The sequence below is a fragment of the Scatophagus argus genome, chromosome 13 (assembly GCF_020382885.2).
Source record: "Scatophagus argus isolate fScaArg1 chromosome 13, fScaArg1.pri, whole genome shotgun sequence".
NCBI lineage: Eukaryota > Metazoa > Chordata > Actinopteri > Scatophagidae > Scatophagus > Scatophagus argus.
The window spans coordinates 11,808,899-11,877,500 of NC_058505.1; the positions used below are offsets into that span (position 1 = coordinate 11,808,899).

General features: G+C 42.4%; 2 protein-coding genes across 2 annotated transcripts; both read left to right on the forward strand.

Moving 5' to 3' along the window:
- Window positions 1-356: 356 nt before the first annotated feature.
- On the forward strand, window positions 357-27,717 carry eif2b3 (eukaryotic translation initiation factor 2B, subunit 3 gamma). The gene is made up of 12 exons (XM_046408870.1): window positions 357-686; window positions 2,239-2,404; window positions 4,210-4,367; window positions 10,164-10,323; window positions 10,496-10,607; window positions 16,709-16,798; window positions 18,630-18,766; window positions 19,061-19,251; window positions 20,295-20,357; window positions 20,573-20,721; window positions 24,028-24,131; window positions 27,490-27,717. Exons 2-12 carry the CDS (start codon window positions 2,257-2,259, stop codon window positions 27,540-27,542), a joined length of 1,365 nt encoding a protein of 454 aa, XP_046264826.1. The 5' UTR covers window positions 357-686; window positions 2,239-2,256; the 3' UTR covers window positions 27,543-27,717.
- A 10,588-nt stretch (window positions 27,718-38,305) lies between these two features.
- Window positions 38,306-67,871, forward strand: ptch2 (patched 2). Its single transcript, XM_046408964.1, has 23 exons — window positions 38,306-38,975; window positions 40,585-40,777; window positions 49,774-49,963; window positions 50,061-50,130; window positions 50,228-50,319; window positions 52,632-52,740; window positions 52,869-52,955; window positions 53,067-53,188; window positions 54,212-54,359; window positions 55,331-55,462; window positions 55,557-55,712; window positions 55,816-55,908; window positions 55,991-56,116; window positions 56,949-57,336; window positions 57,438-57,962; window positions 58,499-58,641; window positions 58,774-58,954; window positions 59,038-59,318; window positions 60,782-60,919; window positions 61,455-61,597; window positions 64,701-65,106; window positions 65,216-65,789; window positions 65,990-67,871. The coding sequence occupies exons 1-23, from the start codon at window positions 38,829-38,831 to the stop codon at window positions 66,022-66,024; spliced, it is 4,479 nt and encodes a 1,492-aa protein (XP_046264920.1). The 5' UTR covers window positions 38,306-38,828; the 3' UTR covers window positions 66,025-67,871.
- The last annotated feature ends 731 nt before the right edge of the window (window positions 67,872-68,602 follow it).

The window sequence follows — 68,602 nt, forward strand, 5'->3', positions numbered from 1 at the left end:
CTCGCCCGTAGTCAGCTGGGATAGGCTCCAGCTCCCCCGTGACCCTGACGGATAAGCGGTATAGAAAATGGATGGATGGATGGATGTTTGACAAAGAAAACTCCAATACATTTGGAAATTTAATCACAAAAGTTGTTCATTCATTTTCATTCATTTGTGTGTGAATAAATCGATATTAGAGCATTCCATAACATACATATTAGCAACTTACAAGTGTTGTAAGTTGGGGGTGGTGGGGGTGGTGTGCCTCCCCACCTGTTTCTGTGTTCCCTGTGTGTTGCAGTCAAAGAAAAATCTTTAGTGTGGACAATAAAGTGTCAGCCTATCCTAAAAGGCTGTAGGAACCATTTTACACAGGAAGTAGTTTCCTACACGGACCTATTTCACTGAAGGCACACAGGTGTCATCATACGATGTTTGCTGTTAGCGTCATTTACGCAAACTCTAGTAAAGAACTGAACCAGTAATTTAACTTCTTCCACCGCCGCTTATCTGAGCGGCTGTTTGCTTTTCAAAGGATAAGTCCAGCTGCGTGTGAGCTGTCTCAAACGCCGCGCTATCGTTTGAAGCTCTGTGCTAATCGTTAGCTAAGTGCTAACAACAGTAACATTGACGGCAACCAACTTGCATGCGTCCACCGTTGCTGTCATTTCAAGAGGCAACGGATCAACCGAGATCACTGACAGGTACTTTTACACTATTGGTGGAGTCAGCATGACATTTTTTATCGTTTTGAGAACCCCATTTTGTGGATTGGAGGTGTTTTGCAGTGTGATTGGACCATATGTCAGTGCACCGCTAAGTATCAGATGAGTGTCAGCGCTGTATGGATCATCTGCGTATTTTAGCGTAATATAATTTTTTTTTGCGTAATCTGATGTGAGTCTACGCCGATCGTCTGTTCAGTGCTGTACAGACAGCACAGCAGACTGTTAAGTTACGCAAGTGTCACTTTGTCAGGAATGTTAAAGTATGTTATTGTGAACGCATGCTGTGTTTTTGTATGTTGTATTTGATATTTTTATATTTTTCTTAAGTGTGCAATTTTAATTTTCTGCTGCTATTTATAAGTGTGCTTTTAAGACGAAAATCTGAACAAAATGCTTCGTTATGCTTGCATAATGACAATAAAGACTCTTCTTAAAATTTGCCCACACACAAATAAATCATTCAATTATTTATAATACGGTCCGTTTTTGTTTTTTATTTTTTTCCTTTTTAACTTAGTAAAAATGAAGGGAGAACAGTCAAGATTGCGCATACCTTAATTAAAAGATTTTAGATAGCTAATATTTAATATTAAATGAGGAATTTGATAATATTAAATATATATAGATTTATATGTCAGTTATAAGTAATTATGTTAGTTTAAATTGCTGCCGCACCTATAGATGGATGCACATCATGACACAAAATTTTGTTAGCATATAGTAACTATGACATACATAGCAGCAAATTTTCTTTGCAGGTTTTGCAGAATATAATTTTCCCCAAATTTGAGGTTTCTCAACAATGTTTCTCCAAAAAATATTTGGAGTATACTTCTCCTTTCTTTTCAGATCCACAGTTTTTACTCCCTTGTTCAACATAATCTTCTTATTAAAGTGCACAGATATTTCAGTTTTGCCTTCTTCAGTGTGCACAAGTCCTTACCGTAAGGCCACTAAGAGCTTCAAGAGTCTCAACTAAACAAAAGATACACACATGGCTGAGGGATCGAATGATTTTGTTTTCCAGGGTCGATACCAACTACCGATAATTAGTAATCAAGGAGACTGACTAAACCGATATTTGGAACCAATATACATTTGCAGAAAAATGAAAATATGTCAAAACTGAGAATATCTAGCGAAGTAACAGAGTACAATTTACTCAAGTACTGTACTGTTGAGGGACATGAATTTCACTTGAGTATTTCAATTTTTTGCTACTTTATACTTCCAATCCACTATATTTTGGATGTACATACTCCACTTTGTACACCACTAAATTTATAAACAATACAAAAATGGATATTGAAAATTGGCAAAATGCTGAATATTGAACCGATAATCAGTCTATTCCTAACAAATTCACTATGCAGATTATACAGTCTTATGTCTCTATGTAACAGCTAGCCGCATGCAAGCTTCTGTAAGTATAGAATCTATTTGTAAAAACATATTAATCTGGGTTGCGGTAGGTTTTTAGCTTATGTGAATGTAACAGTGTTAATCGATCTGTTTGGCTCTCTCTTAGGCAATCCCAGCAGACATCATGGAGCTCCAGGCAGTGTTGATGGCGGCTGGTGGGGGTTCTCGTATGACTGATCTGACATACAACACCCCCAAAGCAATGCTGCCAGTCGGCAACAAGCCCCTTATGTGGTACCCGCTGAACTTGCTCGAGAGGGTGGGGTTTGAGGGTGAGAGCTCGATATTTTTTTATTTGAAGTACCTCTATCATTAGAACGACTTCTAACAACTTCATAATTGCAACAGTACAATGAAAACAAAAATAAAATACAATAAACATTATGCTGCCTAATTAGTACGCTTCTCAGGACTGTACAGACTGTGCTTGACTGACACACCCTGTTCATTGTCCTTTTAATTTTGTTCTGACTTTTTAGTACAGAGCATCATTCATCCCGCCCACCTTCTAAGGTCTAATCACTGAGAGGAAATGGAAATACTTTAAAAAAAATGAGGTCTTTCAATTTTAGTCTTACTGCTGGTCATTATCAGGAGACGTTCGAAGAATTTTGTGTTTAATCCTACTCATAATTAAAACAGATAAAAGTGACATGCAGATTAATTTGAGAATGCGGTGTTCTGTTAGCCTAGTCTGACACTGTAACATATTCCTTCACGTTACTTGGATGTGATGGCAGTGGCTGCATGTGAGCTGTTAGCCGTCCATACACACTGTGTGTCAGTGGCAGTGGTGGAAAGTGTTACAAGATTGCACTGGCATTCGTCGGTTTCCACATAAAATGTAAAGAAGTGAAAATTCATTCAGAAGAACTGTGGATTTTCACAGACGTTGACTATTTTGTGGTCATGGATAAATTGCTGAATTTAGTGTTGAAGGTAGCTCATTTCCTCAGCTGCCTGAGCAAGTTTGAAAGAGAAGCAATTGTTTGCCTGCTGCTGATATTATAGTGACAGAGGGTTGCATAAAAAATGTGGTCCACATTATTTCAAACTGTTACATTTTAATAACTAATAACCACGCTATATATTCAGCGTCAGTGGTAGTGATGCTGTTGATGCCTTTCGCTGCATAAAATGTATTGAGTTACACTGGGTTTTTTTTTTTTTTTTTTTTACTTTCACCAGCCTGTCATTACATCAGCAGCCGTGGTCAGGTGTGCATTTCCTGTCTAGGTTTACAGTCCTGCAACTTGCACTAAGTCCAGAAACTTTGAGCTCATAAAGGGATTTGTTGCACTATGCTGTTCTTGCTAGTAAACAGGGCTGTTTGTTATAAACGCCTGTAGGTCCTCACTAGCCTAAATAAAACTAGGTTTCTATACATAATCATCCTGTGTGGCCAGACGTTTACTGTGTGCAGCCAGCTAGCCAAAGCCCTGTAATTTGGTTTTACTAGGCTGACACAGCGAGAGTGAACAAATGCCCGGTAGATATCATAACAAGGCCTGGATGCAAACCGGCCCTGTAGTGTACAAGATTCATAAAGTGGTCTAGTGATGTTATGAGTTTGTAAAAAGCGGAGAAGTGGTCTTAGCCTGATTTATTGTAATCAAATGGACCTCTTTTGTTTTTGCTTGTCTTTGGTATTTTCTTGAAAATGTTATTAGATCTTTGCAAGCAAGAATAGATATTTAGTGTCACCTAATAGGTCCTGATCTCTAGTATCTCCTATTCATGAAAGGATCAGAGAAAGACGATCACTTTTGGAATTCTTGTATTCCGTGAAAATCAAGAATCTTTTTAAGAAGTGCCTTAACTGTCACAAAGATTTGATTTTGTATTAGGAACAAAATCTACTCTACACAAGGCTTTAGTGGCCAACATGATGTGCTTTATTGCTTTCTGAAAATTTTTCTGGATTTCAATCAGAAAACTTTAGTAGAAATGATATGTAGCTTTTGGCAAGGAAGGGATCATATCAAATAAATTGCAAAGAAAGCAAATCATGAATCACTGAGGCTATGAGTTTTTTTGCAGCTCTCTAATATTTGTTTTCTGTGAACTGGGTTGTCAGAAGTGATAGTGATCACCACCAAAGAGGTCCAGAAGATGATGAGCACAGATCCTAAAATGAAGTTGGACGTGAAGATGAAGCTGGATGTGGTTTGTATCCAGGAAGATGGAGACATGGGCACCGCCGATGCTCTCAGACACATCCAGGCAAAGATCAAGGTGTGTATTTTTGCGAGATTTTGTTCACTTTAACTATTAACTACTTTAATAAAATGAGCTAAGAAAGTGAGTAAACTTGGAGTGTAACCTTAAATATGTCATTGGGTGTTGAAGTTTTATATTTGAAGGCGAATGGAGAAATCGAGATTGATTTCCTATTTTCATGTGAGCAAGACAATGTAGTTGAGTCGTTTACAAGGCTGCAAAAATTGAATATTGCGTTATTATGTGGTGGAAGAGCAAAGTCCAACAACACACTTTCCGGTACCAGTGGCCAGGGTTTCGTAATGAGAAAGACTGTTTTCTTGTGTAACGTCAGCCTCTTAGAAAATATTGTTGCAGTTGGAGGTAGAGTAGAAAAATGACAGAGATTGAGGGGGAGATTTAGGTGGGCGGTGTGTGTATGTGTGTGTACTGCCAGGTGACCAGTGATCCGTGGCTTCCCCTCCCCCGAATGCTGAAGTGCTCAAGCGCCCCATTTCAGCTTTTGAGGAGACACACAAACATGCACAGGCGCACAAATTTACACACACTGACATGGCATCCGTGACCCCCAACCCCCATTTCCAGACCCCCTCTGTATCCTGCCTGCTGATCCCTCCATCCCTCCCTTCATCCGATTCTCTCTAAACAGATGAGGTCATGGTTAAGACTCAAACTCCCTGTGCTGCCAGTTTACCCAGTGCACCATTCATTCTCATCCTGGTAGTCATGCACATCTGTGTAACATTTGTGTTTGGGGTTGCTGGGGTATATGTTGTCCCTCTGTACATGCCATGGTTGTGACTGACCTCCTGTTACCACGATGTTTGAATGAAGGTTTGTGTAGTTTAGAACTGTTGATGTATTTCTAAAGCAATTGCTCTTGCTTGTTGTTTGACAGTCAATGATTGTATAGAGTTGGCTTAGAGAGATGTTGGGCCTCATTTATAAAACAGTCTTAACATTCATTTTGAAGGGGGGTTGATTTACTTAAGAATCACATCTTTTCTCTGGAGAATCATAGAGAAGGAAAACTGAATTCAACTTCTCCAGTGTTCAGTTAAGCCAAGCTTTTGGATTCTTTTTCTGTTCTATAATCTCCTAGGGAATGAACTTGACATGACTCATTCTGTGTGCAAGCTTTAAGGGGGTGTTTTCAGACTCTTACTGACGACTAAAGCAGTAAGGATTTACTATACTGCAGTATGAGACAATGTTTTTGTTTTTTTTTTTAATTTGAAAACAAAACTAACTTAGGCAGATGAGATATCTTTTATAATCAAGAGTCCATTTTTAAATTGTATTAAGATCCCAAATATAAAGAATAAATCACAAAATTTCTAAGGATTCGTGCTCCAGTTTTTGTAATATGCTTCCAGATACCTCCACTTTTTAGAGCGTACCACATCAAACAAACTTTCTGAAGAAATGTCCTGCCACTGGAGCTCATTACATTCTTCACATCAAAATCAGTCGGCTTTGCTTTTGAAAAAAAGATTTATCAGGGATTTAAGTTGCCGAATTTGTTATAACAAGTGAGTGTAATGTTTTTTCCTCTGGCATTTGAATGGGTCTTTACGGATTTCTTATTATTCTCTTTTAATAGATGCTTAGTGTTAGCACAGACACACACAGACACACACACTTAAACAGGACTAGCTCCAGCATGCTCCCATTGAGAATAGTAGAGTTCCTAATCCTTTGAGCAGCCAACTAGATTAGAGGCATTGAGTTACACACACTCACCCACTGGAGGGTGATGAGTGAAGAAATGTAACCATGGCCTGCCAAATCCCAGCACAGAAATCACTCAAACTGTCAAACCGATGCATGAGTACAGTATAGACACACACTCTCGCTCATCTCTTCACACAAACACCCTCCCATGAGGGGATTTGGTGTAACCTATCAAACAAAATGCTTACAGGAATCATTGTACACTCTGTGTGAGCAGAGCAGGTCATTCCTCTTGATTACTGAAAAGAGAGATTACAGGCAGCATATTTTATTTTGTTTGCTCTTCATTCAGTGAAGTCACACAAAAGTGATGGGATATGCCTGATTATTTCACGAGTCTTTCACAAGAAGCCAGACTAGTGAAAGGAGTACTTAACATGCACTTTTTGCTTTGTATGCTTAAGCCTTCTTTGACATTTTTTATTATCATTTGGGCTTAATCACCTGGCGGAATGAGCGTATACAAGCTGAAAAGAACCATATATACATTGGAGTTGCTGATTCAAAGGTTCGCCTTCATTCTGCATGTGTTAGTCAGCTTGTAAGACTCAAGACAAAAGGTGAAGAGAGAGTGAGGAGTCAGAGATGGAGCTGAGGCTTTTTATTTGACAGAAACACAGCAAACATACTTAGATTAGGCTTGTTTTTTTTCTTTCCACCTTTTAACCATCTTGTGCTCCACCTTTACCCCTGTTCACCTTTTTTCTCCTGCTTGTGGCACCCAGTACTTTAAGCTTCAATATATAGGCACAGTTCATTTTGAAAGTGGCCTTCATTACTTCTGGTTCAGTGTGACATGATTTTTTTTTTTTTTTTGCCTTGTGAACAAATTAGTCAAAGCTTCTGTATTCGTTAAACCTTTACATACTTGACTGTCCTTTCATACGTCCTGAACTTGGCTGGACAAAAGAAAGCTATTTGAAAACATCGCTTTGGGCTGTAGCAAAATGTGATGAGCGTTTTTCACACTTTTTTTGGCATTTATTTGCACTGTGTGGCATTTATTTACACTGTGTGGCAAATTAATCAGTAAAGAAAATAATCACCAGGTGCATCCCAATTTCTGAGTATTGTTAAAGTGGGACAAAATTGTGTAAGCAGTAGTTTCAGATTGGTGTCAGCCACCACAGAGACGTGTGTGTGTGTGTGTGTGTGTGTGTGTGTGTTAGCGCATCAGTGTGTGTGGTCCTGACCTGTCCAGAGATCCTGGCTGTTGAAAGGCCAAAGTGTCTGGGCCTCTCCAGCTGACTCCACTCTGCTATCGCCTGTGTGTGGCGTTTTTTTTTTTTTTTTTTCTTTCCTTCTATTTGTGTGCAAACGTATGAGTGCATACTTGTGTGCTCTGTTTCCAAGCATGTGCACGAACCTTCCTGTCTGTGATAGCTGGAGAAGAGAGTTGAAAGGTCTCTGAGTCTCAGTGTCAGCAGATCTCCTGCAGACACCTACACCTTTTCTGCGGCTGCTTCCTGTCGCCAGGTCCACACCAGGTTATGCTGAGAGTTACCTATAGGTCAATTACACGACCCTTGACCCCACTGATACCAGCCCTCTCTCCATACACACACACACACACACATGCTGATGCATTCACAGAACTCCACTCAACTCGTCAACATTTGACCACAGTGCTCATTACTTCAAAAATCAAGTCAATTCTTTAGTCTTTCCGAATTTTCATTTTCTCCAGTATTTTATTGATGACAGGCAGAAGTTGACTCTGGTAGTGCCTCCCCTCCCCTCCTTCCTCTTCTCATGCCGTCCTGCATCCTTCCATCCATCTTTGATTTTTTATACCTTCAATGTGTCTTTCTTTTTCTTTCTACCTTTATGACAGTGCTTGCCATTTTTCATTCATCAGTTTTTCTTTCCTTATTTAGTACACCCCCCCCCCCCTTCTTTACCCCACTCAGTCCGTTCTTCCCCTCCTCTGTCATGGACAGAGTAAAGATGTCTCCGTCTTTACGGCGGCTGGTGCTAATGGTGGGATTAGTTCTCATGCTGACAGCCTTCATCACTGGACAGACAGATGGATACCGCACACAGACACACAAATGTGGGCACACCCACATGTAAACACACATACACACATGCAGACATGTAGCATCAGTGGGGGCCAGTTAAAATGACTGATGTAGGGGCTGTGCTCTCTATTGTTGGCGGTGGAGTAAGCGATATGTCTGTGGAATTCACAAGCTGTGTATTGAGATACAGTTTTAAACATGTGCTGGTTTACATGTTACATAACTGAAAATAGTGTGAGTTTTAGTTTATGGTGGAAATAATCTCTTGAGAATGAAATCCCAAATCCTTTTTGAATAAATGATGGAGGGTTTCTGTTAAACAAGAGTGTAATTTGTCATTTCAGTTATGGAAATCAAGAATCAAAATCTTTGTTTTCTTTGAGTCATTGTGATGTTAGAGCCGTGCTGTTTTTGGATCAGTTCATAGGGAGGTGCTCAAAGTCAGCCAGCCTAGCATGTTGTTCAGGGTAAAAGAGGAAGGTAGGATGTTATTTATGTGACATCGTGTCGGTTTCTGCCAGATGAAATGAATTGAAATGAAAAATGAGCATGGCCTGGATACAAACATATTTGGATATTTGCAAGGTTGGAGGTGGCTTTGATTTACGTTACCCACTTATTTTTTCAGAGATATGATTGCTCACACAGGCTGAAAATATACAAACACAACAGATATGTCATCTGTCAAGCTCTTAATGGTCCTTGAAACAATGAATGGAAAATTAAAAAAACTAGTGCACAAGAGGTGAACAAGATTTCAGATACGCTTGGCAGACACAGGTTTGCTGTTTCCCCCTACGTGTTGTTGCAACAGAAACGTTTTGCATTTTTTGCCAGAACGTTTAAACAGCAATAGCTGATATTGTAAGACAGCACATCTGCACCAGTGTGGACATCGGGAAGTTAAACTGGTATAAAAGGCTCACTTGAGGAGCCATCATATGAATTTGTTGCACATTTTATTGAAATTGTAATGTAAAAACAACAATGTAATATAATGTTATCAAGCAATATTAATTAATGCACAAGTGCAAATAATTAGTTTTAGGTCTTACCCCCTCAGTTTTTCCACAAATGGAACTACTTTACTTTACACTATACTTTGACTGAACTACACTTTAATATACACACAGAAATTCCATTCCATTCCAAAGGCGATTGTACCTGTATTGTTTTACTTTGAACTGCTATCTTCTGACTAGCTGAATATGTAAGCCTTACAAGGCACTACAGACATAACAAACAAGAGCAATAATGTAATGACAGTGATGGAATGCATAGATGCATACATGTCTAACATATATAGATGTTAATGTAGCTAATGGGTGATAAGAAAACTCTTGTTTATAATTAAACAGTCTGTCTAACCACAGAGTTCAACCAGCTGAGGAGAAACGGGCACAAACAATGAAACAAAGCTGGATTTATTACTTACTGTCATCAGAGTTTAAGTCACTTCAACACAGACCCTACAAGTTTTTGTGTGGGTTTGGCTTATATACAAGCAATGCTAAACTTGGAAGAGCTCACTGTTGACCAAGTTATTCCTTCATTTTCTCTCTTTCTCTCTCTGCACCCCCACCGCCACCCCATGTGTGTGTCTAAACTGTATGTCTGTTTCAAAATCCTGCTTAGTGAGCCAGTTTCTGTTGTGAATACTGTAAATAGTGCAGTCCGAGCTCGCATGTCTTCAGGTGTTTATGTGGAGCATTGTCGCCACATTAATTTATGTATAGTCTACGTGCATGCCAAGATGACTGCCGTGAGTGAGCAAACCTCATTTTGTAAACTTGCCCTTCAAACTGTTTTTCATGCCTTATGTCTGTGTGTGTGTGTGTGTGTGCACATGTGTGGTGACATTGGAAATGTCTTCAGAATCACAGCAGGTGGGAAGATTTTGTTCCATAATAGAGAACAAGTCCGAAAACACTTTTTTTTGGAAGCCTGACATCTTTTTATTTGGTGAAGCAGTCATAGTCTGGCAGGGCAGATGCAGTAATTTGTGGTCATTTTGTCTCAATTTACTCTTCTTCTCTCTTTCCAAATTTGTTTTCAGACTGACATCCTGGTGGTGAGTTGTGACTTGATAACGGACGTGGCACTTCACGAGGTGGTTGATCTGTTCAGAGCCCACAATGCAACACTGGCCATGTTGATGAGCAAAGCCCATGAATTCACAGAGACAGTCCCAGGCCAGAAGGGCAAGAAAAAGACAGGTAACAGGAACAACTAATCACAGGAGACGTGACTGTACTCTTATGTGATTGGTCATAAGTTTTCTTACATTCATTTTTAATTAATTCATTTCAGCAGTGCTGCTTGTGCTTGTTACAGTGTTTGCAGTTGTCTGGTCCCCAAATATTAAAATCACCTTCCTTTTTTTGTCAGCTGAGCAGAGAGACTTTGTGGGAGTGGATCAGTCGGGGAAAAGGCTGCTGTTCATGGCCAATGAGGCCGATCTGGAGGACGGGCTATCAATTAGAAAGTCTATCCTGAGGAAGTAAGTAATTTCAAAAGGGTGAGTTCATCCAAATTAAAAAAAAAAAAAAACAGATTTTATTCCTTTACCTTTAGTGGTACCATTTAGATGGGGTTGGTTTAATTTGTCCAGGTTTTGCAGAATTCGTCTCTAAAATATCCAGCCACCCCACTTTTTGTTAGTGGTGCTCACAGCTTTTAAAAAATGAATTAAAAAAAAAACAAGCAAACAAACCTTGTCCTGAGGCCTTAGTTCTTTTTTGGTATATTCATGACCAACTATATTTATATTTTTGTAATTAGCAGAACTGGCCCTTTAACAATGAGTGCAACATGCAGACAAATTCTGCCGCAGTCTGGCTGATTTATAGACTCATTTTTTTGTACTGGTGGCTGCTGGCAGTTTTGCCAGAGCAAAGTACATCTGTGATGTTTAATTAACGTTAATTAGATAAGTTGCTAAACCTGTGCAGCATGTCGTCTGTAGAAGATGCTGATCTCAAGGCCAGTGGAGATCAGAGTTTGGGCTTTGAGTGATGATTAATGTGTTCTGCGCATGTGTAGCTTCTAGTTAGGAGATCGAATGTTTTGGTTAGTCTGTGTGCTTTAGGCTGAACGTTCTGTGGCGGGCGTCCTCTAGTCCTCCAGGTAGGTTTTTGTTTCTGAGTCCTAAAATGCATGTATGTGTGAGAGCGGGTGTTTTGGGAGCTCGTAAATACTTCATGGAGCCAAAGCCACTGTAAATTCTGGCCAATCGGTGGGGGGGGGGGGGGGGGGGGGGCAGCTGCTTGTATGCTTCCCTGCATGGGGAAATCACACACACACATTTACACAGTCTTTTTCACACAGACAGAAATTCTTATATGAACACACACAGAGACATGTAACACGACCTCGACCTGGACATTGATGGAGAGAAAACACTCACGCGTTGTTGCAGTGTTGTGGAAACATGAGCCCACAGCTAAGCCCTAATAGCTTACAGTGAAAGACTTCTAATGTTTAAACCGCCTCTGATTATTTATACACACACACACCACACGTCACACGACGGGCCAGTACAGATTGAAAAATTCTCTCCGCATACAGTATACGTTAGTGCCATCCTGTCAATAGTCACTACAAGTGTCTTCCTTTGTAATTTGTATGTCTGCCTCATGAAACATTTGAACTGAGCAGTTTGATCCAAACTTGGATGTTTGCACAGTCTCCGAAGATGTTTTTGCCTCAAGTTTGAAAGTACTTTTTCTTAACCTGTGTACTTTTTAAATTTTCTGCTGACACGCATTCACAGCATCTGATTGCCTGACTCTTTTATTTTGCTTCAGTTAAAACTTTTTCTCTTGTCTCTGGAGTTATTTTCCCCTCTTTACTTCAGTCTTTTAGCTATGTGTCCCTTATTCTGGACACCCCTTCAAACAATCATTTGCCCACTCTTTCATCTTTCCATCTGTCCACCCATGTACTTTTTTCCACTCCCTCTCTGCAGTTTTCACATGGCTGAGGTGTTAGCTCAAAATATTCTGCACACGTGAGATTGTTTGACCTGGAAATCGCTTAAACACTGTGAAAGGACTCCAGCAGAGCTTCCCCTCGTACATTACAGCTGCACCTGTCACATTCTCTTGGCCTGGAGGAGTGGTTGACTGAGCATTGATTAGGCTGAATCGGAATTGTTCAGATCATAAAATCAAAAACCATTAAAGCTCCTATTTTCTGGTAATGTCATTAAAACAGTATAAAATCATACATTTGCCTTTACAAACATGGTAATCATGTCTACTTTTGTTCAAATCTTTATAAAACTGGCCCGTCCTTTCGGCGAAGCATATTGTAACGACAGTAAACAGAGGTTTGTTTGCATCAGAGATAAATTGGTCATTATTATCTTTTATTAATATGCTTTATTTAATTTGCTCATATCCGTTCTTTTTTGTCTGCTTTTGTTTTAGCAAACTCTTTATGTTTTTTTTTTGGGTTTTTTTCTCTCTGAATGATTTGGTAGGCTGGAAAGATAAACTCAAAATGCTGGTATACATGTTAGTGTGATTTTCATATTCCATATTCTGCAGCCTGTCATATCTGCTGCTTCAAAACATAAACTGTAGGCCTGAAACGATAAGTCAATCAGTAGATTATTCAGTGGGACCTTGAGCTCTGGAGAACGTGGTGATATGGTTATACATATATATATATATATATATATATATATATATATATATATATATATATATATATATATATATATGTGTGTGTGTGTGTATATGCTGCATTTTCTTTGCTTTTTTTGACACAGTTTCCTCACATTTTATATATTAAACAGAAATATATGGTGTGTTGTATCTATGACAACAGATAAATGCACAAGTTCTGTCAGCTGTCTAAAAGTAGCCTTAGTACACCAGCAGAGTCGTGCATATTTTAGGCCTATGACACAGGTTCAAATATGTGTGTCAATTAAGAAATTGACAAAGCATCTATTACACTTGAAACACACATATTTTATTTTGGAGGCAATGGTTGGATGCCTTGAATAACTCGTAAGCCCTTCAGCCCCGTTGGCTCTGTAGTGGAAACCTGACTAATGAGGGTATTAACAGTCAATCTCCTGCGTCTGAGTCATCGTCCGCTGTGAGGTTTTAGTTGTAACTAAATAAGACATTATGCCGTGCGTGTTTGTGTGTGTTTGAGAGCGAGAGAGAGATGTGACTACTCTCTCCCACTGAGGACTTTAGTGGTACTTTAGTAGTCAGTCATTAATCCAAGGGTTGAGTCATCCTTGCCTGCAGAGGCACTAAATTCCTGCTCCCCCTGACACTGAACCCTACAGCACTCACAGCAACCAGAAATCACATGATGCTGCTGTCAGGAAAAAGCAAGAGGTTTACCCTTGTTTGGGAAATGCAAAATGTTTTTTGTAGCTGCAGTCTGTAAAAAGTGTAGAGTAATTACACTAAGTCGTATGTGGCCAGTAGTGTTTTCAATCATCATGACTAGTAATGTTCAAAAAATGAGAAAAAAAAAAAATGTTTTTGATTCAAAATAGGCCACCTCACTGCCTTCCTGTAATCCCATGTGTGGCACATGTATTTGTAAAAAATGTATTTGTGTGTGTGTGTGTGACACTATTTTCGCTGTTGGTTTGCATTTTCTTCACTTTTCTGAATTGAAAACTCACATTAAAGGATTGATTTATCTTAATGTAGGATTTGTTGTGGAGTTTAAAGCATGCCTCTGCTAACATCACTTACAGTAACAAAGTAATATTGGGCTTATTAAGCTTCTTGGACTTGATTGGGATGTTTGTTGATTAAAAAGGGGAGTTGCGTCAGGATTTGTGTCCTTCAGCTCAGTAGGCGAATGTTAGCTTAATCACGTCATGCTCTCTTCTCGCATTGATTAATCAGTGCAACATATTGATGTGTTGGGGAAAAAAGAAAGCCATCTGGATTTTTATATGTTGAGAAAAATTGAGACAAACAGCCCGGCCAGTCACAATCAAGTGCTGATGGTTGTCAGCACCAGATTGAACTCAGTTTGATCATTTTCAGTTGGACACTTTCTTACTCAACAGAGTCTGCCTCAAACTGAAGTTCGTCTCAGATCTTTTTTATCTTCTGACCCGCTGACTTTACCAGTGGCTGTGGTCAGAATGCATGTAGTGGGCAGAACTGGCACCTCACTCGACTGTAAAATGTGTTTTACTAAGAATAAAAAGCCAGAGGTCCTGCACTTCCCTTTATAGTTGATCTTCACCATGCAGACTTTCTAGGGCACCTGTTGCTCCTCTTGCTCGCTCTCCCTCCCTCTCTTTCTCTCTCCTGCCCTCCTGCAGGTGCCAAACAGTGATGTCACATGCTGCTTGTTCCCATAAATTCCTCTTTAAGCCCACGATGTGCACACACACACACACACACACACACCTGGGAGACATTGTATGAATAAATACATTTGACAAACACCCGCAGAGCGTGTCTGTGTTTGCACGCACATGTGTTTTTATGCTTTTGAATAAAATACCTTAACACAGACGGACACACACACGGTTTGATTTATGGTTTTCAGCATCTGGTTGTAAAATATGTGTGACCAAGCAATCCCCCTGATTCACTCTAGTCAGGCTGCAAGCCTGGTGAAGAGAAGGAAAGAGAGAGAGAATCGAATGAAGATAGGAGGAGAAAGCTGTGTTTGATGAAAAGGAGAGGAAGGAAGTGAGCAAAAGAAATGCAGAGAAAGAAAAGTTCAAAAAAATGTATCATTAGTCGGTTTTCATTCAGTAGAGTGCAATTTTCAGTATCCTGTCCTGGATCATTCAGATATTGTATTTGACTTGTATTTACTCATCACATTTGTTTATTGTGTAAATTTGAGCTTTGTTGTGTACAATCCTGTTGTTTATGTAACCATGTTTTATATAGACCAGTACCACTGGCCTCTTCTGGCCCCACTACTAATGCTGCTGGTGTTCATGTCCAGCCACTTTAGTTAATCAGTGCTGGTTCCTCAGGTGAAAACCAACAGTCAGTTGTTAGGAGACCAACAGCAGAGGAACCACTTTGCTCGGTGTTTCTGTAACAACCGTACGTACATCCAGTCTGGCTGACCAATTAAAGGAAACCCCTTTAAAAAAGTGAAACCTAACAAGTGCAGATGCTTCCATTCAGGGCACGATGGGTCACAAATGAATTAATCATATGCCATAAACTCTTCAGATATCAGTCCTTTTAAACACCGGAGAGATTTTGAACCAGCACTTTATAATGTGTTCTCCACCATCGTCAGAACACTAAATGAGGGACTGTCTTTTTGAGTTATTCAGATGTCTACTGTAGAGTTTCAAAGGCTTTTACAGTCAAGACCAGAGAGCAGTGAGGCTGTTCTACAGAGCTCGTGTTTGTCCACCTCACTAAGACATCTGCATTTTATGTTTTTGTTCAGCAAGCACAACTTTTACTCAGATGTTACCATGCTAAAATATTTGCCACAACTGTAGTGTTACATGAATTCATGGTGACAGCCACAATACTGGCAGAAGGGAGAATTGTATTATTTTATTTATTTATTTTAGTTTTGGCTACCACCCATGACTGTCTCAGATTTTTTTTCCATCTATTGGTTCCTATTGATTTTAGTTTAAAATTATAAATCAACTTGCTCCGATTTGAACATAACTGCGAACAGTGAACATTGCGTCTGCTTTTAATTTTGTCAGGGTTACGTTACTGTTGTTTGGTAATGAGACACAGGCTTTTCAAATCAATCTGCTTTTACAACTTTTAAAGTCTAAATCACTGCCGCATGCTATCGAAAATGGTTGGCAGTAATGGAAGGTAAATGTGATTTGTAGTAAATGGGCTAAAACATGTAAAAGAAGTTGTATGGTCCTTTTAGGAACAGTGCATCCTGTAGTTTTTATTATGTAATGATTGAAAATGCAGAGGAAGAGGAGGATGGGTAGTGAGAGAGGATGAAGGGCTGATGGTGGATTTGTTTATTGAAACCCGGAGGATAAAATGGGTTTCTTTGGCTCACGCTTCATAAATGTCACATGTTCAAACTCAGGCCACCATGTGTCTGCATGTGAGTAAATGAGTGAATGCGTGTGTGTGTGTGTGTGTGTGTGTACCCCCCCAGTCAACATAAACCTGTCTCATGGCAGCAGCTCAGTGGGGCAAAGTGTACGGTAGCTGACAGAGGACAATAGACAGATGTCACTATTCACTGACTTTTAAGCCTATGGCCATGTCTGGTTTCCATCAAGGGTTCCTGTCCTATGTGCAAAGCAGAGTGAAATTAAAAGGGTCTTGAGTAAATGAGAAGCAAACATATAACATAAAAACAGCAGGAGATTCAAAAAATCAAAGCAAATTGTCCTCCAAGTAGCAGCCTGTTTGTCATGAAAGTGTTGCATGTATGCAGTGTGGTGGGACAGGCTCCCCAAATCCATATTGTGATGGAAATTCTGATGTACTCGTTCAGGTTTGTGTGTAAAATGTTCAAGGCAACTCCCTTTTTTTTTTGGTGCTGTATGAGCTTTTTGCAAAGCAAGCTAACCTGGTGATTATTTAGAAAGTCGATTCTGTTGTAATTTTCCTCTCTCGCCTCTTTGTCTTTTCCCTGCAGGCATCCCAGGATGCACATCAAAACAGGCCTCGTGGATGCTCACCTCTACTGCCTGAAAAAAGCAGTGGTGGACTTTCTCGCAGACAACAAGTGAGTTTATTATTTATTTTGTCATTTGAATAGTCAGCGATAGTAAGCAACCTTTTTATAGCAAATTTAACACAAAATTTTTCAAAGGTAATGTGAAAGTGACCTCTTTGTGTTTGCGGTGTGAGCAGTACGGGTAGTGAGTGCATGCAAACTCTTGGACATGAGCCCACACTGCAAACTGACATACACATTGGCCGCTTAATCTCTCGCAAGTGTTAAATGTGGTTACATGGTGTGTAAGGCTTTGAAAGGTCCTGTTAGCAGGGTATTCTAGCGAGGTGTTAATTTGTTTTACTATGTGGCACTGAGGCAGGCTGTTAGGCCTTTAGCCTCTGAAGTGAAGCAGTGTCACAGGGAGCCTGCCACAGCCTCCCGGGCAATGGATGCATAGTAAGACAATCAAAGAAGACAAAAAAAAACTCCAAGTATCTAAATGATATGAGCTCATATTGAAATGATTAGCACTTAACATTCGTGTTAAGTGGTTACATAGTTTGATACACTCATAACATTTTAACTGAAAGAATGACTAAACTATTGTAAAAGAGAATTTATTAGTTATTCCTCCTTGTGTGCATAATATGCAAAAATGTTCTTTTCATTTTTCATTTTTCTTTTCATTCATGAAGTTTTTCCAACAGATTTAGGTACAAAATTCAAATACTATAATTCATTACGTGAATGAATAAATCACCACAAGCAGATTCTTACCTTCAGTGAATTTAACTTAAGAATATAAGTTGTTTTGACCAGAATGTCCTCATAGTAATAAAAAAAAATCAATGTTGAAGCTTTCTTAGTAAATGATTCAAAAAGCTGAGAAATTATAAGTCAAAAAGTAAAGATGGTAATGTGAATAAGCTAAAGAAGGAAAATAAGAGACCACTGATAAGTTTAGACATTTCTTCAACTCTGCTGATTGTTTTAGTTTGAGGCGAGGGACACACTTAAATGTAGTAATTTGCCATCGAGATGTGAGATGTAAATCTTGTGTCATTACATCACTAACACACCCTCTCCTCTGCCACCACCATATATCATCTCTGTTGCTGGATGCCTCATTTCTTTCTTCAGCTCTTTTCTTGGACTTTCTTTTCACAGCTCGTCTCTCTCCCTCTCTTCCTTTCCCCTCCATGCTCTTTCTCTGCCTCATGCTTAAGGAGAGACATGGACAGAGTAACTGTTGTTTTTCTCCTGTCATTCAGATGGAAATTCTAATCTCCCTTTAAAAGAAAGTAAGAGAGGGCAAGTGAAAGGGGTGGTGAGGAGGAGGAGGTGGTGGTGGGGTGGGGGGGGTGGAGGGTGCAGGTTGACAACTGAGCATAGCACAGAGCAAAGAGAAGGAGGAAGAAATTAAGATGGGGAAGTTACCTCCTGGTTTTATACAGAGAGAGTCTTGAAGGCAAGGTTTTTATTAGTTCCTTTTTGCTTTTACTATCTACTCAATTACAATAATGATACATTAACATCATTTGACTTCCTATTTTCAGTTAGTTAGAAACTAAAAATTCTTCATGATTACACTGCTGGCAAGGTAACACAGATATGCTCTTTCTTGTGTTGTGGCCTGGATAAATGCTCAGCTCTAACTGACTTACTGACTTACCTATGTTTCACCACCTAATGTATGTTGGAGGATGCAGACAGGAGTTTTCACAAACTAATTTTCTCACTTTTTAATTTAGTATTTCCCGCAGAGTTTGTTTTTTTCACCAAGTGATTAGGAAGCGTACCATTATCCAAACAGCACATTAAACCTCTCTACTCATGTGTGTTACTGATGGCATTGGAGGATGCTTAGAAAAAAAAAACACCTTTCCTTTTCTTGTAGGTCCATCTCATCAATCCGTGGTGAATTAGTGCCGCATCTGGTGCGGAAGCAGTTTTCCAAGACAACCAGCAGTCAGAAAATCAAAGACGATGGAGAGGATCAGAACCAGAAAAAGGGCAGCAGCTCTACAAACCACGGTCAGTGTTTGCACTGACACATAACAACCTCGCATATCAAAGTCAGAGGAGTCAATAGAAGACAACGTTTAACGGCCGCGTCACTGTAACTTATTAAAAACAGCTCATGATCTTATTCATAAGCCATCAGTTTGGAGAGTATCTGGGATTAGTTTTTGTTGTAAATCAACACTGACATACACCTCATAAGAAGCTGACAAAGGACAAATCTGCCTCTGCCAAGTGGTGCAAAATTCTCCAAAACAGTGTGCGCGTATCATCATTTCAATTCCTAAATCTCTTTTTATCGTCCAGAGCTCCTCATCTCATCTCGAGACGAGCGTCTTCTCCAGCTGGCCCAGGAGCGCTCCTGCTGGAACGACCACCGAGGTGACATGAACGAGGCTTACCATGGAGGGAAGCTCCGCTGCTACGTCCACATTATGGACGAGGGCCTTTGCTACCGCGTCAACACGTTAGCTGCTTACATAGAAGCAAACCGACTGGTGAGGCTGACATATCATGTTCTCGTGTACATGTGTGTATGGCTTAACTTTCATTACATAAAGTATCGCTGTAGAACTGCAAAGATGATTTGACTAATGTGCAACTCTTTTTATAATCAGTTAATTGTTTCAAGCAAAAATACCAAAAGTTCTCTGCTTCCAGCCTCTTAAACTCTGCGGGTGTTTATCAAATGTATTTATTCATACAACGTCTCCCAGGTGTGTGTGTGTGTGTGTGCACATCGTGGGCTTAAAGAGGAATTTATGGGAACAAGCAGCATGTGACATCACTGTTTGTCTTGCTTTTTGTCATACACTATATAGACAATAGTATCCAGACATGCCTCTTTATCAGGCTGTTTTTCAGGAATTGTACTCGATTCCTTACTTCCATTGAAGGAAAATCTTAATGCCTCAGCATACCGAGATACCAAAACATTTTTGACAAAGCTGTGCTTCCAACTTTGTGGCAACATTTTTTTCTGTTCCATCATGACTGTGCCCATGTACACAAAGCAAGATCCATAAAGACATGGTTGTGTGAGTTTGGTATGGAAGAACTTGAATGGCCCACACAGAGCCCTGACCTCAACCCCATCAAACACCTTTGGGGTTATGAGCCAGGCCTTTTCGTCCAGTGTCTGACCTCACTATTGCTCTAATTCCCAGAGAAACACTCCAAAGTCTTGTGGAAAACTGTTATAGCTGCAAAGCTGTCTGTGTGTGTGTGTAATGTAATGTCATTAAAATCCCTTTTGATGTCATGTTCAGGTTTCCCAATACTTTTGTCTATGTAGTGTATGTGACAGTTAACTGATTTTCTTGAGGTTTTGGACTGGCTGGACCTATTTGGTAAAAACAGTATTATATTGTGCATATTCCACTTCTGTTTACTGCAGAAGTACTTGTTTATTTGAATGGTTTTGACTTGGCCCATTTCATCCAGAGGGTTTTTTATTATTATTATTCAGCATGTATTTAATCACCTATTCTATTCTGTTTTTCCTTCTGCTTCTCCCTGTCTTTTGTCTTGTCCCTACCAGGCCCCAAAGCTGTTTGAGGAGCCAGCAGTCCACCCATCTGCTGTTATTTCTGAGAGATGTCAGGTGAGAATATCATTAGTGAGTCGATAAGTCAGTTTCATTTCTCTTCTCTTACATTTCCCTCTTAATTAGCAGTTTAACTAATTGTCATTTTTCTCACCTCACTGTCTATTATCTCTCTGAGTATAATTTGCAGTCTGTCATCACTGGAAAAGCCTGTATGTGTATTTACGTCTGAGTAATGTTCCTGTTTTTGTGTGTGTTCACACTGCCATCAGATGGGATCAGACAGTATCATCGGAGCACTGTGCCAGGTAGCAGATAAGACTTCAATTAAGAGGTCCACCATCGGTAACGCCACCACTGTCAAAGAGAAGGTCAAAGTCACCAACTCCATCATCATGCATGGAGTTACCATCGAGGAAGGGTGAGCATACAAACATATTTGTGCGATACACACATGCATGCACTCGTTGATGACGTGGTTTTGTGTGTCTCTGCAAACACATTGATTTACCCTGGGAAAAAAAAAACCTTTTCACCTTCGAGGCATGTTTGTGAATCAAAGTTTTAATGCTCCCATCAGCTATTGTCTGGTGTTCAGATAGTACATGCATACAGAGTGAGACAAACCAGTGGAATTTAATGAACAATGATTTCAAAATGAAATCTCATGTTGCCAGGAAAGACTGATTAACTGAACACTGTTTAATTTCTCCATATAAAAGTAAATAGTTCTTCATTCATTGCACATCTTAGGATTGAATTTTCTAGATGCTGGTGTGTGCAAATGTGTGTGTTTGTGTGTGTGTGTGTGTGTGTGTGTTCATTGATGGTTTTTTGTTGTCTGTGTCCTGTGGGGTCAAACAGGGAGTGCTGAGTTAACAATGCATCCATTGGTGTGTAACCAGCCAGAGCTCAGTTCCAAACAAACAAAAAGCTGCTGAACTGAAACACACAACATTCATATATTTCATTTAGCCGCTAATTTACTCGCATAGCAAGTTTCCCACTGGTTATGGAGTTTGAGGAACACCGTGGGGGCTCAAGAGATGTAGTCCAGACAACAAAAGTCTCAAACAGAGTCCTTGTACATAATTTTTGTTTTCTGATGGTCGCTAGAAATGATTTCCAGTAGAGACTACCAACGGACAAGCTTAATGCTTAGAAATCAGCAGCACAAAACAAACAATTGCTGAAATTTCAACTTCATTTCAGGAAAAGAGGAAAAGCAGAAGTACCATGCAGGACATGACAGACAGCCACATTGTGATTTCCTTTGGGGAGCACTGAAAACCCCAGCCTGCTTCATGAATCAGCCACATTAGGTTTGTCAAATGTGGCTGGTAGATAAAGTGGTCAAAATTGACTGCTTTGTTGCAACAAGAGCAGATTTGTGCAGAGAGCACCAGTAGCTACTGTAGAATTAACATGTAGATTGATCTGCTCGGTCTCTTAGCCAGAAGCCCCGGTGGAAGAGACTCATCTTGGCCTCAAGTCTGGATTTTAATGCACTCGTTCACAGGCTCCTTTTCTTTTATCTCAGTTTCTTACTCCTCCCTCTCTTTTCTCTCCATCATGGCCTCAATGCCATCTCTCTCCTCTCTGTCTCTCTCTCCCTCTCTTTTTCTGTCTCTCTCTGTCTCTTAAGCCTTTCAGGGACCCCAGCCAGCCAGCATAGGGACCCTCATCATGCACATGTAGGTGCACGCACAAAGGCAATGAAAGAACGAGAGAAGGGAAGAAAGAAGCGAGGGGAAAGCAAGCTAGCATGCAAGAAAGAAATTGCAATTCTGTCTTTTCTCTCTTTTTTTTTTTGAGGACATAAGAAGGAAGGAGAAAGAAGGAAAGAAAGAGCCAGTGTGAGGGGATTAGCAGACCCCGGCCATGTCACAGAAACCCCTTGCATTTCTGGTTTCTTTGTTTGGAGCTGACCAGAACTTGTTGACAAAGCGCTGCATGTTTGGGAAAGGGGATAGTAGGGGTCAGCGTTACGGGGGGAGGGGGGGGTGGCACAGGAGGTGGGGGGTTGACGTGTGTGTGTGTGTGTATGTGTGTGTGTGTGTGTGTGTGTGAGAGAGAGAGAGAGAGAGAGAGAGCGATAGAGGATGGGGGGTCACGGCAAGGAGGAGCCCTGGTGTTAGTAATTAGTGGTGTTTCAGCTCTGAAGCTTCTTTGGTGGTCTCTCTCTCTCTCAGCCTCTCTCTCTAATGTTACAAAACTCTGAATCTTGTAATCTCCCATCACCAACTACCACCGCCACCTCCTAGGTAGTCACTTACACACACAAACACACACACACACACACATACACACTCTGCTTTCTCCCTCTCTACAGCCCCTAACCACCTGAATAGAATGGGCCAATACAAACCTGTCTGTGTGTGAGGTGCAGAGGGCCAAGTGTGTGTGCGTCACTGCCCGGGCAAGGCCAACATGTGTTCTCCACTGGGCTCCCCAAGCTACTGAAGCACACATACACACACACACACACTTACACATACACACCGTCTGCAGTTAGCCGACACAGGACACACTGTCTGTGTGAGACTGTCTGTGTCTCCCCTCCAAGAATTTTATGGTGAATGAGTTTGGCTGAATGCAAGTGTGCACGGTGGGTTGGCACCACCAGCTCAGGTGGGACTGTAGCATAAGGCCAACAATTTCCTAACACACACACATACACACACAACACACGTGCAACACAGCGTGGGCTGCTGTTGTTCTTTAATATGTATGCTAATGTCATGCGTATAGTTCAGTTGATTGGTTATGTTTGAGACTTCGGAGCAGGTGAGAGGGGATCACTGATACGGAAACAGGCTGAATGTTCCTACTGTCAGTTTGACCTCCAGTGTTGCACTCACTCCACAACTGTGCAAGTGGAGAAGCTGAACAGCCAACAGTGGAAGGCTGTGGCTTCACTGGGCAGCTCCCAGTATGAATGTTCTGAACTGTGTGTACGTGTGTGTACATAAGGCACAAGGAAGAAAACAGAACGTGAACCATAAACATGTCGAAATCTCCAGCGGGCCCAAAGAGCAAACAGCAGAGTCGGAAAATCATGTTTTAACACTACCAGACCGATCCCAGCAAAATACGAATCTTTAATTACTTTGAGTTTGTGAAGTATCAGTTGGTAGCAGAAATGAGCCTCTGGTTCACCTCTTTTCAGGTCTGTATGTAGTAACTCAAAGTTTAGGGATGTTACTGAATGTCTGTGAATATTTCATTATGAGTCTGTTCTTTTTTTTCTTTGCACCATTAAGTTGAATCAGCACTTCTCAGGAACAGTTAACATAAAAACTGAACATTAAACCTCAAGCTGTGATTCATTATAGGTCTATTGTACTGGACTGCATTATTTATTTAACCAAGTTTACACAGTAAACTGGCACTGGAGTTCATGTCAGTATAATATATGTATACATATATGTGTATGTTCCAAGCTTTTTGGCTTGAGATGCCTTAAAATTAAGCAATATTTCCTTTTGATTGCACATCATTGGCTATGGTGTGATTGTGGATAAGAGATATTAGTGTCTCTTGTCCAGATGGGGTGAAAGTGTTAACTTTTCTACAGGGAAGGAATTGTGCCTGTAAACGTATTTTATTCCGTCTTTCTGTTCCCTTTCATTATTTTGTGACCCCATGGATGCAACATCTCTCAGGTAAGAAACCACTGCTGTAGAAAATATGAGCAGAATGTGTAATTTGTGTGTGTGGTTTCCAGGTGTAACATCCAGGGCAGCGTGATCTGCAGTAATGCCGTCATTGGCCGTGGAGCAGACCTCAAATACTGTCTGGTGGGGAATGGACAACGGATCGAACCAGAGGGTGAGTTCCACCAGCGTATAAACATAAACACCAATAATAGCCTCAAAATGTTTGATTCGTACTCTTCCTTCATTTTATTGATTGTGTCGGGTTCAGTAAATTCAGCATGTGATGCATGTCCCAATGACCGCTCTCAATTCAATGCAATTCATTCATATAGCGCCAAATCACAACAAAAGTTGTGACAGCGGTGAGGAAAAACTGCCTTTTAGAAGGCAGAAACCTCAGAACAGACCTGGGCTCCAGGTGGACGGCCCTCTGCCTTTATCGGGTTGTGAGGAAGAGAGAGAGGGAGAGGGGAGCACACAAATAGGGATGCATAGCAACAGCAATAATAGTAGAGCATTAAATATTAAAAACAATAATAATATTCGTCTCAGTAGTTCTGCTGAATGTGCATTTTATTTCAGTGTACCAAAACAAACAGTAGTTGACTGCTTTGCATCCCAATTTAAATCAAATAGGTAATGAAAGGACAGGATACACTAAACAAAGGTTGGACAAAATAATAGAAACACTTCACGTCATTACACCGTTCAGTACAACAACTTTGCCAACAACTGTTGTCTGTTAAAGACTGTAATATCCGTGTTATGTTGCTGCTGTTATTTTGTCCACTTCTCTTGGGCTGACGCAGATAAGGTGCGGTATCTGTTTGTAAGTGCAAAGCACTGAAGCCAACAGGGAAAGTTTCTTAATTCTGAATCTGTGAGATGGAGAGATTTGTCAGATTTTTTTTATTTCCTTAATCCTCTTGTCCCTAAAGCTTGGTGTGTGTGTGTGTGTGTGTGTGTGTGTGTGTGTGTGTGTGTGTGTGTGTCACATTGATGGAGAGGTTAGAGAGCAGGGCCAGAACAGGACCACCCGGAATTCAACAGCAGCAGCCTCCAGTCACATCCAACACACACACTCCCTCACACACACACGCACATATAGAGAAAGAAAGAGCGAGTTTGGCTACCAGACTGAGCAGCCTAATTGAGTGAACAACAGGGTGCTTTAAGTAACAACAGTGTGAATTTGAGCTAAACTTTCCCCGAAAACATTTGAAACTGTTAAGACTTTTTGCAGCGTCCACCAAGCGATCGCTGAAACAAAACTGGTCTCATTTCAGTTTATTTTGTTTAGTTTTGTTTTTTAATTTTTTTTTTTTTTTAATTATTATTTTGGCAAAGGTTTCTCCCACTGGCCAGCAATCAGCTGCTTAAAATTAAGTTACCAAGTATTGGAAATCTGGTCTCCTTGTGTAATTGATTTGATTACATTGTGTTACCAAAGTTCAGTCACACAATTGCACAAAAGTTACAGCCTCCTTTTATCTTTGATAGACAGAAAATCTCTTCGTGTCACTGAGACGTAGACACACCATTGTTTTTGTTGTATTTTTACAGTTTTTGATAGTGTCTTTGTAGAATGCCTTGTTGTCCCATCAGTAGACTTTTTAAAGGGGACCTGCTGTAGGCTATGTAGTCAAGAGATGTCAAGTTAATTTAATTAGCCCAAAACTACAGTTTTATCCCTGGAGGGCTTTATAATGTGTACAGCATACAAGTCTCTTATTCTTATTCTCAATTTTAATACAGAGGAACTCAACAAAAACCTTGATAACTGACCAGGGGATATAACCAACGACTAGTTCACCATTCTAAAAACCGTCTGACCATAGGCTGCAAAAGACATTACACACCCACTCTACTGCTGAAGCTGTAAAGACCACCCTGCCAGTTAGCCTCACACACGCACACACACATCTGTCAAGTGTTGATATTTAAAAGATCCATACTTCTGCTCTGTGTGTTGCATATGCGTGCATTAAAGGAGTCAGCATACATGATGTATATTGGATTAGAATAAGCGCTTACAAAACCGTACAGTCGTGTTCATGAACTCATGCCTTGTTTTCTCTCCCTCCTTTGTTCATTCGCGTCAGAGTTGGATCTGTATATCGTCACCGGCCCAGCAGGAGAAATATTTAAATGTACAGTCTGTAACACTATATTAGTTACTGACAGATCAACAGGCCCAAAATTGAGTAATCTTTCCTCCCTTTCTCTCCAGTCACTCCCTCTCTCTCCTTCCCTCTCCTTTCCTCTCTTGCTGTCCCATGCTCCATTTGTCCTCCCCTCCACACAGCAGAGGATAAACTCATTTTGAGCAACAGATTCCTTCACACTAAAACCTGTCTGTGTGGATGGAATATAACTCTCTGCCACCGTTTGCTTTGGATCAGTACCTATTCTCGAAGATGGGGGGACGGCGTAGGGAGGAGTCCCAGCCGCTCTCGTCGTGCTGAACTAGCTTTGCATCGAGAGAGGATGCTGGCAGATCCAGTTTCGAGCATCATCTATATCTTTTCGTGAGGTTCAAGTAGAGGTCAGGGTGACTAAGTCTTACCACACTGAAGATTCTGGGCCTCATTTCAAAAAAAATGAAGGCACCGGATAGCGGGTATGCATGTTGTAGGCATTTTATTACAAACTGGACATACATTTATTTCCTGCCTGCCAGGCAGCCATTGTTTTCCATTCATTTAACCATGGTATCAAAACCAATATGCAAAAATTACTTAATGGGTATCTCATTAGAGTTAAGACTTTAAGTTAGGTTATCTCTGTTCTGTAATAAAGTTGTGAGCAAAACCTCTCCTTGATGATTTACTCAATTCCAGGCACTAATATATTTTCCAAGATAATTTTTGCAACTTCTGTGCTTGATTATTCTTTTTTGTTTTATTGTTCCTCTGCGCTTGTGTTAGACGTGTTTTCAGGTTGTCTGTACATCCCGTTCTCGTTACTGTGATATCTCAGGAATGCATTGTGGGAATTCCCTCAAATTTATAAATAAATGTCCACTCGGATTTGAGGATGAACTGATTAGAATTCGGTGGACAAAGGTTCAAGGTCATGTACTTTCTCGTGAAAATACCAGCGACCCTCTTAAATGCCTTTGTAGGCTTATCGCAACCATTCTTTGCCACCAGCGATGAAACCCGAGGCATTACGCAAAACATGGGTCCCACTCATGAAAACATTACTCTGAGGCAAGTTTATTTAAAGTAGTTAGACAAGACAGAATATATATATTGTTTAAATATGGCCGTGTGTAGTAGTCATAGATAAAACCTCCCGCAGACTAGGTTGTAGCTGTCTTGACAGCATCTCGCAACAGCTACAAAATTATCCTGCCTTCACCATGACACATTTTGTAGTTTATCCACTGTGTTTTGCTAGAGATTTATAAACATGAAGGGTCTTGCAGATTTTCTTAAATACATCGACAAACAGGAATCATCAAGAAACATCAAAATGTTAGACTTCAGTTTTCTGTGTGAATTTCTAAACTCCACTCTCTTCTTCAGCTGAGAGGACGAATGAAGTCATCGTTGGAACGGATCAGCTGATGGAGATCTAGTCGACATGGGGAAGTAGTTTCATCGCCTCATTAACCAATCAGAGACAGAAAACAACTAATTCACCTACTGACTGACCAGTCAGGCTGGCTGCTGCTTGACAGTTCTACACTCACTTCTTCTCATAAGCCGTTTTGTACATTGTGTCCAAATAAAGACAAGTGCTTCAACCCATGATTCACGCATGTTTGTGTTTGTTTTGTTTTGTTTTTAATCTTTTAGGAATTTTAGTGACAGATCTTCATCGCTTTGACTGTCAGTTCTTTGTAATTATTTTACCACACTAGTTATTAACAGATTGTTACTGTCTCCTAAAGGCAGGTCTCAATTACTCAATTTTTCCTGTTTGAGAGGGTGCAGCACAGACTCATACATGTAAAGACCAGAGAAAAAAGCATTGGGAGGGGTGGCCGCAATGGTGTGGGGGTTAAGTTTATTTGTACACAAAAATGGTGTATGCGTAGGCCTCGGACCACCCAGCTTGATCCTGTATCAGTTAACACCGACACCCAACCCTCTCACACGCTCACACGAACACAGCAGAGGAGGAAACTGACTCGCGCCTGACACTTTTCTTTCTTTTTTCTCTCCTCTTCTTTCCCTCTCTGCTCCCTTTGCTGTCACAAGATTTATTGCATTCCTCGGGTTGAGCATTTCTTAAATTACAGGTTTGAAGTTCCTTAGTCACGAAGGAAGAGGATGAGGACATGGGTGTCTGTGGGGGTGCTTTGTGTGTATGTGTGTGATTTACTGTCCTCTGTTTCCTATTGTGTCTGTGGCCTTGCAGGAGTCATTTAGACTGTCTCTTGTGGCTTGGTTATGTGATGTTGCTGTGTGTGTGAGAGGGAGAGATTATGATGTCATGTTGTACTCCATGTCTCTACGACTGTTAGTCAGTTAGATGGACATGTTTTTATGATTATTCCTTCAAAATAAGACAAGAACTAATGCGGTGTTCATCTACACTGTTTACATTTATGCAGAGTGTACTGTATTCAAATTGAAACGATAATGATAGAACATAGCTGTAGAATAAAGTGTGAGTTATGAACTCATAATATTATGTTTTCTTCCCCAGTCTGCAGTACAGCTGAAAGTACAACTTTGTTGATGATTCTTGAGGCAGAGTGGATTTTGTTCAACAGGACAGATTTTAAAAGCTGAAAAAATTCTATACATATCTTATGGCTCTGGAGGAGCTTTCTAAAGTTTAAGAACGTAATCGTGATCATGTCGTCATCGTTTGCTTGGGAATTTTTTTAACAGAAATCCCATCCATTTTTCAACCTGGTCTCCCAAAAAGCATGTTGATATACAAGTAATGTTCTACAGAAAATGTCGTCCCAGCTGGGTGTTTCATTTGTTTTCTGTCAATACAATATCTACTCTTTCCTATGCTATGTTTATCCTTCTCTAATCTTAACCAAAGTGCTTTTGTTGCCTAAAGCCAACCACACATGGGAATAAATATAATTTCTGAGACAAGGTTTCATTTTTAGAGGTTAGGGACTAGAAATCAGGGAATCTCAGTTCCCATTTCCAAACTATGTAGAACTTAGACAGGTTGGGGTGTATTTTTTACTGGAAAAGGAACAAACTGAAGTAAACTCAAACCAGACAAATGCCTGTGTTGTGTGTTGTTGATGTACACTATTTTCCCACAATGCAATGCACAAAGGAAAGGCTGCTCACAGCTGGAAAAATTTAGCTTGTGTGGTGGTGGTGGGACAGCTCCACCCACTATCAAAGATGTTGGAAAACAAAGTAAAAAAAAATCTTCAGAAAAATCTTTGGTTTGTCTTTGTTAAGTTTAACCGGCAGTGACATACGTCTGTCAACGTTTCTCAATCTCTTACTAACCGATTTAACATACAATAATGATTGTATGGTTACAGCTAGTAGTTTTTTCCTTATAGTTGTTGGTACTCATCAGTGTAGGAACGTATGCAATACTCGATAACTTGTGATCAAATATTTAATTTTGATTACTGGCGTTGTGAATCAGTGCAGGTGCAGCACCGTTAAACATGGGGGTTTTAACAACATCGGAAAACCTCGCAGATTTCGGCTTTAAACTGCGTGATGGAATGCAAAACGCTTCAGTTTGACTCGTTCCCTTTACAAGAATACATTCCATAAATGTGGGTCCCCGGCTGAAAAGATGAACTGCTACAGAAACAAAGTATTCTTTATATGGCCGTTTGGGCTCCACCACAGAACTGTCTTCCCAGCGTGTTTACTGTAGATGTGGCCTCAGCTCACAGATTAAAATACTTCATAGTCCAGTACTTTTCCATGTCCCTTGTCTTACCTGTGTTTATCGTCATCTTTCTGTTGTGCCGATCTGTATTTAGTTACAGATTTTACTTTTAAACGTACTTTTAAAAAGAAGTTTAAGACCTCATATTTTGTAGTAACATGCTCGCGGTTGTGTCTCTAACCATTTTATTCGCATCATTCATCTCTATGTTTTAAGTTACACAACCGTCAGTTAATCCCTTCTCCACTACAAATTTTGAATCAAGCCAGTCATGTTTGTGATTTTGCAACCTGGTGTTGTCGTATTCCTCTTTGACGACAAAGCTGTCCAGATGGCGGGGTGAAAGACCGCGTTTGTCACCTGAGCCTTGAGCTAAAAATTGTGAAAACCACAGTTGAGGCTCGCTTTGTCCGAGCTCTTTGTCTTTGCTGTGTTAACCTTTTTAGTGGTCTCACACTCTGACCTCTCTCTTCAACCACATGATGAGATCTGGCAGCCGGGTGTGTTTGGGCAGAGGTTTGTGTATTTATACAAAGACCCCAGAGTCCCCTCAATACAACGCCATCATGCTGAGGCTGCCTTCCAGCACCTATGTGTGTTTGCTGGTGTGATGTGCACATATGTGTGCAGGCTTACCTGTGTGTGACCATTGTTAATCCTCTGTCACACAAACCAGTCGCTGCTGTCTCACACCCCTTTGAGTGAATGCATGCATGCGTGTGTGTGCACACATGCGTACACAAACGTGTGTTTGCGTTGCAGATCTGGAGATCAGATGTCATGCCACAGATCATATATCAGGCTGTCCGTCGCCTGTTTGGTTTTGCGGCCCTGTGGAATCTTATACACAAAATTTTCATCTAATTATGCATCCCAAACAAATCTAACACCAGAGTCAAGTCATCTGTAAAATAAAACATTTTTATGCTCAGATTATCATCAGTTACCCATTTTGCTGGCAGCACATTTGCTGACGAGGGTTATTTAAACAAGAATGAAGTCTAGCATGTCAGTAAATGAAGATGCTCTTGCACCATCTGCAGTGACATTTTAAAACTGACTTCTTTCATTTCATGTCAAAATATTATCTTAGATGCTTCAAAATCTGTTTCTCTTGTAATCACTCAGTGTCTCAGCACACTGCGTTGTGCGTTTAGTCGAAATGTGCCGTTTTCTTGTGCGTGTGGGTGTGTAGAGTAAATCATGAAGGCAGCACTGATAGAAGTTGACAGAACAAGGCAGGGTTTTTTTTCAGAGTCTGGGAAATTTTTAAATGTTTATCCACGCTAGATGCTTCTAGTTAAGATAAATGCATTGTATAGTGTTTAAAAGGTCAGTTTTTCCGGATCACAATAAGCATATTTTCCCACTTATCACAAGTGGTGTCAGGCCATTAAAAAATTTGGCTTTATGGGCCACAGTTTTGTGATATCTGTCTCAGCCACCCAAATACGATTTAGACAAATTTTATTTTTGTTTGTGGTGGACAGTATTGAAAAATCACATTAAATGGATTTTTTTTAAAGAAATGTTGTTCCAATTTCCCAAAGATCCAAATGTCTGACTGTCAGTAGTTTTTCTTGGAAGTACACTCTACTGAGGAGGAAGTTGCAAAGAAAATTGTCCAAAGTAAAGTCTGTGGATTATCTAGAGAACGTTAGATAAAGTTGTGGAGGATGTGTTTGACCTTCCCTACCTTAGATTTATGAAGCGAGATGTGGACAAGAAGAAACAACCAAACAATGCAGCTTTAGGAGCAGAAAATGTGATTTTTTTTTTTTTTTTGCTTCTCTCCAGTTGAATAAACTAAACAACTTTAACCAATTATGCAGCCAAAAATTGTTCCAAACCAACAGAAGTTTATTTAAGGTTTTAATGGAGAACTCAAAGATTCCAAACATACCGAATGTGTCATGTTGGGATTTTGGGGGAATTGTGTATAAACTGATGCACAAGACATCTAAAATATTTCCATTTGATGGAATGGGTTTGAATATTTCACTGTGTGTAAACATCACATAGCTTTATGAAATAACTGGAGCGAGCTTAAACAGAATAACAGAATATGCTTACATGTGACTGTTGATCTTGTTAAATGTGAAATTTGGGGAAATATTAGGGGGAAAATGTGTGTTAAGGGCTAAAATGCGAACATGATGAGAGCCTTCACAGACTCTGGTTTCTGGTTTCTTGAAACCTTTCTTAATTTTGCTTCTTTTGAACCTTATGGCTTGGAGGGGGTGGGGGTTATTAACAACGAGCCATATAGTCATCACTTGGATGGATGGTGGAGACAAATGTGCGATACATAGACATACCCAGATGCACAGAGAGGTGGGGTGGAGTCAGAGCTATGGGTTGGGTGGGGGTTGGCTGAGTAGCTGGGTGGCTTCATGGCTTGAGGGCTGATCGTGGGTTAGCGAGAGAGCGAGGGAGAGAGAGAGCAGGCCACCCAAGTGGCAGTCAGTCAGAAACCTGTGTGTGTTTGCTGCTGACCCCTACACATTAGCACAACACTTCCTCAATTTGTCTTCTGTGTTCTCCAGCCACAAATGAATTTCCTCCCTCCCTCTTTTTTTCCACACACTACCTTTCAAGATGCCACCCCCGAACACATACACACACGCACACACACACCACCCCATCACTAACTTAAACATATGAATAAATGCACACACAAACACTCTTCTTTTTACAAGCTTTTGAGATACAACAGTTTCTTATGCTGCTTATCCAACAAAGAGTGTGTGTGGGATAACAACCTTAGTGACATGGCTCGCACACACACACACTCTCACACACACTAAGCCAGATATCCCTGTCTGTCAGTGCGGAGGCCCCCAGCTAATTAACTAAACATTGACTGGGTGGCTGATTTGGATCACATCTTAAATTGCTTTCACAATAAAATCACAGGAAGAAGCAAAAGACTGACCTGCTTTACACCCTCAGGTGACCTTTTCTTTCTAATCTTATTAGTTAGAATGTTTTGAACACCTACAGCTTTAAGTGCAAACAGATCAGTTTTTTCCAAATTGTTAAAAGTAAACATTTTTTTCTATCTCATTTATGGTTTCTTCTTCTTTTTTTATTGACCACAATCACTCCTCAGAATCACTTTATTCAGTTCAGTTTCACACAGTGTTGTAATAAGCATAAACAGATACAGGAAATTGTTTAAGTTTCGTGATTCTTGAAATATAAGCTATTAGAGATTTGGTATCATTAATGTAGACATTTAAAGTAGCTACATACAAGTTCCTCTTTGATAGAAATAAAAATGATAATTTTCCCACTTTCCTCTAAACTTTATGATTTCTGTATATAAAATGGCAGCTGTATGTTGCCTCAGAGTGTTTGCATAGGGGCTTTTCTAAAAGTCTTTTTCATCGTTTGTAACAGGTCACAATAGTGCCGAGTTTCTTTCTTTTTTTTTTTTATTGAGAACCTATACCGTTTCAGCTATGTTTGCTCACATACATATGCACACACAGAGTTGTGAGGCTCTTTGCTCTCTTTTAAAGCTACAGGTCGGAGTTTGCATTACCACCTGCTAGCTGCGTCTGACAATACCTCTGTTACAACCGCACAAACAAAGACTTAAAGAAAAGTGTGTTTCTCTGTCTCCCTCTGTGTTTTGTGTGTTTTTGCCACCAGAAAGGCAACCATTCATTACGATGACAAAGGGGTAAAGAAATGCATTATCATAATTAATCTTGTGTGAGACTGTGGGTGGCAGCTTTAACTCTGCTCTGAAACTGACAGAGGTGCTCTGTGCTCAAAGCGTCTCTGCTACCGGGCAGCTTTTTGCCCTTTTAGTGATATCTGGGAAATGTGTAATTATAGACTAGTAAAGTTGAAAAATATCTTATGGGTATTTCCAATGTGTAAAAAGACTCTGTGAACTTAAAATCAAACACCCAACGTGAAGATGTTTTATGGCTTAAAATGTACAAAGGTTTTGGTTCATTCGGTGCATATTTTCTCCAGTCGTTATATCAGGCAACTCTCTGTGCTTTTCAAACAGCTTTATTTGTCCAGTCAGCTGGCCCGTAACCAAATATTCTGTTTGGTTATCATGAAAATTATTTGTTCAGGCTTTATCTGAAATGTGTTTGTGATCTCTTCACAGGGAATTTTTTTTTTGTTACATCTCAGTCTTTTTTAAGAGCTTGCGGTGATGTTTTATACTTTGAGTGGTTCACATAATGGAATTAAATTGCCCTCACACATAGAAAAGTATACACAGGGTGTAATGAGAGGGTGAAAAAAAGGGTTATCATCATCACCACTTCAATCACCTTGAGATTGCTCAGTAATTGTATCATTTGAATGTGGTCTTTATTTTTATTTCAGACCTGCATCAAAAATCATTTACAGACAGATATTTTTGGAGAGATTTTCTGGAACCTGTTTTCTGTTCAGACCGGGTGAGCCTACTATTCAGGATGTCAGATTTTTGTAACTGTGGGTTCTAGATACGATCCCTCCTGACTTGTTTGTTGAGGCACGCCTTCAAAGCTTTCAGTGCCTTCGTTATTTACCTTTGACTACGTGATCTCAGCTGCCTGAACACCAAATTAAAACTCTTTCTACAATCACATGTGATATCTGTTTGATCCCAGACGGGTCAACCTGGATGCAGGTTGGACAGGCTGCACTCAATATACAACTCAGTGACACACAAAAGACTGACATTTAAAGATGAACACTTCTGATGTAATACTGTACTTTTACAGTAAAAGTTGGATTTCCCCCTTTTTTTTAAGTTTGGGTTTCATTTCTGGAATCAGAGACATGTGTCTGTAGCACAATTAGAACATAACATACAATTAATAATATAATATATTAAAAAAAAACATTGTCGAATTTTTCTTAACAGTAAATAGGAATAAAAATAATCTAAATTAAAAGATTTATCAGAAAAGGAAAAAGTGATTTAGAAGAAGCTGTAGAGAGTCATGGGTCTGAGTTCTGTGGGTTGAAGGCTTCACAGTTTTGGTTCCCTAATAGAGGAGGCCAGATCACCCTGTGACTGTCAGATGAGTACTCAGTCATGTATTATAGATATTCTCTTTTCCATGAGTGCCATACTTACTCAGCTAAGTTACTCATTTTGCATCTTGTGCCATGTAAATTACCCACTTCTCCCAATTTCTATCAAAACATATAACCTGCAGCTCTCAAAAGATCTGTTAACCATTCACAGAGTCAGTGTGCTTCACAGTTTCGGGCCCTTACTTTCCTGGGAGGATCATCTTTACGCCAGTTTCTTCTTTCAGCTAAACTTTTGTTAGGTATTTCTGCCTCTTCTTTTTTTCTAACCTCCTCACTGTTCCCCAGATACACAGCAAGGTTGTATGGAGTGACATATCCCATAGTGTTTTATGGGTGCATCTGATTTTTCAATTCAAATGTGTGTCCTAAATTATGACAACCGTCGCTGTTTGTCATCACACATATATCCTACCTCTCATTTATTCTACTCACTCATTCACCTTCTTCCTTATGAGAGAAAAAGAAGCACTGCAGCCGTGAGCAGTCTCACAGCCTCTCTCTCCTTGATAAATAAACTTTGTGGGCCTGAACTCTGGATGTCTCGGCTGTTGTGCAACGGCTGAGTGCCAGAGCGGTTCCGTAGCGCTGCCTATAGCACAGACAGAACCCCGGACGGACAGCCAGCCATGCATGCATGGATGAACGGATGGATGGATGGAGTCACTGGGGAGACATGAAATGGAGGAATGGAGATAGAGGGGGGGAGAGAGAGGAAGAGCAGGAGTAGAGTAGCAGATGAAACAGAGGGAAATATGAAGGTGTTAATAAGAAAATGACAAATGAAAAGAAGAGTACAGGAGATAAAATTGTCGAACGGAGAGGTTAAAGAGAAGAAGGGATGGATAGAGGAGGGTGACCACAAGGGACACAGGACATGGGAGAGAGGGCTTGGGCGGTTTGTGTTTGGAGGCCGGGGCGGTGTGATGGCAGATATCTGCACAGCGCATGGTCATCTCAGATGGTTTATTTATCCAAGGCCTCCAGACCAGGGCTCGGACCTCCCTGAGTTTGTTAGGCTTGAAGGGGCCCCCTACCACACAACCCAATTCCTCACATTCCACATTAGCTCCCATTTCCAGCTGCCTGTTTCCCTCTACCACTCAACCCGACCCAAACCAACCGAGGCCAGGCAAACTATACCCAGGTCCAGGTAAATGGAAAAACGGGCTGGCCAGTGCCAGCCTAGAAACCATGAGCGAGTTATAAGAGCATATGGTGGCCTCCATGTGGACAGATGGGTGGGGAAGTATGTATGTAGGTGTGTCACTGAACTGCTGCAGAGAGGTGTGAGGTGGAGTTAAATGAGGAGTTCATTCCAACATCTAAGACTGTCCATTTCAAGTCGAGAGGGTGGATATATGCTGCTTGATCAAGATAAAGCAGAGATCAGTGGAGATTTCTCCATCGCAGCAGAAATGCTACATTCCAAGTTTTATCTCTTTAAGACTTCAAAACTGCTTCTTTGGCTGAGTTTTTGTTGCTCTTTTGTAGCCAAATAAGCACATTTATTCAATTAAATGAAATAAATGTTCCAAGATGATCATAAAGATAAAAGAATCACGCTGATATCTGAGATTTAAAGAGTCTTCTGGTGACTTGTAGTCTTAACTCTTATCCCTGTTTTGAATGAAAAATCATATTTTTGAAACAAATGCAACCAAAACAATTGAGAGCTTTAGTTTTATCATTATTTATATAATAATGATCATCAGTGGTGGAAGACGTATCCAGATATCCAGAAGTTTCCGTGCAACAATGGAGAAGCAAACATCACAAGTGAAAATCCTGCAGTGAAAATCAGTTACATTTCATTTTGAACGTATTTTCTATTTTTTTTTTTTTTATGATCAGATAAAACAGGACATTTGAAGACATCACGATGAGCTCTGGGAACCTGTAATTTACATTTTCTACTTTCTTTTGACATTTTATCAAATGAGCAATTGATTGTTTAATGAGGGAAAAAAAAGAATTTATAGGTCATTCAGTGATGGAAATAATCATTAGTTGTAGATTTATATCCTGCAGTTGTTTAAATTCTTATTTTTAATTTTGGGCAGAGTGTGAAAAACAACTTGGGTGAATGCGAACTGTTAGGGAAGGTGACTTCATTTTAACTGCATGAGTCCATTATAGGATTTTCAAATATACCACATCTCTACTTACTTACATTCAGCTAACATATGACAGTAATATCACTACACACCCACAATCTGTTTCTCCTGTCCTGTGTATCCTTACCATGTAAACAGTGATGATGGATGTAACAGCTCAGCAACAGGTTTTGACTTTGATTGAACCTGTTGTCACAGAACAGAATGAGCTTATAGCACCAACACCTTTATTCAGATTGCTTTACCTCACCTTCCAAGTGTTTTACAGTCACCCAGAGGGCCTCAAATCAGCACCGGACAAATGTTCTACACGGCAGCACAGGTTGGTGTTTAGGCAGCGAGTGACTGTGTAATCTGGTTAAGTGTTTGTTCTTCACCCCCATACTGTCATGAGTGGGGCCAGGGGGGGGCCTTACATTAGCAAGCCACTGCTTCTAACTTTTTTTTTTCAGAATTAAGAAATCACTCTTTCTTTCTTGTTCTTTCTCTCTCTCTCTCTTAGTGAACTGCTTTCTGAACTCATGAAATCATGCATAGCAAGGCATGGAAACTTTCCAAAAAGTCTCCACAGAGATAAGGGTGTCACACCGAACCAAGCGGCTCTGAGGTGTCGATGAAAAAGGCGCATATGTGGTAATAACTCCTAAAATGTTTTTTAGGGGTGATTTTACAGGAATGTGAGGTTATATTTTCTAGGGTGTAAGGAAGCCTATCATCCTACTTTTAGAAGCCACAAGAGTTGGGGTTACAGCTGTTAGTGCTAAAAACATACACACACGGATCTTCTCACAGCTGCCTATAACAAACTGCACTCACAGCAAAGACTTAAGAGGGTCAAAATGTCTTTTTAGGGTGTTCTGTAACAAATGTGAGTCTCCGAAACCTCATCAAACATGAGATGCCCTGAAGTGATATGAAGTGTTGAAAGATCTGTAATTCACCCATACAAAAAAAAAACAAAAAACAAAAGAATAAGAATCACGTTTGCATTCTTGTCAAGAAAGCTGAATTAACTTCTTTATTTATATGTCACTGATTGGCCTGTGCTGATGAAACAGAAAAGCTGAAAACTGTGTGCGTGCGTGCCTGCCGCTGTGATATCAATAGATGGCATGTGCGATTGCTTCTTACAAACTGGAGGGGCCAGGCCACTGGGAATAATGTTCAGAGAGCAAGTGAGGCGGGCAGGCAGCGAGCTGTGTGCGTGAGTGTGCGCGCATGTGTGTGCGTGCGTGCGCTGTGTAGAGTTTATTGAAAGAGTTCCTCTCTCCCTCCCCCTCCTCCCTCTCCCCCTCCCTCCTCCTCCTCCTCCCCTCTCTCCAGCCCAGGCAGCAGCAGCCTGGGTGGTCCCCCTCTCTCTCCACTTTGGTGAGCTGTTGCTTAGCAGCTAATAATAGGCGATGTTTGCAAAGTAATTTGCCTCTTCCTTGGCCAATGGGAGCCGGAGCACTTTTCCATCAAACCTCCCTTTTCAGGATTTGCCGAGAGGCGAACCTCTCCAAATGTTACCGCTACGGGATCGGAGTTAGACTTGACACGGACGGCTCAGACATAGGCTACTACTACTACTACTACTACTACTACTACAGCTACAACTACTACTCCTCTCTGAGACGCCGTTTCATAAACTATCGGGACGAATGAAGACTGAAGGATCTTTACGGATTTCGGCGCATAATGTTGGGATGGAGTTTCGAGACTTGTTTGGCTCCAAGGAAGACTAGAAAACGTTCCTCTAACTTGTCTCCGGCGGTGCTGGATGCACTCCTCTTCTATGTTGGATTATTGTCGCTTTTTCTGAACTCGCACCGATTTTCTGTCACTTTGCCCTGCGTCCCGTTCACCCTCTTTGGACTATGGCCTCGGATCGCGGGGTCCCAGGGTCCGGCGTCTATGGAGATTTACCCCCGAGTTATACGCGCTCCCAGCCGCCTGCGAACCCAGACCTTCTCCGGAGACCCAGCTACTGCCACGCTGCTTTCGCACTTAAACAGATCTCAAAGGTGATACAGTGCTCGCAGTGTAGTGTGGATTTTGTGTGAAGGCTGCTTTCATTCAGTCGGCAAGTGTGAATGAAAAGTCTTTAAAGGCAGCTTTTGCTTTAGCCCTTATCTAATCGTGAGTTGAGGGCGCGTGTGGGAACGTCGGGTGGGCTGAAGCGGCAGCTTCCAACGCTGGGGTCCGGGGACCGCAGAGCTCCCTGAGGGAGCCGACAGCGAATCGAGGAGCGTCTCGGTTTATCTGTTTATCTGTGACGCGAAATAAGTAGAAATCAGTAGTCATCAGGGGGTCGATATAGACAGCGGGAAGCTTATCCATTATGTTTACTGGGACAAAACCTTCTAGAAGTCTGAGTCTTTATGCTGGGACCCGCTTGGAATAAAGTGATAGAAACTTGAGAGCTTTCACATTGGGCAGCAAGTTAACTTTACTGTTTGTTTGAATGGACATCAGACTCTCATTCATTTTTTTTTAAAAGCCACCGGGAGTGAGTGAGTGAGTGAGGGTTTGTTCCCATATCCCAGTCGTGTTGTGCGTGTTTTTGGCTTTGTGCAGGCAGCGGAGAGCGCATTGGCCCGGGGTCTGTTTGGAAATGTGGTGGGTCCTGTAAAGGAATTCACTGATTGAGTTTGATCTGACAAAGCATCTTTGGACCGCCCGGATGCTTGGACGTGTTTCAACAGTGCTGAGAGAAACCACAACACCAATGCAATGTCTTCTGCAGCAGTGACATTTGTGGCCCAGGGACCCAGTGGTCCACCCGAAACTAGAGATTCTAGCGGTTATGTTAAAAATTAGACTGATAAAACTGTATAATGTAGATTACCAAAGGGAACGGGAACTCTTTTTATACCCAGCTCTTTCTGTTAGTATCAGGTAAAAGTGACAGAACAAGAACAAGAACAACAGTTTTAATATTTTCTTCCGCAGCTGGCCACATATTGTATTGCATACTCACTGAAGATCAGATTTATATAAGGTGTCTGGTACACAGTGACACCTTTTTGATGCGACTATGAGATTGGTTTTTTTCCTCTGAAGCTACAGCAACATTCTGAATTTTCACTATTGCTGTAGCCTTCGTTACATCATGGATGAGATTGGGCTCTTAAGCTCTTGTTTGTCTGTTTCTCTGGACTCTGTGACATTAAAGCACCAGGAGCTGGTTTCTCATAAAAGTTTAACATTAGTACAAATTATGGCCACAACTGTGAAGATTGAATCGTGTCGAATGTCAGAGATCCTGTCATGCGGTCTGGACTGAGTTCAGGTGATAGACATGAGGTTTTAGCAGGAACCGTACACAGGGTATCACAGCACTGGCATCAGCTCTCTGGCTAGTTAGCACCTTGAGTTGTCATCATATTATACAACCTTAAATCTCACAGAAAGACTTGTCTCTCTGAATGCAGATGCATGTGTTATCATGTGATGTAAGATATTGCTGCACTTTGCATTTGGCCTTAATTTTTCACACATGGGACAAAGATAGAGATGCTATGAACCTTGACTTTGTGGACAGTCATGCAATGGTGTGTTATTTATGTGTGGTAACGTGGTAATAATAATAATACTGTCCTTTTCTTGCTCTTCCTCCTGCTTTGAATCCAGGGGAAGGCGGTAGGTCAGAAAGCTCCTCTGTGGATCCGGGCGAGGTTCCAGGCCCTCCTGTTCTCTCTGGGATGTCACATCCAGAGGCACTGTGGGAAGGTCCTCTTTATTGGACTCTTAGTATTCGGGGCTCTGTCTGTGGGACTCCGAGTCGCAGCCATCGAAACCAACATCGAACAGCTATGGGTGGAAGGTGAGTTGATCTGTCGCTCGTTTAAGAGCGCTGTTTTTGTGAAGGAGCAACACAAGCCAGGCTCAAGTATTGTTACACTCAGTACAACATCACTTACCTTTAAGCCCTTACTCTGTGAGTTCAGTCGTTCGGGTTCATGCCTGGATTTACTGACTTTATGGCTCAGAATAGTCAGCCAAGAGTAGTTTGTACATTTTGATTTTCCCCACTGTGTTTATCTGGAGTTCGAATGACAATAGGGGCTGGTGGGAAGTTGCAGGGTGGCCATGTTAGTGTCATCTCAGTGCCATGGGAGGGCACTAGGTGTTCAGTGACTGACAGACAGACTGCTTCTCTGGCTGGATGTGTGGGAGCTGTTTTGAATTTGTTTGCCTTGATGAAAGATTGAGCATTAACTTCCATTCGCATAGTAGTTCTGTTTCCTGTGTATTATGTTGTGTGTATTCTGCGAGCTCTGTGTTGTTTGCTCGTGTCTGGACACGTCTTAATAAGTTACACTTTCCCTGAGAAACCCAAGCATGTCCCATACGACTGCATCAACCTACTGTCTCTCCCTCCTCTGTTATACACACTCGCTATACTGCGCTCGTCCTCTAAAGGCATGACTGTGTTTGTGACTCTGCGCTGAACCTCTGTTAATCTTTTTCCTTCATTCTGTGCATTTTAAGTTTAGGTTATCTGTACGTTTTAAGGGGTTGAGGCAGCTTTATTTGGTTTTTCACACTGACCAAATTCCTTTTAAACCCCCAGGCTTTCAGTGCCGGGGCTGATCCCCACAGCAGATGGACTGTGTGAATGGTTAGCCATCTTTGAGGGCTCTGACCCCTCCCCCCTCAGCTCCCTGTGTGGTCCCTAACTATTCTTGGATTCCATTCAACAAGAGGCAAGCAGGCAGGCAGGCAAGCAGGCACCACCTCCCTAAAACCCCCTCCCTCCCTCCTCTCCTCCTCACAAGAAGAAAAAATATAAGTGAATGCAGCTGAAGTTTACCCACCTGTTTTGCACACTCTAAAAGCGCTACAGCAGTTGGTGAATATAAACACACTCTATGGGGTTTTGTCAGCCCACCAAGTCGCTAGAGGACGGGGACAGGCGGCTCCCGCAGGAGCCGTGTGGAGGTGTTGGAGAAATCACACACTGCTGGTGTCAGGAGAGGTGTTTGGAGGCTGTGAGCTTCACATGCGCAGGAATTAAAATAAGCTCCTGTATCAGACTCAATAAAAAAAACAAAACAATCTCTTTAAATTGGTCGCTCGAGCTTGCAAATGCCTGAATTTGCTACAAAAGCAGGAAACAAGAGTTTGAGTTTCCACAGTCTCTTTTTTCTTTGGTTTCATTCTGGTTCGTGTAAAGCTTCAGGATTACCTCTTGAGTTAATTGGCAGATCCATCTCTTAAAGGAGATGTTTAGATGTTTGTGTGCCAGTTGTTTTGCTGTGGGACTGAGGGAGATGGGGGGGGGGGTGTCTGAAAAGGAATGCTGTGCCTTTAAGAGGCCGTGGCCATGTTTCTAAAGTTTCTGCCTGCCTTGTTTCCACCAATAGCCCATTGACAAAGCTGCTAGGGCCTCAATGGAGAGTAAAGTGGTTCGGTAACAAGGAGAGGTTAGCTCTCCCTCTCCCTCTCTCTCGCTCTCTCTCACATACACACACGTGCACACACACACACACACATACACATACATGCACCTTTGTACACAAGCCAGAAGAGGGAGGAATGATATGCTTTCTAATAAGACAGTTGATTTCATATTAAGACACTCAAAATATTTTTCTACATTAGTTGTTAAGTTTTATTGGACTGTTTTTGTGTACAGATCTTAACTTGGGAGAAATTAAATTTCTAATGCATACCCGCAAGTCATTTCCTTCATATTCGAAAAGTAATCTTATGAAACAGCTCTTCCAGGTTGCAGCATAAACAAAGCTTTCATATCCTAACTTGTTCAGAATAAACTAGCTGTGAACTGACACTGTATGTGTTAACACTGCCAAGAGGGTGTAAACTGTATGTGTGTGAGTGAATGTGTTAGGGGCATATGCTTCCCATCATATATTCGTATGAGAGCCTACCCCTCACACTACCCACAAATACACAAACACATACACTTGTCATCTTTGCCACCTTTGGCGTGTACAGCTTGCCCAGCCGTCTGTCTGCCCGCCTGAATTTCCTGACTGCATGCCCGTCTGTCTGCCAGCACTTTGTGTATGTCTGTTTATATTTCTACCTGTCTGTCTGCCTGCTCTGTGAAGTCAGGCCACCAGGGCTTTTTTAATTGCTTCCTCCCTCCTAAAGCACCAAAACACTGTGAGGCAGAGCACAGCAGTTTAAAGAGAATATAGACAGATGCCGATGCAGGTTGGTAAAATCTGCATTCCCGAACAAAAGTTACTTCCACTCCATACTGTTCAGTAATCACAAGACGGCTTTTAATCGTATCGTTTTTGTTTGCCCTAAGGATTCTTGTGCTTTTGCACGGTGGACATGCAGCAATAAAGTAAAAGGGTTAATCATGCCTTCCGTCCTCACACCTGTATCGGTGAGAATAATAGGACCAGTATCAGGGTGTTTAGTCTGACAAGGGGATTAAGGACTATTTGTGGCTTACTGCTCAGTCACTGAGAGAATCTGTGACAGACATCAAAATTACTCACACAGATCATGTTTAGCAAGCTCCATTTTAAATGTTGTGTCACAGGCTCTTATAATTTTTTGGATCTGACGGATGACACTGCATGGATAAACGCTATGTGAAGATGTTTTTATTATTCCTCCAGCAAGATATATTATTTAAAAGTGCTGGGGATTACATTCTATTTATTAAATTATCCCATTTCTGTGATTTCTCTGCAAACAAAGTTACTACGATCAAACATTTTGCTACCCTATATGTTTTAAGCTCATACAACCGCCCCCCTCTGAGAGTGTGGAAGTTGGTGTGAGCTGAGCAATATGTGACCAAGTCTGCATTGTCCACAAGCAGAAAAAAGAGTAAGAGATCGTAAAAAGAGGTGCAGGAAGAAGGGAAGGATGAGCACAGACACTGGGGGGGTTGGGGCAGGAGCAGAGCTGAAGGTTTACAGCTAGCTGACACTTTCTTGCCTGTGTTTTTGCCTCGTCTCACTTGAGACTGTTGCATTCACGTCTTTCTTTCACCATAAAGAACTGTGGGACAGAGTGTAGTTGCTTACTTGATGAAAATCTGAACGCTTTTTGCTTTGTGTTTGGATAATTGTTTCAAGTCTTGTTTCTGTATGTTTTCAGCTCAGATTATTCCAGTTTTTCACAAAGGCCTTTTGAAAAACTTGTTTTGGGAAAGAGAAGAAAAAAATGGCCTCCATGTAGAAGTGGTGCTGTTTACTCTTACTATAAACCCATCCTTCTTGGCAGAGTTTGGGTGAGGCATGACAGACATGTACACAGACTCAAGCTGTCCAAATATGAGTGCAGTGGGACAGAGCCTATGCGGATAGCAGGCACACCACATGTCCCATAAAGAGGCCATGTAGAAAGAGGATAGGAAAGGGGGAGGTAAAGACCATACACAGTCCACATAGCATGAATGCATAAAGACTAAAGGGCTAGCTTAGCCAGCTAGCAGTGAAATCAGACAAGGGGGGTTGCAGATATGAAGCGAGCATGAGAAAGATTGAGGAAGAAAGATGACAGAAAACACATTTGAGCTGATTGAGCAAAGGCACACGTGGGCATTTCAGTGTTTGGAGCAGTTTTGCTAAACAAACCTCAGAGCGGCACAGCAGGTAAATGCTATAATTCATCGGAGCGCACACAGCGCCCCAGTTCAGACAGAGAAAGGGAGCTCTATGAGGCATTATTGGAGGTGAATAGTGCGCGGTGGTGCCCCAGCTAGATAAATAAACTCCCAGCGCTCAGGGCCCAAGACCTCACTGGTAGAGAGAACAAACAAGACCAGAGTCAACCTGGGTCACTTCTAAATGTTTATTTCACCCCCCCTCCCCTTCCCGCCATCCTTCAGTCCAAGTCTCTCTCACTCCATCCTCTTTTTCAGTTTTTCAGCACCCCCCCCCCCCCCCCCCCCCCCCCCCCCCCCCCCAAACACACACACACTCTTTAACAGTGAGACCAAGACCACCCCCCGACAAATAAACACAGATTGAGCAGCTATAGATACATGTGCATATGACAGACACATGCTGTTCGCTTCCATGGTGCAAAAATCACACAGTCTGCTTCCTACCTGTCTTTACAAAATAACAGTTTTAAAACAAAAGTATTGATCATGTGGACTGGATATCAAACATTACAGCCACATTTGTAGTGATAACATATATAGTATATAAAATATACTCTTACACTCTTACACTGTTGTAGTGTTGCCAGTGCTGTTACAAAAACGGGGGCCAGACTATCAGTCTTTCCAACGTACGGAGAAAAGCTGCAATGTGACTGAATACAGGATAATGAAAACTCAATCAATATAGTGTGGCATCCTTTCTTTCCTAGCTGAAGAGCAACCTTTGTCTTTGGTCTGCATGAAAATAAAGCGCCACCAGTCACCTTAGAGTTTGGACCATTTGCCTCTGTCTTTACACCATCAAAGTATAAAAAGTAAAGGGAGAGGGAGATGGAGAGAGAGACTGAACATTTTCTTGGTACTTGGGAGGGAAAAAAGAAATGGTTCTTGGGCTCAATAAATTCATTTCTTGTCTGAATGAGACCAGCAACGTGGAAAAATTTTGCCTTTCAGGCAGGGATGAATGTATGTTTCAACCACACATTAAGCAGTATTAGCGGTCAGTGGAGTGTCTAATGTGACTATTTTTCACAGTGGCCAACTCTGGCCATGATTAGCATAATTAGCAGAGGCAAGCCTATACATATGGAAATAGAAAGTGCCTAAATGCCAACCCTGGTGGAAATTTATGTGTGGTGGCTAACACCACTGGCACATCTGAATAGAATGTAAGTGAAACTGATTTTTCATGTTGTTTTCACTGTTTTGTACTGTTTTGAAGGTGAGATCTCGGGGTGGTTGTTTTTTTTGGGTTTTTTTTTCATGGTGGTGAGAGCTGCAGGGTTTAAAGACATTGATCATTTTTGTTTTCTTGTGTTTACACATTAATTAGCATTTTCTCCTCCTAAAATAATACAGCTTTGACAATTAATGAAGAGATAGAGAATGTGTGTGCAGCTCAACACACACACAAACTGTATTTCTATAGGTAATATACTAAAGGACCAGCTTCTCTTTCTTGTCCCCAGCCTCACCCTCCCACAGCCAACTCTGGTATTGTTTTACAGGCTGGGAAAGTTTTGGTCCATTTGCTTTTGTTGTAAAAAAAAAGTGTCCTCTTTATTTTATTCTGCTGTTTGTTGGGAAACATCTGAAAGAAATTGAAGGGTTGAATGACAAAAGGGTGTGCATTCAGTCTGGAGCTTCTGTACTGAAGGATTGTATGGAGGAACGGCCCATCTGCTGGGGGCAGCCAGCTTTAGGCGGTGCCCTGGCTAGGGAATGCCACAGGGCAACGCCGGGCTGAGGACCCATAGTAGGACACAGTCGTGATTCTGGTGGGTCCACACGTGACAAAAGGACCAAGAGGGGTTTTTTATGGTGTTGGCTGCCAGGCCAAGAGAATGAGTTTCTCATTTGGCTCCTTTGCTGATAATCAAAAGAAATAAAGGACCTCCATTTGAAGGCAGTGTAAAAAAAAAGGCTAAGAGAAAAAGTAAATGATGGATAGAAGATGACAGCCAAGGAATAGCTTTCTATCTTTTTTATATATATTGTTGCTACTCTGTGGTGATCAGAACTCATATTCTGCTAAATTAAATTTTATGAAGGTTGAGGTCTGTATAGAAATTGGCTGTTCATTTCTCCTCATGTGTTCCTGCCGTGTAAATCAGGAAACTTCCAATGCACCAAATAGCAGGTAAAAACCATACATGTCACTTTCAACCCTCCTCGTCTTGTGTCTTCCTCCATAGCAGCGTGGGGCCTTTCAGAGGCCCCCTAATCCAGCTAATCTACCACACTGAACTTTGAAGGTGGCCTGGTCTGACCTAGCATGGCCTGGAACTGGGACTAGGCCTGTAAGCCATGAGGACAGAATAGAATTGAATAAAATACAATAGAATAAATTTGAAACACTTTAATCATGGCCTTGCCTCCATCCTGGAGGCCAGATGGGAGACACAGACATATTTCCACGAATTAGGGGATTCTGGGTGTTCAGCTTTTGGCAATGTAAGGGTCAGGTGGAGAGGAAATGACTGAGCTTGGTGGAGACAGGGTCCAGTGTTTATACCAGTGTACACACACCCCCCTACACACACAGGCACATGTACACACACATTCATACAAACATTATATTTCTACACCCACAGCCGTGAAACCATGTCAGTGCTTGTTATGACATTTTTCATTTGCTTTTCGCTTCCCCAGTGTCTTCGCTGTTGTGAAAGTGTTTTTAGCGGCAAAGCTAGTAAATGAGTTCACATGTTGCACCCGACAGAGTCGAGCTGTTTGCTAAAGATTTTTGTAAGATGGTGGTCGTGCTTCTCAAAAGCATCCAGTGAAGGAACTGCGGATGTGATTTTTCTTTTTCTTTTTTAATTTTTCATTTCATCATGTTGCCAAACACACAGACTAATATTTTATGTCAGAAAATTGCTCATGTAATAAAATAAGAGCCACTGGGGTGTTGGAACCCCCCAACTTCCACGCTCAAAGGAACTTTCTTCCCAGGGTGGGAAAATTTCCGGGAACTGTCTCTTTAAGGCCGTGTGGAGCGCAGGCTGAGTGCAGGCAGAGGGTAGGGGGGGACTGAAACAGAGTGAGAAAGAGAAAGAAGTAGAAAAAGAGAAAGGGAGACACTAGAGGAGATACCAGGAGACAGACAAGAAAGAATGATAAGAAAAGAAAGGACAAAGTTCCCTCTGGAGTGAGCGGCGAGCCGAGCAGAGCTGAAGCGAGCACAGCAGTCGCGAAGCTCAGAGTTGGGCGGTTGGGGCCGGACCAGGGGTTGAGGAGCGAAGGCGAGAAACAGAGAGAAGAGAGAGGACTTGCTGCCTGGGTGGTCCAGATGGGAGGAACGAGACACAAATAGCTATAATTTACTTCAGGAGGCCTGTAATTACAGAGCCAGAGTCTCTCCGAGCCACCCAGTTCCTGTTGGGATCAAAACCCCACGCTGCAGAGGTTAACATACGAAATGTCAAAAAAGGTTTAACAGATGTCAAAGAGGTCCACGAACGGAAAGGCTTCCATTTTATTGTAGCCTTTTTTGATTTGAAATCTGCATGAAACTGAGTCATGGCTTAGCACTGCTTTTACACCAAGCCAGACCCTGTGAAAATGGTTTAATAAAAGTCAAATAAACTCAAAGAACCAATACTGTTTAAAAGAAAAATTCTCTCCAAAAGTCTTGAGGAAATTATCCAACATCGTTTTTGTTGTGGTTCTCTTGGAATAAAATCTTTAGAAAAACTTGTCAACTTTAAAAATTCTGTAGGACCAGATGTGCAAAGGATGTCCAACAAGAACGAGGGTTATTTTTTTCTTTTTTCTTTTTTGAATGAACTGAGCCCGACACTTTAAAGAAACCTATGAGTGCAAATAAACGAGGTGACTTTATATTCCTCAAGCTGAACTGTGTCCCCAAGGCTCAGCGTTTCTAACCTGATCTCACACTTTCACGGCATAGGCTGAATAGTTTGTTTTTTCTTTTCTCGCCATCAATTATAGGAGCATGCTCCAGGCTGGGGGAGGTGCAGAGAGAGTGGGGTAAAGAGAGAGAGAGAAAGAGAGAGAAAGAAAGAAAGAAAGAAAGAGGGAGACTGACAGGCAGGAGCTGTAGCGAATATTGAGAGCATCAGAGGAATAGATGCAGGCAGGATTGAGTACGATGTAGGGAAAGTGAGTAAAACGGTGATGAGAGTTAGAATTAAGAAGGAGGTAGCTCTTGTTTCCACCCCCCCAACACCTCCCCTGTTCTCCCCCCATCCCTCCCTCTCTTTCTCTCTCTCTCTCTCTCTGGGGTTGTCATGTAGTGGGACAGCGAGAGGGGCAGACGGGCCCTCTGTGATCCAGCGCGGCATGTTTCATGTCCACTTGGCACAGGCACAGATCCCCCCGGCTGGCAAACTCTTTTCAGGGCAACCTCCTGTAATTAGGGGGCTGGAGTCTACCACACAGCACAACATAGCTCTCTCTCTCTCTCTCTCTTTTTCCCCTCCTGCATTTTTTTTCATTCTCTTTCTTTCTCTTTTTTGTTCATCACCGCCTCTGACATCCATATTTATCTCTCCGTGAGCCTATTTACTTGTCTTTATCCACTTGTATCTCTTTGATGTCTTTCATTCCCAATTTCTGTCTTGTGTCCCATATCAACACCACCACCTCTGCCTCTCGCAGTTCCCCCCTTGCCAACTCTTCTCACCTTCCTCTGATGCCAAAAAAAAGTTTAATGATGCGGTTGTGGTCAACATATTTTCACCCAAGCTACCTCAAAGGTGGACACAGGCTGGAAAGATCGAGAATGACAAGTCAGTAACTCACTGTGGCCTTTTCTCATGTATTCAAAATGTCGATATATCTGCTGCCCCAAGAAGAGTGGCAGAGGGGTTTGGGGCATCAGAAGGCTGGTTTTCTTAACTAACAGGGCACATCTGTTTCACAGAAGGAGCCAATGAGAAGCTGTATTACTCATTTCTCTTGGCCAGATGCTGGCTTGTGTGAAGTGCCTTCAAAACCAACACTGGCGAGGGCCAAGGGCGTTGGTCGATATATGTGTGTGTTCTTGTGTAAGTGTGTGTGCATATATACGCACGCAACATACTTTGTTAGGGTCCAAACGTGCATCTTTCTGTGTTCCTTCAACAATCTATCTATCTATCTATCTATCTATCTATCTATCTATCTATCTATCTATCTATCTATCTATCTATCTATCTATCTATCTATATCTCAAAAATTCAGTTCTCATTTCCCCTTTGTTCTTTGTTTTCTAGCTGGTAGTCGAGTGAGCACAGAGCTTCACTACACCAGGGAGAAGCAGGGAGAGGAGTCAATATTTACCTCACAGATGCTTATCCAGACCCCCAAAGAAGAGGGCACCAATATTCTTACCCAGGAGGCTTTGCTGGTTCACATGGAAGCTGCCCTGTCTGCCAGTAAGGTCCAGGTGTCACTGTTTGGAAAGTAAGTAGGCCACAGAAAATGTAATGTGAAAAATGTCTTATGTTTATGCTTAAAAGTAATAATTTATTGACTACTATTTATTATTGTTGTCCTATAGATCGTGGGATCTTAACAAAATATGCTACAAATCAGGAGTCCCTATTATAGAAAATGTCATGATTGAAAGGGTAAGTACATCTCAGACTGATTTTTTTAAAGACCTATGCATACTTTCCCGTGATTTGTGATGTTTAGTCATGCTTCCTTTCTATTTCCCAATCCCAGATGATTGACAAGCTATTCCCCTGTATGATAATCACCCCGTTGGACTGTTTTTGGGAAGGGGCCAAACTGCAAGGAGGCTCCGCCTATTTACCGTGAGTCTTGGAATATTTGACTCAGCTTACTTTTTTTTTGCATATTAAAACATTTCGTAGACAGCCTTGGCTCTCACATTGCTGTCATTGCTTCCATCTGACTGGCGTTGCTGACTGGAGGGGTCCGTAACTTCTAACACATGCTCGATGGAGACATACAGTTGGGTTTTCAGTAGTCTGTCAGTGGGCGCTGTGACTGACAGCAGCGGTCAGTAATAGAGTTCTTTTAGGGCCCAGAGAGGGACCAGAGGAGGGTGTCCTGACAGAGAAATTCAAAGAGAGAAAGTGAGGGAGAGATGAAGCGAGCGAGGGAGGGATGGAGAGAGAGAGAGATGACTGCGGCAGCAACTGGGTGGTGGGTTGGTAGAACGGAGGGCAGGGAGGCGGTGGTGTGGTGGTGGTGGTGGTGGTGGCAGGGGAGTCCTTTGGGTCAGACAATGGTAAGCATTCTTTCAGTTTACGAGTGAGTGTCCATCAGTGCAGGGGCCCCGGAGGAGGGAGGGGGGCCGGCTTTGTCAGCTCACGGCTAACACTCGGCATTCTCATGGTAATGCCCCGGGCTCCCAGCTCCCAAGTTGTCCAACAAATAAAATGGGCAGTATTCAAACCTCAAGTCCCTTGAGAAAGACAGAGAGAGGCTACAAGACGGTTAACAGAGGAGTATTTGGGCATTTGCGGGTTCAGTTTTTTTTTTTCCCCCTCTCTTTTTTGGGACAAAGTTCTCTTGAGAAATTGAGTGAAAGAGGGCTTTTTGTCGTCAGAAGTGATATTTCAATTGAGTCCTTAGTTTATAAAAGATAGTTTAGATCACAGCAGATGTTTCTTTGCAAACAAATTATTTGTTTATATTTCTGTCCAGAGCTGACAGCAGTATGTTGTACACACAGAAACAAACACAAGGTTCCCATCCTTAGCATCTCCCAGTTGACTTGCGTGAAAGCAGAGTGACAGAGGGGGAGAAGGGGGTCTTTTATGATCACACGTCTCACAAGCATTCCTGTAAATCACACAAAGTGTTCAACATCTGCTGTTATTTATTAAATGTTTTTTTACTAATTATTTTCACGTGGAGCCGAAGGGAGTTTGCGGTGGTCACTGAGGCCCGTGTCCCCCAAGTCAGCTTCCGCTTCACTTCAGCTCTGTTTTTAAATGCAAAAAAAAAAAAAAAGAAAGAAAGAAAGGCTGAAATAGAGAGGGAGAAAGGAGAAGAGGGAGAGAGGCAGATTGGGATGGAGAGTGAGGAAGAGTGGGTGAGAGAGAGGAAAAAAACTTAGGAGAACAAAGAGCAGCAATCTATGAAAAAACAAAAGGGCCCAGGCCCGGTTCACTCAAGCAAAAACTAGCCGATAAAGGAGTGTGTCTTTGCGAGCAGCAGCAAAAGGGACCCTGGTATGTGGGAATAGGAGAGGAGCTCTCTTCATGAGCCACTGGAGGGAGATTGGGCCCAAAGTTGAGACACTTAAGGATTCTTAGTCTGTCTGTCTTCTTTCTTGCTTTGTTTCACTGCGGAAAATGTCCATCCAAAGCATTTTTTTTCACCATTTTACAAAAGTCAATAATCATTTCTTCATTTTTGTATCTTAGTAAAACTTGGCACTTGTAAGAAACCTCTGCCATTCATTTGAAAGATACAGAAAGCTGGGCCGAAGTAGGACATCTAGCTATAAACTGATGTTAACCTATTGGCAGAGACATGTAAAACACTCAAGATTGAATTAGTCTCTTCACCAAGCAGACTGCAAAAGCCAAAACTTTTTTAATAGAATTATAGAGCAAATTATGATTTTTTTTTTCTGATTGAGAGTTAGGATGGCAGTACAGGTGATGCTCAGAATTCAGTTCTTTGTTCCTGAGCATCACACAACAGACAGTGAGAAAGTTCCCCCCTTTGCTTCTCTCCTCCCATCCCTCACCTGTTTCCCTCCTATCCATCCTCCTACCTCTTCCCTTGCTCCTTATCAAGATGTTTGGGAGGCAGAGGTAATCGTTATGACTCAGTGCAGGACACTGAGGAATGGAAGTGTGCAGGCAGCCACCGTGCCTTTTCCCTGTGCATTGTGGCAGCGTGAAACAGGATAATAAACGCTATTTTATCCTGTATCTGCAGCTAGCCTCCTGGGTAGCCTAGCACAGTGTGGGAGAGAGAGTTAAACTGGACTGAGAGAGAATTGTAGTTTTTCTGCTCGCAGCAAAGCTTAGCAGGAATGCAAAGCTGTGTGCCCTTGCAGGCACAATGTGATAAAGTCATTTTACAGTTTCTTGTCGAATATGTTTGGGTTGATTTTCATCTTAAGTGTTTCTTTGCTCTCCAGGGGTATGCCAGATATCCAGTGGATGAATCTAGATCCAGTCAAGCTGATGGAGGAACTGAGTCAGTTCACATCACTGGAAGGATTTAAGGAGATGTTGGACAAAGCCCAGGTGGGACACACTGATACAAACTCATATGTTTACAGGATAAAAGGCTTGCTCATACAAACAATTAGTTACTTGTCTAAGTCCATGCTATTCTCCATGTACTGAGATGTTTCTAATTTTTGATTCCCTAGGTTGGACATGCCTACATGAACAGGCCATGTCTGGACCCCTCAGACCGTGACTGCCCTCTCAGTGCACCCAACAAGGAGCAAGGAGAGGTAAAATCACTGCTCAGTCATTACGTACGTCAGGAGGTGGCAGCTCAGAACCATCAAGACATCTAACATATTCCCGTGTGTTTTTCTGTCTGTTTCTGCTCGTCCATGCAGAGTCCTGACATCACTGGGCGCCTCCAGGGTGGTTGCCATGGTTTCAGCCGGAAGTTCATGCACTGGCAGGAGGAGCTGATCCTGGGAGGGCGTGTCAAGAACAGCCAGGATACTCTGCTGAGGTGTGTGTTTATTAGATTGTAAAGAAGATCAGTCACTTTTTTTTTGAGTATGTTATAAGATTGCTCTTGTTTTACTGGAAGATTTAATAGTAAGGATTGAATTGTGTGTGTGTGTGTGTGTGTGTCTGTGTGTGTGTGTGGGGGGGGGGGGGGCGGTCACTTCAAGCTGAGCAGGTAGCCAGGCAGCCCATCAGTTTGTCAGGCACCATGACTGTGGAATCTGTTTAACCAATAGACACATGCTAGGAATGCCTCATACCGAGGGGGATCGGTTTCCTGCATGACCACGGTCCAGGATAGGCCAATTAAAGATGACTGACAGCCACATAAAGCTCCTCCCTCCCCACCCTGTTACACATTTGTTGAGTAAGGGACCACAGAAGAAAGATATATAAACGATGGGAAAACACATTCTTCTGTATTTTTAAAAGACTTTCTGGTAGCTCTGTTTTTTTCCCCCATTGACTTTAACTGAATTTAAAAGCATGGCCAACACAAATGTAATGACGGGCCTGCATCAGAGCCCAGATCATGACCCACACAGGTCCAACAGAGCCTTGACTGAAAGACGTTTCCAGTCTGCAAGAGCCGCGCTTACCCTTGGGTGTGATTTAATGATCATTTCTTTCACATTTTGAGCTGCACTGCTGCTCACTGTGCCTGTGCCAAGAAAACCGGAGGACATCTGGGATCACAGCCGAGAGACCGGCAGACAGACAGACTAGATAACACCTGCTTTTGGCTGTTTACATTGGCGGACAATCAGGCAGGCAGGCAGGCAGACAGACAAATCCTAGAAGGAACGGCACCTGCCTTTAGACATTCACAGAGAGGCATGTTTCTGTATAGGTTAAGGGATACCAAGAGCGTTTAAACAGTTTAACTGGATTATTTTTAATGTGCTAGTTGTAAGATGGATTATACAGTTGAGGATTCAACTCAGCTCAACACTTAATAAACCATGTTTGCAGGGAGGCCTGACATCTCAGATGTGTCCTAAGCTTTCATTTGTGTGTTTTGTAGCGCGGAGGCTCTCCAAACCATGTTCCTGTTGATGAGTCCTAAGCAGCTGTACGAGCACTTTAAAGATGACTACGAAATTCATGACATAAACTGGAATGAAGAAAAGGCCACCGCCATCCTCGAGTCCTGGCAGAGGAAGTTTGTGGAGGTGCGAGCACGCACACACATTCATGTATACCCAAATGCTTCACAGAAGTGGATAGTTTTGTTGTAGACACAAAAGAAGTAGCAGGAGGAGCATAAGAAGGCATGAAGAGACAACACACAGAACAACACACACACACACACACACACACACACACACACATTGAATGGAACTTTTTCTGTAGTGTCCGAATTCCTTCAGTCTTCAGCTCCCTTGTTAAGCGAATCACAGGGCAGACCAGGGCAGTAGGTGTGTGTTGTATCTAGTTGTGTGTGTGTGTGTGTGTGTGTGGTAGGTCAGCCATCTCTCTCTGTCAGAGCCCTAGTTATAGGAACAAGCTGTTGCAGTGATAGCTGACACCCACCATGGTGAGGAGGGGGCGGTGCTTTGGGGGGTATTCAAGGGAGGGGGGGTAAAAATCTGAAACAAAATGACAGGGACACAATGCGCACCCCCCGACACATTAAGGAACAAAAAAAGCTGTGAATTATGACTGATTACAGACAGGTAAATAGTTTGGGAAGTTTGGGTGTGTTTATGGCATAGAGTGGCGAGAGAGCAGCCTCTAAGGTCATGTGATCCCATCCCTTTCACCTCTGACCCCACAGCCTCTGGCATCTGTGCTCATTACTCCTCGGTTGTCATACATACGCATGCACTCACACACATGCTAGCACATGTAAAAACACACACACACACACACTCCTCCTGCTCACTTTCACACACATTTCAAAGGGACAGGGTGCTTTTTTAGTCAGGAGACTCTAAAATACGGAGCCGGGAAGTGTTTTCACATGTCGCTTGTGCTCCTCAGCAGCTCAGCCCCTCTGAGTGCATCTTCTTGTTGACAACCTAATAGTTAATTATGTCAATTATGTGCTGAATTTTTCCTCTTTTATGAATGCTGAATTATATTTTGAGATTATTATTTATCTGGACTCATTGATGATCAACTGATGATCTTTATCCTTCAGGTGGTCCACCAGAGTATCCCAGATAACTCCAGCCAGTCCTTACACGCTTTCTCCACCACCACCCTCAATGACATCATGAAATCTTTCTCTGACGTCAGTGTGATCAGAGTGGCTGGCGGATACCTGCTCATGGTGGGCATAATGGATTTAAGCCAATTGATTGGAAATTCATGAGAAACATTTAACTGTACTGTTAAACTTTTAATATTTAATGTCTCCTCTTTAGCTGGCCTATGCTTGTGTGACCATGCTAAGGTGGGACTGTGCCAAGTCCCAGGGGGCCGTGGGGCTGGCCGGGGTGCTGTTGGTGGCTTTGTCAGTGGCTGCAGGACTGGGTCTCTGCTCCTTGCTTGGCCTCTCTTTCAACGCTGCCACCACACAGGTACAAAACAAAGAACACTTCAAACATTTGCTATGCTGTATTGTTGATAGAATAATTTGTTAGAGGCTTCTTCAATCTTCTTTCTGACCCTTTTCCATCCCAGGTGCTTCCCTTCCTGGCGCTAGGGATTGGTGTGGATGACATGTTTCTGTTGGCTCATTCCTTCACAGAAGCTGGAAGTAACATCCCCTTTAAGGTACCTTTACTCCTCTCCTCTCCTCTCCTCTCCTCTCCTCTCCTCTCCTCTCCTCTGAACACTGTCTGTGTTTGGTTTAAAGGAGCGGACGGGAGACTGTTTGCGTCGCACCGGTACCAGCGTGGCTCTGACTTCCATCAACAACATGATTGCGTTCTTCATGGCCGCTCTCGTACCCATTCCTGCCTTGCGAGCTTTCTCTTTGCAGGTATGTTTTGCACACACACACGTCCCCCTCTCAGACATGCGCACAGATATAAACACAAGTCCACAATCGCACACCAAGAGGCCTGAGGCTCCTTTGAAAATGAAAGAGATAAGTTAAGAGAGGTGACACTTATTCAGAGCAAGAAAAGCCTTTGTTTGCAGTTTTATTGCTGCCGCACCTACAGGGCCAACAGTTTTCGTGTGTGCCTGCCTCCGTGTGTGTCTGTATATCTGTGCATGTGTGTTTGTGTGTGCATGTGTGTAATGTGGAATTATCAGAGCAGAGAGGGTGATGAACAGCCACTGAGAGAATGAGAGGGAGAGGGACGTAGGAGTAGATCAGTATATCACTGGCCCGTCAAGGCGGTTTGCTCTGATCTGTGACTAACTGTGGGTGGTCTGAAGCACACATGCACACACACACACATTGACGTGTATGCACTGACTGTGGTTTCAGTCAGTTAGAATGTCAGCTTCAGGGGCTGGGGTGAGTGAAGGGTGATGGTTTTGCTCAGACTCGCAACATATTCCCTCCCTGCTCCTTTCTCTCAGTGTTTCTCATAGTTCTTTCATTCTGGCACTCTTTTCTTTTTTTTTTTCTCTGTGTCTCTCTCCCTCTCTCTCCCCTTTTGGCTCACTTGGTATTCCTGGCTGGTGATTTAGAGTAAGGCTTTACTTTCTGAGCTGTAGTATGAGATACTTAAACAAAAAAAAAAGAAAGAAAAGACAAAAAGGAGCCCCGACTCTCTCCAGCTGTGGTAGGGTGTCTGTTATTTCACATGCTGTCTATCTTTTCTCACATTGTTTCTCTCTCTCTCTGTTTCCCTCCCTAGGCTGCCATTGTGGTCGTGTTTAACTTTGCCATGGTGCTGCTCATCTTCCCTGCCATCCTCAGTTTGGACCTCCACCGACGAGAGGACAAGCGTTTGGATGTCCTCTGCTGCCTGTACAGCCCGTGCTCCGACCGTGTCATCCACCTCTCTCCTCATGAGCTGTCAGATGCTGGAGAGCAGCCGCACACGCCGATGACGGCTAGGGCGCATACGCACCAGTACGCAGCAGGATCGACAATCACCACCAGCACCCAGATCACCACCACAGTGCAGGCATTCACACAGTGTGATGCAGCAGGCCAGCATATCGTCACCATCCTACCACCTACCTCACAGATCTCCACCAGCCCCCCGTCCATCATCGTCTGCCCCACTTCACAGCCTCAAGGTAAATATAAGCTACAGTTATGTTATTTTGGACAAAACATTCTCTGAATGTGTGGTAAAATATGATGCCAAAACACCAATTTGCTGTTTTCGTTTGCCCAGCTATCACACCTTCTCCCACCACCACCTCTGCACCGGATCCCTATGGTTCCCAACTCTTCACCCCTACCTCCAGCTCCACACGGGACCTCCTGGCCCAGGTGGAGGATTCCAAATCGGGAAAGAAGTGCGTCCCACTCCCTTTCCTGCACTGGAACCTGTCCAGCTTCGCCAGGGAGAAATACGCTCCTCTGCTCCTCAAGCCCAAAAGCAAAGCCATTGTGGTGGTTCTCTTTCTGGGTCTCCTGGGCCTCAGCCTGTATGGGACCACCATGGTGCATGACGGCCTCTACCTAACCGACATCGTGCCACGCGACACCAAGGAATATGATTTCATCGATGCTCAGTTCAAGTATTTCTCCTTCTACAACATGTACCTGGTTACCATGGATAGATTTGATTACGCACGGTCACAGAGGCTGCTGATCCAGCTACACAACGCCTTCAACTCTGTTAAATACGTGGTCAGAGACAGTGACAACAAACTGCCCCGCATGTGGCTGCACTACTTCCAGGACTGGCTCAGAGGTATGACTCCAGCTTCAACAATGTTATTTTTTTGAGAAAGTTAGGTAATAAGTTAACCTCTGTCTCCCTGGGGGGTGTTGATAAAGATGTCAAAATCCAGTAGAGGGTGAAACAAGTTTTTTCAGGTGTGCTCATTTACTAAGGACAGGAATGAATGGGTTTGTGTATGTGTGTGAATGGGTGAGAATGTGCAAAGGGTGAATGAAAGTTCATTCATGCTGTTTACCCTCATCCACCTGGGCTCCAAGGTGCAGTAGACAAGCTGGGGTCATACGTTATCTGTGTGTGTGTGTGGTTGGGCAGGTGGGTGTCCCTTAGGCTAGGACATGTCAGAGGCTCAGTTATGGCTAACAGGTCAATCAGAGCCAGCTGAAAAAAAGGAAATGAAAAAGGAAATCTGATATTCAACATCGCTGCCCCCATAGAAAGACGTGCAGAAAGACTCCTTGAATTTTATGATAATCTAAATCCTTATATTTATAAATGACAAGCACAATAATTCTTCTTATTCTTTGTGTGTTTGACCTCACACACAGGTCTTCAGGCTGCTTTTGATGCTGACTGGCAGGCAGGCAGGATTACCTCTGACAGCTATCGTAATGGCACAGAGGACGGAGCGCTGGCGTACAAGCTCCTTATCCAGACTGGCTCCAAGAAGGAGCCTTTTAACTACAGCCAGGTATGTCCATGGGCTACAAGAAATACTTCGTCCTATGTAGGACACTCTGTGTGGCTTTGTAGACAACTACACTACAAAAACTCGGCACATGAATGGTCACTAAATCTGAACTTTGCAATCTTTGTTCTCTAGCTGACATCTCGTCGGCTGGTGGATGCAGAGGGTTTGATCCCCCCAGAGGTGTTTTACATTTACTTGACGGTCTGGGTCAGTAACGACCCTTTGGGTTATGCTGCCTCCCAGGCCAACTTCTACCCCCATCCCAGGGAGTGGATTCACGACAAGTATGACACTACAGGGGAGAATCTGCGCAGTGAGTATCTTTTTGCATGTACATAGTCAGAGCGGATATACCTGAAGATGCCTCGCAGTACTCAGTACTTTCTTCTCTTGCAGTCCCTGCTGCAGAGCCCTTGGAGTTTGCCCAGTTTCCCTTCTATCTGAATGGCCTTCGCCAGGCCAGTGACTTTGTGGAGGCAATCGAGAGTGTGCGTGCCATCTGCGACGAGTTCAGCCGCAAGGGTGTGTTCAACTACCCTAATGGATACCCCTTCTTGTTCTGGGAGCAGTACATTGGCCTCAGACACTGGTTCCTGCTGGCGATTAGCGTGGTGCTGGCATGCACCTTCCTCGTCTGTGCAATTCTCCTGCTCAACCCATGGACGGCCGGCATCATTGTAAGCCAGCAATCAGTTTGCCTTTCAACTGTTCGTCGCATCCTCCTCTTCCTCGTCCTCCATGTTGTTCTTCTTTTTCCGCCCTTGCCTGTCTTGTCATATATTTTCCACCTCCATGCTACCTCAACAACATCATTAGCCCCTTCCTCCCTCTCTTCTTCCTCTCACTTTCTTCTCACCCTTCTCAGCACAGCTCAATAACGCTGTCTAGGGGGCCCCTTTTTCACTGCGGAGGGCCAGTACACGCACACACACACACACACACACACACACACACACACACACAGGGACCTTTGTCATTCTAATGTAGGCTGGGCTGGCCTTAGAAAAGGAAATGCAAAGGAGCAAGAAAGGCTTTGCCCTCCTGAAGCCTTTACCTCCAGCTCACTCACTGCTTTTGTCAGAGGGAGAGGGAGAGACTTTGCGACAGGACAGATCAGCCCAGTTGCGACCTTGGCCTGCTCAACCCATCCATCAGGGATATGTGTGTGAGTGTGTATGTGAGGGAGAGAAAAAGACGGTCTGAGTGTTCAGTGGTTGGAAAACATTTCACACACAAGCTGGTGGGACCGGTGGTCCTCAGGGGCCCCCCAGACTCACACACACACACACAAATCCATATATCCCCGACCTTTGGGGAGGGGGCCTGATGTGTAGCACAACAACAGCGGCAGTATCAGTTGGAATGTATTTAATTTAAGTAGCGGTCCCTAGCAGCACTGATTGAGACAGCAACACAACACAGTGTTCACAGAGAGAGAGGCACAGCTACATGCGTGCATCTACGGTTTCTAGGCATCTGCCTGCTAGTGAAGGTTTCACCCAGGCTGCATGTGGTCGAGCAGTAAAATGGCTTTTATCATCTCCAGTTTAACCGTGCCCCAGCTCAGAGCCCCTGCTGGGATCAAACGCTGCCATCGACCGGAGACCGTTTTCTCCTTGTTTTTTAAGACTTGCTGTTACTGTTTGTATTGCGGTTTACAGTAACATTGCACATTTACTATTAAAAACATTAGTAAACCAAAACACTGCACGACCAAGATGTTGCAATAAGATATCGGAAACAATAAAATAAGCAAACAGGCTGCTTTCTACTGAAAAAGGAAAGGAAAGGATTTGTTTTTCACAAACACAGACAGATGTGTATAAAAAAGTGACAGGGTACCCACACTCTGTTGTCTCAGGCGCTGTCAATCATTTCAACCACTTCTGGGAGGGAAGAAAAGAAGAAGAGTGAGTGAGGGGGAAGCTGTTTGCCTCGGGGTGGGTAATTTGATGCCATGTGGCTCCTGAGCACAGGGTCAAAGATTGTGTGGGGTGAACAGGCAAAAAACTCAGCCATTAAGCAAAAACACATTCACTTTTGTTTACTTGCTTTTATTTTTGTTTCACTCTTTACTTGCTTGTTTCTTTCTTTCAGTTGCTTCAGTTTGTAACACTTTCTGTCCGTGACTTCTTTTCAGGTGTTTATCTTGGCCATGATGACGGTGGAGTTGTTTGGTATCATGGGTCTGATCGGCATCAAGCTGAGCGCCATCCCTGTGGTGATCCTGATCGCCTCGGTGGGCATCGGAGTGGAGTTCACCGTTCACATCGCACTGGTAGGTTAAGTCTCAGAACACAGCATGCACATGGATTAAATGTTATGGAGACTGAGCTCCTACAATTAGACACCTACTTTACTTGAAACCTGACACTTTGGTCTATGAAACTGTTAAATTTCATAGTACACACCAACATGTGACTACATAAGGCTTAATATGAGAATCACAAACGTTTATGTAGATTTACATACCTCAGGGATGAATTGTATTATATACCAGTAATGTTTTTACTTTGTTGATAAGTTTGGATTTTTATCTCCACAAGGATAGGCTGCATTTTTCAAAAAAGTGTTGTTGATTTAAAATCAGTGCACAGCACAGTGGCTAACTGTGATAAAGGCAAAATAAGTGTGATTAAAGATTTATTAGGAAGTCTGTATAGCGTAGTGATCCCCAACAAAACCAAATGCAGGAATTCTAAAGTGTGCCAAGGCTCGCCACAAGCACAAGTTTTGTGTGGTTGGCAAGATTATCGGCTCATTTCTCCTCTCCAACCCCCCCACCCCCACCACCACCACCACCACCACCACAGGGCTTCCTGACAGCAATTGGCAACAGAAACAAGCGCTCTGCAGTGGCTCTGGAGCACATGTTTGCCCCCGTGGTTGACGGAGCGATCTCCACGCTGCTGGGCGTTCTCATGCTGGCAGGGTCGGAGTTTGACTTCATCATGAGGTGAGACGCTGGGTGTGTCTGCATCTGTTTATCTGTGTGTGTAGCCATGTATGTGCTCTTGACAAGTTCTGATGTGAGAGAGTGACAGTATTCATTCTACACAGCCCATTTGTTACCGTCGGTAGAAGCAGTGTTTTGCTTTAACGCCATAAGGGTGTGTGTGTGTGTCTGCATATATGTGTGGAGCCAGTTGTCTAGCCTCACTTGGGGATGGGAAGAAACCTTGTGGGGGGTCAGTGGTGCATGCAGGTGGAAATGTTATACCCCTATTTATGCACACACATAGACGCAGACACACACACACACACACACACACACACACACACACACACACACACACACACACAGTGGCAAATATGCACCTGGTTCTGTCACTCTGGGTACACACACACATCCGTCTCCCCAACCTTAGAGCACAACAAATGGTGAAAACATCAAGGGTGTGTAGCAGCTGCTCGTAAACATGGAAGTGTTCTGCTACCCACTGGGTGATGCCTCTCTCTTTCTATCTCCCTCTTTCTCTCTCTCTCTCTCTCTCTCTCTCTCTCTCTCTCTCTTTCTCCCTCACCCGAGAAAATCTGTAAAAATTCCTATCATCCGTTTGGCAGACTCCCCCCTCCATGTTGGGTGCCGTAATAAAAAGTGGAGCTAAATTTGAACTGGTCAACCAGTCAGATGATTCGAAGCCCACCAACAGACATCGCTCCCTTCTGTGCGTGTGTGTGCGCTCGCACACACGTAAATTGTGTGTGCTCATGTGCGCGTGTGTTTTCTACCACTGTTTCATGGTCAGAGTGGAAAAAAAGGCGAATAGCTTGATGTTTTTCAACCGAATGTGGTCCAGGCCCAAACCCGAAACCACAGCCTTGAGCTCACAGACTGCAACAGGCCTCCACGACATAAAAAGCCCAGTTTTCCTGCTGAAACAGAGATGCGGAGAGTGAGAGAGAGAGGGGAGAAGAACTTTGAGGGTGGCTTCTTTGCAAGGATATGAATTCCTGGTGGGTGGGTAAATGGGTCTTAGTTGACCGGATCCTCCACAGTACTCGGCTTGAAAGATAAAGAGGTGCAAATCTGTCAAAAAAGAGAAAATTTGAGAATGAATAGGAGGTACGATTGGTAAGAAGAGAGTCACAGTCAGCTTTTCTCCCCTGGCTGTGTGAGATCATTTGCAGAGGACAGGGCGAGAAAGAGAGACAGAAGGGCCTAGTATCTCTGTTGGAGGTCTTGTTTAGCTGTAGCTGTAGCTGTGGTCGGGTGAATGGGGCAAGCCAGAGCTGGCTAGCTGGGGAGTAGCATAAATATTCTGCTGTAAACATCTCTTGGCCTTGTAATGCACTGAATAAACAGCAAGCCTGATTCAGCTTTGCTCACAGTCCCCACATACACACTTACATAGCATGCAGGACACATATGCGTGCACACAGACACACACGAGGAGAAATGCACATATGTGCAGGCATGTAAACACTTACACTCTCTTTCTCACACACAGCTCCCCAGGCCCTGACAACGAATGGAAAAGATTACAGTTTATATAAACAACAGAATTCCTTACAGTGAGACACTGTTGGAGGTCCCACCAACATCTCACTGTCTTTCTTTCTGTCTCACTCTTCTCTTGTTTTTTTTTTTTTTTGTTTTTTTCTGTCAATATATAAAGAAGCCCAAGTGTAGTTGTGTAGTTACCACTGGTATGACATAAACACGAAGATGATCTATTTGTGATTGCAGCCTCTGTATGTGAACACACTTAGTTCAATAAAGCATGCAGATTAAATATGTGTGTTTGGTTAAAAGGCCCTTGTGGTTTGAACAGACTGCAAGAAATTGAAAAAAATATCTCCTTGAAGTGTTTTGTCAAAAGCTGTTAGGATGGCATGTGATGTGCTTTTGATAAAAGAGGAAAACAAGGACTTAAAGAAGAAATTGGAAAATATGTCAGACAGAGTTTGGTAGAAAGTCTGAAATGAGTGTGAATACACGCCATGAATTCACACCCAACATAAAAACCATGAACTTGTTCCTGAAGAGTGACCTTTGTCAGAACAGAAGCACGTTTCCTTAACGCTATGCAGCTATTATCCCTGTCCTTGTTGGCTTTTTTTCTTCATTCCAACAATCTTTTTTTTTTGTTCACTTTTTCTTTTACCTCTTTAAGTCTGGCTGATGGTTAGCATCTCACCGTCTCTCTCTCTCTCTCTCTCTTTCTCTCTCTCTCTCTCTCTCTCTCTGCTTTCTGTTAGTGTTTAAGTGGAGTCCTCTCTAATTTTCTTGTGGAGCTCTTTCTTGTGGCCTGCCTCCACCCCTGGCCTCCTCAGAGCTGCACTGAAATGCACGCACACACATGCACATAGTGTGAGTGAAAAACAGAGTGAGAGAAAATCTTGTAGCAGCAGCGGTGGAGGCATCAAAGCATGTTTTAGTTGGACTGAGCGGGGAATCAGATTTGCCCCCACCCCCCCTTGATACACAAACACTGGGCTTTCCCTGACTTCTTCCCCTGAGCTACTTCCCTTCCTCATGTGCCAAATATGTGTGTTTGGAGCCGTGCATGCGCATGTGTCTGTGTGTGTGTGTGTTCTCGTCCGCATAAAACATCGGGCCACTTTTGTCACATTGAAAGAAAAACTGAACTGTCAAATGTCACATACCGTCCAGTTTACATAAAATTGTCATGAGTTTGGCTGATGTACTAAATCCATCTGAACTTTTGGCCAAATCCCTAATTTAAGATGCAAAAGAAAGTGAGATTAAAAGGATTGGGGCTCTGTGTGACTGTGAGAGGATGCAGATACATATGCACTTTCCAGTGCGTATGTGTGGCTGTGCGTGATGCAGCTGACGCAGGCCAGAAGACAGGGGTCAGGCGGCTATGTTCAGAGTAAACGCAGAGGTCCCTTGCTATTATTTCAACTAAAGTTCAATAATTAGCAGCCACAGCAAGCTAACAAGAAAGGTGTTCTCCCTCTTGGTATATTTCAACCTTACTTCCTGCTTTCAGCAAAATGCTGCCAGCTTGTTTTTAATTTTAAACTTGTTCTTTCTAGCGACATTTTCTGTTTGTGTTCAAGCTAATGTGCCTCTTCTCTCCATCCTTCAGGTATTTCTTTGCTGTGTTGGCCATCTTGACTGTTCTGGGGATGCTGAATGGCTTGGTTCTGCTGCCAGTGCTCCTGTCCATGATGGGCCCTCCGGCCGAGGTCACTCCGGTTGACAATGCCAGCCGCCTGCCCACACCTTCTCCCGAACCCCCACTGCCCCCACCAATGACCCACCATGGGTACTACACTGGCCACCACAACCCCCGGTCATCTCACCAGCAGGCTTTTTCAGAGTCATCAGACTCGGAGTATTATTCTGAGATGACCACCACTTCAGGGTTCGGGGATGAGGATTCTAAGTACTGTGATCGGAGTGCGTACGTAGCATCGCACACCAGCGTTCCACCTGCGACATCTCACATACTCCTGGAAGCCAGCAAAAACCCCAGCTTCCCCAAGCTCACGGTATGCTACACAACCACACAGGGAGGCTAGAAAGCCCTCCTGTGTGTTCAGATGTTCTTCAGGTTCATGTGTTTCTCTGAAAGTAAACATTGAAACCTTTTTGTTGCAGGTGGTGAAGCCATTCAGAGAAAATGCAACAGGCACTGGTGGAAGGATAGAACCGCTGAATGAATCTTCCCACAATGCACAGTCACATCTCGGCTCTCAGGTTACATGCTGGGATGGGAACAAGCGGGAGCAGCAGCACGGCCTGCCGAGACTCCAGCCGCAGTCCGGCCAAAACTTACCCAGTGAGAGAGCTCACTTCCCTGGGAGGACTTGTCAAAGCGGTCCCAGGCTGCAGAACAGCAGAGGGCCACAGCCAAACAGGACTAAAGGGCCGAGCTTTAGCAATAGCAGCTCTGCCCTGCCGACGCAACAAGGCTCCACCGGAGGGCCTGTTACCATGGTAACAGCTACAGCCTCTGTGACGGTGGCTGTGCATCCGACCTTGCCGGGGGCGGCATACCAAGGCTACATGCATGAAGGTTTCGACACGGATAGCGAGTCGGACTGTTTTGAGGCTGCTAAGAGGACTTGTGGTGAAAAAACAAACTTTTCTTCACATAAGAGAGACTCTCTGGAGCTCCAGGACTTGGAAGTAACACAGAGCCAGACAGAGCGTCAGCTCGGCAAGACACAAGGTGAGCAGTCGATTTTAGTTTTACCAGACTAGTCTTCTAAACATGCATGAAGAGCTTACATTTAAGCTAAGAATAAATTCACAAATACATGCTTTTTTTGATGAGATGATACAGTTTACTTTCTTTATAGTCTTAATTTTGTTTAATTATGTTTTGCATTGTCTAATCCCTTTTCTCTCTACTCTGTTTGTCTGCTGTAGGCGGGTTGAGAATCCAGGCGGCCAAAGATTGCTAGAATCTCTCAAAAGCCCTGCCTTCCGTTTTCGAGCCTCTGGCTGCTTCCCAGAGCACCTTGACGCCCGCATGGCATCACATCACATCTTGAACTCTTAACTGTACATAGACTTCACACAGAAAGGAGAGGATTATATTTCAAGGACATATTAAGTGAAAAAAAATGATGTTTTAAGAATTATATAAATATATGAGTATATATTTTAATACTAAAAAAGAAGGAAGCTATTTAAAAGAGTACTGTATAACTTGGGTATACTCTTGTGTAAAAGTTCAGATGTAAAAGATTATTTGTTTTTGTGGGGCGGCTGATTTTTTCCCCTCTTCCACAGTGTATAGACTAAGAAATGTGCTATATGTAAAAAGTGTCCACAAAAAGTGAGATGTTATTAAGATATTAGGCTATTGAACATACATGTCAGTGTTTCTATTTGTATTGTTATGTTCTTTTTTTTTTTTTTTTTTTTTTTGCTGCTATACTTCAAAATAATTTTAAGTGACTTGCCTTAAACAAAAAATGCAGTACCCTCCTCCCCCATCTTCTCCCTCTGGTTCAAATCAGTATAACCTTGTACACAGTATTACACTGTGAGATATTCTGCATCTGACACACCGACACACTCTGTGAAAAAAGCAGAGAGTTACACAGCAGATAATGTTCTTGACTGTGGTAACCATCGTGCCTTCGACGTGTCCCCTCTCCCTCGTTATCACAGCATTCAAGCTCGGTGTTACGTTCTCACTTTATTGTAAACCTGTTGTGTCTTGTCCAGATGCAGAATGTTTGTCAAGAAGCAGTAGCGGACTGATGTTTGTCAGTGATCCCCATCATCTGTCCATCTGTCTGAGTATTACTGAGTGTGATCAGTCAGCCGACACGCTGGCAGAGTCACGCCTGATTCATATTTCACGTTAAAGCTCGTGGCCTCGGTGTCCCGATGTTCTCTGCAGTTTTGAACTACTTGAAGGAGCTGCGATAAGATTCTCTCTTTTCTTTTTGTAAGCTTTTGTAAGCTCTACGGCGGGTAAAGTTCACATTTGTCACTTTGTGTTTGACATCTGTGCTGTTCACCTTCTTGTATTATTTTGAAAGGGAATTATAAAATCCAATGCAAAGGGAGTTATTATGTTGTTATTATTATAATTATTATTATTGTTATTATTATTCTCTCCTTTTTTCTTTGCTGGCTGCTTTAGGGTTGTAACAGGTTCAACCTGCTCTGACTCGCTTTCTAATTTCTCACTCTTCTTGCTAATACAAACCTCATATAAGCCACATTACTTTTCCTTTAATTCTTAGGGTTTTCACGTGATTTGCTTTACAAAGTTTCCGTTGTTGTTGTTGTTCAGTATTGGTCTCATCACTGCCAGGTTAAACTGCAGGGAAAAACTTGCGGATTTATTTTTTAAATGTCATTTTGTCATGGTGGCAGCTTTGGTTTCTTTTGTAAATATGAAAGAAAGGTCAAGTAGCTACTGTGCAGTTGTGAATGATTAAGCAAAATGAGCAAAGCACCATTTACAGTTTGATCAGACCATAGACGGCCAGCAGGTGTTGTCAGACAGTGACGAGGAGTTTAAAGGGAGGGGGGGGGGAGCTCCTGCATTGGTTTGTAGTTTATTTCAAAAAAATGTAATGTCATGCCATATAAATTATTTATATTAAAATTTTATTTTTGTAGTTTGTACAGATGTTAGTATCTAGACTGAAGTTCTATTTTTAAAGAGTGAATATATATTATATATAAATATATCTATTTGTTGGCGAGTTTGTTTTTATTTTGTTTGCATTTTGGGATGGGGGGGGGGGCGGTTGTGGGAGGGAAGGGTTGACAACACTTTAGAACAGAGGCCTTTTCTTGAGGGGGGTGGGGGGGACGGGGGGAGCAAAGGGGGCCAGTTGGGGGACCATGAAGGAGAAGGTGTGTAGGATTGTGTCACTGTTACACTTTGTTTTTTAGTTTCCTCTTGGCCCTTCCTTCTTCATTGTCATTTTTTAAAAATGTTCTTGTCCATGTCTAAAACACTGTGACTTCTGAAAACTATGCTCAAGAAAACCTTTGTGTGACCGTTATGTTCCCTCACCTGCTATAGAAATTTAACTAACAAAATAAATTTGAATGGAAAAAGTGTTTCTGTGGTCTTTGCAAGTCTTTTCGAGTGTGTGTGGTTTGCCTGTGACCTTCGGAGGAGCTAAAGGCTCCGTATTGTTGTCACAAATGCAGATAAGCTAACTAAAACGTACTGGTTCAGTAGGCCTACTCTATTGTCGATTGATGGATTGTTGACGGGTCAGGCAAAATGTTTGTCTTCAGCATTTACATGTTAAACACTCAACATTCAAAAGGTGACATTTTAAACCCAGACGTATCCGTGTATGATAAGTGAATTTAGTTTTATTCCTTTAAGTCGAATAAATGAAACAATAAAATCAGCTTGAGATATTGACTCTTATTACGATCTCTTGGCCTCAGTAATCATGAAAAAGCACAACTACACCCATTCAAGAGAAGTTACACATGACAAATCTCCCATCATGCATGTGACAATCAGTAGGCCTTCATTGGAAAAGTATTACT

Coding starts and splice junctions, on each gene's coding strand:
- ptch2 (XM_046408964.1), top strand. CDS start 38,829: ATGGCCTCGGATCGCGGGGTCCCAGGGTCCGGCGTCTATGGAGATTTA. Junction 55,463..55,556: donor CTGGCGGATACCTGCTCATG/GTGGGCATAATG, acceptor TCTCCTCTTTAG/CTGGCCTATGCTTGTGTGAC. Junction 55,713..55,815: donor TCAACGCTGCCACCACACAG/GTACAAAACAAA, acceptor TTTCCATCCCAG/GTGCTTCCCTTCCTGGCGCT.
- eif2b3 (XM_046408870.1), top strand. CDS start 2,257: ATGGAGCTCCAGGCAGTGTTGATGGCGGCTGGTGGGGGTTCTCGTATG. Junction 4,368..10,163: donor ACATCCAGGCAAAGATCAAG/GTGTGTATTTTT, acceptor ATTTGTTTTCAG/ACTGACATCCTGGTGGTGAG. Junction 20,722..24,027: donor GGAGTTACCATCGAGGAAGG/GTGAGCATACAA, acceptor TGTGGTTTCCAG/GTGTAACATCCAGGGCAGCG.